The sequence below is a fragment of the Rhipicephalus microplus genome, chromosome 7 (genome assembly GCF_043290135.1).
Source record: "Rhipicephalus microplus isolate Deutch F79 chromosome 7, USDA_Rmic, whole genome shotgun sequence".
Lineage (NCBI taxonomy): Eukaryota > Metazoa > Arthropoda > Arachnida > Ixodida > Ixodidae > Rhipicephalus > Rhipicephalus microplus.
The window spans coordinates 22,502,634-22,574,722 of NC_134706.1; the positions used below are offsets into that span (position 1 = coordinate 22,502,634).

Below are 72,089 nucleotides of genomic sequence, written 5' to 3' on the forward strand. Positions count from 1 at the left end.
CTTTCATACGGCGTTCCTCTTCACTTCAAACTGCGGCCAAGAATTGCGGTCATCATGACCGCTTTCACGTGGGGGGAAAGTTAGTGTAGGCATTTATTAAGCACATCTACTATCTCTACACATGTTCATCATCATGAGTGGTCATCATCTTCATCTGCTGTGGGGACTTGGCTTGCCTTCACCGTTACAACACAATCTATATATATATATATAAATATATATATATATATATATATATATATATATATATATATATATATATATATATATATATATATAGATATGGTATGAGACACGTCCGGTACGGCAGCAACAAGGTTATCTTTTTAATCCAGACGCACGAGCCAGAGAGCCAGCCCGCGTGACATACGATGATGATCACTACAATGGCTTGGTCATACAGATGAAGATGAAGTACATAGTCAGCGCTCACACTATTCCCCCCCCCTTCGCGAAAGAGGGCAGCAAGTTAGAAAGGGTTGGGACGCCGAATATATCGTTTCAGTCGAGAGACGTGGGCAATCTCAGTGTGGCGGCGACGGTGATCCGGAGCCGCGTTGACAGGAGCAGTGCGATAGTTGACTTCAGATGTTCGTTCCAGGACGGTGTATGCACCGAGATATTGGTGAAGCAATGTTTCGCAGAGCCCAGGTACACGAACAGGTGTCCACAAAAGGACTTCGACGCCTGGGCGGAACACAACTCGACGCTTCGCATCAATGTCGATTTTTCTCTTGTCCTGAATGGTAGCAGTGTTGGCACGGGCGATTTCACGGTAGCGGGCGATGTGAGCGGCGAACTCTTCCGGGAGAGATGATGATGGATTGGAAGGTGTGGACAAAAAGGTGGTGTCCAGAACAAAAGTTGGTACACAGCCATACACGAGAAAAAAAGGGCTGAAATTCGTCGTACGCTGTATGGCAGTGTTATATGCGAACGTGACGAAAGGAATTATTGTGTCCCAGTTTTTTTGATCTGGTTGCACGTACATAGAGATCATGTCGGACAAAGTTCGGTGAAAACGCTCAGTCAGACCATTAGTTTCTGGGTGGTACGCTGATGTGGTCTTGTGGATGGTGTTAGAGGCCTGAAAGACTTCAGCAAGGATATGTGATAAAAATGTCTTGCCGCGGTCACTAAGGAGCACACGTGGTGCGCCATGTCGTAAAATAATGGCGCGAGGGAAAAAATGGGCTAATTCAGAGGCAGCACCAGATGAAAGAGCTGCTTTCTCCGCGTAGCGAGTAAGGTGGTCTACGGCAGTAACAATCCAACGGTGACCGCTGGCGTAAGCGGAAGAGGTCCGTATAAGTCTATGCCCACAAATTCAAAGGGAGTGGACGGGCACGGCAGTGGTTGCAATGGCCCCGCGGGAAGAAACGTGGTATGTTTTCGGTGCTGGCATGACGCGCAGGAAGCGACGTACCTGGCGACAGAAGTGGAGAGGCTAGGCCAAAAGCAGCGAGTCTTGAGGCGGTCGTAGGTCTTGTGGAACCCTAAGGGGCCAGCTGTCACATCGTCATGAAACGCTTGTAGAACTTCCAGACGAAGTGAGCGAGGAATGACGGGAACCCATTGGTTACCGAAAGGATGGTAAATTTGCCGACATAATATCCCCTCTTAAAGCTTGAAACGGGCAAGTTGTCGTCTTAGGCGGCTGTTTGGAGCACGCGATAAGCCAGGGAGCCGATCGATGATTGTGAGGCAGTAGGTATCGGCATGTTGGAGCGAGGCGAGATCTGTGGACGAAAGAAGGTCCGCCGAGGACACTAACTGTTTCGAAGCAGCAGCCGTCTGTTTGGTCACTTTGGCGGGCGGTGACGAACAATGGAAGGTGACACTTCGGCGCTTTGTGAGAGCGGGCATTGGGACAAAGCGTCGGCATCTTGGTGCTCTCGGCCCGAGCTATATGTGACGCTGTAGTCATACTCTTGCAATCGTAGTACCCAACGGCCAAGGCGTCCCGACAAATTTTTGAGAGACGATAACCAACACAGAACATGATGGTCAGTCACTATTGTGAAATGCCGGCCGTATAAGTAAGGACGAAACTTTTGTATGGACCACACGATGGCGAGACATTCTTGCTCAGTGATGCTGTAGTTTCGCTCAGCAGGTGACACAGTACGGCTCACGTTGGCCACGACTTGTTCTTCGGAAGCGTGGTTCTGCTGAGGAATGACAGCACCGATGCCAAGTCCACTTGCGTCCGTGTGTAGCACAGTAGGTGCTGCAGGGTCGAAATGGCGAAGCACTGGCCGTGATGTGAGGCATCGCTTGAGGGTGTGAAAAGCGGCTTTGCAGTCATCCGACCAGACAAAGGGTGCGCTCGTGGTCAGAAGTTTGTGCAGAGGAGCCGCAATAGTAGCGAAATCACGTACAAAGCGGCGGAAATACGACGCTAAGCCAAGGAAGCTGCGGAGGTCTTTCTGTGTGGTTGGTGTAGGAAAGTGCAGTACCACGGCAACCTTGTCGGGATCGGGCTCAACGCCATGTTTACTGACGACATTAATACCTTGAAGCTGTGACTGGCAAACCGACACTTCTTAGTGTTGAGCTGGAGACCGGTCTTAGCTAAACACGTGAGGACTTTGTCTAGCCGTTCCAGGTGCTATGAACAGCTGGACGAAAATATGACAATGTCGTCCAGGTAGCAAGGGCAGGTTTTCTATTTTAATCCCCGCAGTACCGTGTCTATCATCCGTTTGATTGTGGCTGGGGCATTGCACAGGCCGAAAGGCATCACATTGAATTCAAAGAGCCCATCTGGCGTAGCAAACGCAGTCTTCTCTTTATCAGACTCGTGCATTGGAATCTGCCAATAACCGGAGTGCAAGTCGAGACTTGAAAAGTACTCGGCATCTTGTAAAGTATCAAGAGTGTCGTCAATGCGAGGCATTGGGTAGACGTCTTTACGAATGATTTTGTTGAGTGATCTGTAATCAATGCAAAACCGTATCAAGCCATCCTTTTTTTTTCACTAGTACGACAGGAGAAGACCATGCGCTTGTCGAAGGCCTGATGACGTTGCGCGCGAGCAATGTCGCGCGAGCAATGTCGTGGACTTGTTCTTCTATAAGCTTGCGTTCAGAAGCCGACACACGGTAAGGGCGGCGGCAAATGACACAGGATATGTCCGTGTCGATACGATGAGCGGCCAGTGTTGTTTGACCCAGACCTTGGGAACAAACGTCAAAGCAAGTTTTGTGCTTCATTATTAACGCTAGCAAGACATCAGTTTGCATTGGGTTGAGATGTTTACACAAAGTGGCCTTAAGAGCAGGATATGAATCTTCTGCTGGCATACACTTTGAGAATAATGAAGCAGATGAACCAGTGACGACACAAACAGGCGCTTTTTCTGTGATGCTGGCCACAGTGGTCCCCTCTGGAAGAAGGAGTGGTTTCTGGCGTCGTGCTGCAGGCGGTGATGCTCGCATAACCACGTGGGAACCGCACTAAACAAGGTGCGATGGTGATCCCTCGAAAAATGCAGCGCTGGCAAAGAACAACCACAGCGTCACCATCTTGAATGTCTCGTGGCTTGATCGTAAGGACATGTTCTTGTCCGGGAGGCAGGAGGAAATCCGCAGCTGTGACAAGGTTGGGCGACGAAAGCTCGGCAGCAGACGAAAGCTCAGTGTCAGTAATACGGATGAGGGGCCATCCACACGAAATGCAGCAGATGCAGCTGACAAGAAGTCCCAGCCTAAGGTTATCTGATGAGCGCACGAAGACAGCACAGCCAATTGATGATGGATTCCATCAATGACAACACGAGCAGTACACATTCCGGTCGGGCAAAGTGGACTGTCACTAGCACCGCATAACATGGGACCGGAACAAGGAGTTTGCACTTTACGCAGGCGAAAACACAATTCGCGATCAATTACCGAAATTGCGGCTCCAGTGTCTATAAGAGTGTCAACAAAAACACCTTCCACACAAACAGGCAGTAAATTAGCTGGACGAGACGGAGGAGTTGTAAGGTTCTGACAACAAGCAGTTTTCTCCCAAAAAACTGCACCTTCTAGTTCTCCGAGTCCAGAGAGATCGGAGCGGGACGCAGGGGTGATGACGTACGCCGAAACGGTGACGGAGAACGGCGGCGAGATGAAGGAGAAGGATGAGGCCCAGCATGAGACCCTGGAGGGGAGGGCGACTGACGGGAGGTGGATGGATACGGTGCGGGATCGTATTCATCGGGTCTCGGGGCAAAGTCTCTCCCGTAAGCTGAGTAACCACGTCGTTCATCCTGCTGACGGCGGCGGCAGAAACGGGATATATGATCCCTTATGCCACAGTAGAAGCAGATGGGGCGCGGCAGACGCCATGTAGAAAGAATAGTGGCGTGGCCTTGGCGCTTGCGTTGTCATCGCAGCCACATGGTCGCATCTGACGTCCGCTGGCGCGGTTGGAACTGGTGCAGGGGCCCGCGATGCAACTTCTGCGTACGAAGGCACTGGGAAGCACACAGGAGACGAGGCATGTGCAGTACTTGTCATTGATGCCAGTTCGTCCTTGATTATCTCTCGCAGGTTGGGAGGAGGTGTGTGGACAGACGCAACGGTAGGGTTGCCTGGAATAAGGCCGTGAAGTCCTTCTCTGACAATTGTGCGGATAAGGGCCCGGAATTCATGCTCTTTGGTAAAGTGAGCGTCGCAGGAGGCGTGTAGAAGGCGCATGGAATGTAGCGCGTCCAGGCGTTGGCATGTAGTGGTGACGTCCCGGACAATAGTCGGATTCTGGATCACGAGAGCATTGAAGGCCACAGAGTTGATACCTTTCAGTAGATGTCGAATGCGAGCGGCCTCCGTCATGTCATTTTGTGTTCGGCGACAGAGAGCCAGAATATCTTCAATGTAGGACGTATACGATTCGTCGTCCCCCTGGATGCGGGTTGCGAGCTTCTGTTTCTCTAATACAGAACATCCTGCAGACGTGCCAAATACCTGACGGAGATGCCCCGTGAAAGCCGACCAATTGGAGAAGTCACTCTCGTGGTTGTAATACCGCGTTTTAGCGACGCCATCGAGGTAAAAAGGAACGTTGCGCAGTTTGTGCGCCTCGTCCCAATAATTACAAACGCTGGTTCGATCATAACTGTCCAGCCATTCATCGACGTTTTCGTTGCGAAGGCCGGAAAATACCGGAGGGTCTCGATGAGATGTACTCACGGTGTAGTGAAGCATAATTGGCTAAGAAGGTGCGGTTGCAGTAGCGGACGCGTTGGGTTCTGCCATCGCTGTTGCTTGAGGGCACAACCGTCGACCAGACTGGAGCTCCAGGGGTGACGGGTAGAGCAGGAGGATGTGGGAACCAAAGCACGTTCCACCACTTATGAGACCACGTCCGGTATGGCAGCAACCAGGTTATCTTTTTAATCCAGACGCACGAGATAGAGAGCCAGCCCGCGTGACATACGATGATGATCACTACAATGGTTTGGTCATACAGATGAAGATGAAGTACATAGTCAGCGCTCACAATATATATATATATATATATATATATATATATATATATATATATATATATATATATATATATATATATATATATATATATGGCGCGTGGCATCGATGCCAACGCCGAAGGCAAAATTCAGCTGAGAGTGTCCCTATAATTGCTATCGCAATAAAAATAAATTCGGCGTATGCATACAAGCGCTTGTTTGCCCTAAGAAAGAGTATTTTTCCTTTTGTTCTTCGAGCGCTTTGATGGTGATGTTAAATGTAGAGCACTTCAAATATAAACACGTATAGAAAATTAAGAAGAGGAAGTCATCGAGTAATTGAAAGAGAGAGAAACAAAATATAGAGGAAATATAAATAAAGAGAATCAAAGAGACAGAAAAGGCAATATAACTACTCAATACGAAAAGAAAGAGAGGGAGGAAGAACAAGAACGGTAAACATACAAAGACAGCTGCCCAGTTTCCTAATCCTCTCAGGCTGAGTACCACTGGTGCAAAGCTGGTATAAATTAACTATTACGTTATTTTCCTAAGTATGGCGTACCTGCACTTCTTCTTGCGTTCTATTGAATGCAGGTACGTTTGTTGCGCTTTTTCTATAGTCATCGTGAACTGAGAGGTGCACTTGAATCCTAAAAAGCAGCCCGTCGGAATTTATTCAATTCGGAAGTGGTGTGTTGAGCGTGAAAGCTATAGTCACATGAAGGCTTGATGATCTGTCAGCAGTGTTATGATTCATTTTTGTTCTTTCTTTCAGCTACAGCTAGTGGAACTACTACGAAAACTCCTGCAACCCTCAAAACACTTGGAACAAGCAGCTGTGGAATCTCTTTTAAAGAGAGGACAACAATCATTGCGTTACTACGTTATAAGCGGAATAAATCTTACCATGCCAAATCCGCTTTCTTACCATATAGTTCATATATAAAAGAACGAACATCTGAAAGGATCACTCATGAATAGCGCAGAGTACGTTGCGAAGACGCTGAAAAAATAATGGTTCTTGCATAGTCAACGAATGGCGGGGGTGTATTTTCAGCCGTACAAAAAAAATTGCTATTTTTTTGTTGCGACGAGAACCGTTCAAAACTTTGCACTTATACATTTTTTAGCACTATGACTATTTCACAAAAGCAAGGATGAAAACCTGAAGGTTAAGTCACACGTTGGGACTTTTTTTTAGCTGTAGTGTGACATTTGGGAAAAATAGTTCAGTACGTTGTTTTAAACCTATTCTAATATAGGTGCCCTCAGTTGGGCTTAAGGGATGTAAAGGCACTATATGGATTAACTTTCCCTGACAACAACGCTGGATGGAATGAAAAGATTTGATAAACATTAATGACTCCGTGTGTAAGCGTATGAACTGTGTGAAAATACACACTCTGCCAGAACATGGTTAATGGCTGTCGTGAAAGTCCACTGACCAAAACGGAGTGAGTTCAAAGCAGCGTAAGCTTGCACATGTCTCATTCCTGAGTGATGCAGCGATTACGGCCAGGCAGCGCTGCAAGCGAGCGCCAAACAAAAAGAAAAAAAGTGCCCCTTATTCTTGCTTGGCTAGAAGCTCCTCAATGGACGGAATACTGATAAATTTGGAGGTCTCCTAAGGTGCTTCTTTCAAAGTTGGACGTGAGAGCGATATCCTGTCTATACTGCGCACTTCATATACTATAGCACATACTTTTTGTTGCGTGATGTTACTCGAGAAGTGTAAATTGTAGATTACTACAATGTAAGCGATCGTGCATCTTCTCGCAGTTCTCTACAAAAGGATGGTTCATTTCATGAACTTCGACGCCGTCCGGGTCATCGACACGAAACGTCGCCGCACAAAAAGGCAGTTCTTAAAGTCCTGGCTTATCTAAACAACACAAGGGAACATTTAAGACCTTGCGGAGTGCATTGTCTGTGGAGGCAATCGAGAAAACACCGAGCAACAAGAACTGCGGGAAGAAGGACGATGGAGAGGGGGACACCACAAACTTGGCTTGACTTGACACCACTAAGAAAAGTCACAAGGTTCGGAGTGAGCCGGACAGCTACCCTTGAAGGAGGAACCGAATCGGTCCGAAAACGCCGGGAAATTTCTAAGGGCGAAGGTCCTTCAGGAGTGGCCCGATCGTCCTCTGTCGTAACCACCTGTCTCGGGTATGTGCCACAGGAGAGTTTAGTTCCTGGAATGTCGGGTAGGTGATGGTACAAGTATATAATCAATATGTGATGAAAAGATGTTTCTTGGAATGTCCACTAGATGTCCGTACTTGTATATATTCAATATATGATGAAAAAAGCTCCTTTAGACGTCGCCCGATTGTCCTCTGTAGTAACCACCTCTCTCGGGTATGCGCCACAGGAGAGTTAAGTTCTTGGAATGTCTGCTAGGGAGCGGTACCTGTACATAATATATAATGAAAAGATGCAAGATGTTGGTACTTGGAGTGTTCAGTAGACGGACGGACATACAGACAGACAGACGGACAGACGCACCGACAGACCGATCAACCCATGATTGGACGGATGGGCGAATGCATGAACGGCAGACGGACGCTTCGCCCCCCTCATCATCCTTCAGTTCGTGGATATGCCGTGATTTTTTTAGACTTTAGTTTTAACATTAGTAACTATTGACTAAAAGGGGCTGGAGAGTTTGTTTTAATCGCATAATAGAGTAATATGCTCTAAACCACAAGCAATTATGCGTGCAAAATGTGGTGAACTTGCTAATGGCATGAACGTTGATGACGCGTAAAGTGCATACTTTAAAAACCTTTTTAAAAGCAGATAAAATCATTACACATGCTGGCTGTCTTAGGCACGAAGTTTACTAGGAATTTCAACAGAGTACCTTCGCCAAGTTGAAATGCTGTTCGCCGTACGGACAAGGGGCAACCAAGGTGTGAACTAAGGGCTGCGTACTTGAATGCGTCTGTACGTAGTGCTTGTTCATAAATCACCGAAATTATTGTCAATATGGGATCGTAGAAAACTAACACATCGAGCACGGCAGAAGCACTATTTTCACGAGAGCACTCTTCTTTTGCGTATCAAGGTGAATCATTCAGTGCCAATAAATACGCCACTTCTACTGAGGGCATTTAGTTTCATCTTAGTGAATGATATAGGCTTCCCAATTTACGCAATCAGCACCAATTCACTTAGCTTCACCGATAGGTTTTTTTAACATTCCAATTTCTTGTTAACGTAAAACTTCATTAAAATCACGCAATTATAATGCAATTGATCGACTGCATTGTCAAACATGTTGTCCGCGGAGCCAAAGTGTTTTTTTCCTCCATTACTTTTGCACAAGTTCACGTAGAATGACATCATGTGATAAAACCATCACATATGTCGTTATAACAACGTCGTGGATTGCCACGATTGGCGATGCCTCTGTGACGTTTTTGTGACATGGCATAAAGGAACGTCACATCATAAGGTCTATACAAGGCAGTGTTGCTTGGCAGTAGGGGCCTAATGCGAGAGGCATCTAGAAACAAGGGGGGGAGCAGAAGGTTCAACTTATCGGCTAGTTGGTTTAACATATCCTCAGGTAGCAGTGCAAAAGAAGAGGACAACAGAGGCGCACACATAACAGACGAAGTCCTGAAATGTTTCTTGAGAGATAAAAACTATCGCTTGTGAAAAGAACGGAATTAGATTGTACTAAGAAAAAGATCGCTTCTTCTCCAGGCATCTTAGCTAAATGCGTAAGGAACCTCATATGAGTTTCATAGTTCATCTTGCGCCAAAATCGCGACCACACAAACGATGAAAACGCAAAGACAATATGGACGCTCCATGTGATTTTTTTTCGTTTTTGTGGTCGTAATTTTGGTGTGAAATAGAACATCAAATTTATATAAGCACCAACTAGCTCAACCGCAAATACTACAGAACCTCGTAAAGTTTGCATTTCATGTGATATAAGGGAGACGAACACCAGCTGCGGCTGCTGCATGCACAACAACCACCAATTGTATAGATTGAAGGGACGCCACGACAGCTAGCCATTGTAAAATGAAAATGCAAGGACTTGACAGTACAAAGCGCACTTGTGTGCTCTTTTGTTCTTTTTCTTTAACGCTCTATTAGCTACTTCTTTGCGAGCAGCATGCGCGAGATAAGTACTTACACCAATTTTTTTCGCGCATCAGAAAACCGCCAAGTGAGATTTCAGTGAGAGAGAGAGAGATAAAGATGCAAGGAAAGGCAGGGAGGTTAACCAGACGCACATCCGGTTTGCTACCCTGCACTGGGGAAGGAATAAAGGGGAGAAAAGAGGTTGCAGAGAGATGAGAAGGTACACACAATCACGAGCACACTCGGGGAACACACACAGTCTACAGGTGGTCGCTTAGGTTTGTTGACTTTAGGTAAAGTAGCAGTGCTTTAGTTGCTTTCTGCGCAACTGAGACAGATGTCCAAGGTCCTAGTATCTTCTGCACACAAAATGGTCCGGGGTCAAGTTGATTCAAAACCATCCGGAGCTGGCATCGCTGTGTGTTGTAGCAAGCGCAGCTGCACAAGACGTGTTCGATGGTCTCTTCAGCTCCGCAGTATTCGCATGTTGGAGTGTCTGCCATACCAATGCGAAAGGAGTACACCTTTGTAAATGCAACACCCAACCAAAGGCGGCATAACAGTGTCGCATCGAAGCGGGAAAGTTGTGATGGTAGCTTCAGCTTGAGCGAAGGATCCAGTTCATAAAATGGACACCTTTGGAAGCTGGTAGACGACCATAACGTGCGTGTGAGATCTCGAGCCAGCAGGTAAAGTTGTCTTGCTGCATCATTCCTTGATAGAGGAATCGGGACTTCACGGGTTCCTTCATGGGCTGAGCGGGCTGCATAATCGGCTGATTGATTTCCGGTAATACCGATATGTCCAGGCAGCCTTTGATATATAATATCATGCCCTCGTGCTAGAGCTTCATGATGGCAATGTCGTATTTCTTGTACCAATTGGTCATGACTCCTCCTACGCATGGCAGACTGCAAACTCTGAAGCGCTGTCTTCGAATCACAAAATATAACCCATTTTCCTGGACGTTCTCGAACGAGATATATAAAGCAGCCCTTATAGCAGCAAGCTCTGATGCTGTAGATGTAGTCATATGCGACAACTTAAACTTGACTGTCATTGCTGCAGCCGGAATTACAGCGGCACCTGATGAGCTGCTGGACAAGACGGACCCATCAGTGCATATATGCGTTCGGTCTAAGTACAACTCATGTAATAATCGCAGTATTGCTTGCTTCAATGCTACTCTGGAGTGATTGCTTTTCTTTTTGATTCCCGGAATTTCTAGACGTACTTGTGGCTGGTCGAAGCACCACAAAGGACATGCCATTCTCGCAGCTGGCGTATATCCTGATGGAATGCTGTTTAGGTGCTTGGCTATGACGTCTGAAAACGTAGCACGTGGTCTTCCGGAGGGTAGAAGAACCATGTGGTGGTCAGGGACACGGCTAGCATGTCGAAAGTGCGCTCTGAGGCAATCCACAACTCTATATGTCCTGACCGGATGCTCTTTGGCAAGCATGATTGTGGCATAAGTAGAAGCGCATCGGGGCAGTCCGAGGCAGATACGCAGTGCCTGACCCTGCAAACTCTCCAATGAATGAATATTGGATTTGCAAGTGTTAGTCAGTACCGGCAAGCTGTAGCGCAATAGACCCAGAATTACGGCCCTGTACAGCTGTAGCATGGAGGCCACAGAAGTTCCCCATGCTTTCCCGCACATGAATTTCATTATATGCACAATAGATAGCAGTCTCTTCTTCAAGTACGCACAATGCGGGCTCCACGAAAGACTTCTGTCGACTTCTTTCTGCCCAGGAAACGATGCGTCCGTGCATATTTGACGCTCTGCCCATTGATGTAAACAGGGTATGGCGTCATTGGTTTGCGTGTAAACGCCATCAACGTGCCCTTCACAGTTGATATAGTTAGACCTTGTTTCTGAAGGTAGGCTGTTGTGAGGGTTGCTGCCCGCACCTGAGGGCGAGTAATTGCAGCACTCCAGAGGCAAATATCATCGGCGTATATGGATAGGCACACCGACTTTGGCAGAACCTTCACCAGACCAATTAGGGCAACATTGAACAATGTGGGGCCTAAAACACCTCCCTGAGGTACTCCACAGTAGGTGTAATGTTCAGCAGTTGTACCCTCATATGTTGGCACAAAGAAACCCCTACCAGCGATATAATCTTTTATTCATTGAAACATTCGTCCACCAATGCCCATTGCTGCGAGAGAAGTGAGGATGGCATCGTGAGCTACATTATCATATGCACCCTTCACGCCAAGAAAGAGTGCCACTGATATGCGCTTGCGACTTTTTTCTTGTTGAACAAATGTCGATAAGTCAAGGACACAGTCGATGGAAGAGCGGCCCCGACGAATGACTGCCATGCAAGAAGGGTATTTGGTGTATCGTGCCAAGTACCACTCGAGACGAAATAGAACCATTCTTTCCATCACTTTTCCGAGGCAGCTTGCGAGGGCAATAGGGCAATACGCTGTCAAGTCCAATGGTGATTTTCCCGATTTCAAAAGTGGTATTAATCGACTTATTTTCCATTCTCGGGGAACACTGCCGCTGAGCCAGGAGTTGCTGAAGCATATTAAAAGTTCTTTTCTGGCTTTTTGTCCAAGGTGTCCCAACGCACTATAAGTAATACCACCAGTAGCTGGCGATGACATGCGCTTAGAAGCGACTAACGCACCTTCCAGTTCTTCCATGGTGAATGGAATGTCCATTTCTGGTAATCGCGTCTCAGGAATGATCACGGCGTCGATGTTCTCGTTCATAATATTCCCGGCAACTCTCGTGCAAAATTCTTCAGCCACCTCGAGTTCTGTTTTTCCATGATGGAGTGCCAAAGCTTTAAAAGGGTGCCGTTGTTGTGGAGAGGAGCGAAGACCACGAACTGTTCTCCAGATAGATGGCAGCGGTTTATGAGGGTCTAGAGATTCGCAAAATGCTTTCCAGCGTTCGCTCTCCAGCTTGTAAATGCGTCGTTGAATCTTTTTCTGGAGCCGCCTTGCTTCCCTCAGATCGTAAATTGGTCTTGTGCGTCTGTATCGTCGTTCAGCACGCCTTCGTATAGCTCGTAATCTTTCAAGTTCGATTTAAAACTGTGTTATTTTAGACGAAAATGGTAATTTACATTTGGACGCTTGCATAGCTTCCGCTATGGTATTTTCCAGGCTGCAGGCGAGGCCTTCTTGGCAAGCGTCCTCAATACGCGATGTAAACATCGACCAGTCAGTGCCAATTACAACACCGGAAGATAAATTTTTTATGACACCATCGATCGTCACGTAGGTGGGTATGTGATCACTCCCATGAGTCTCAATATCGCAAAACCATTTAACTTTGTGAGAGAAGCACCGTGACACCAATGTCAGGTCAAGGCAACTGCCATACGTGAGACCCCGCAGATATGTGGGGGTACCATCGTTCATGATGGAAAGGTCGTAATCAGAAGCGATTTTAACAATGTTCCGGCCCCTGGCATTCATCCTAGTGCTCCCCCAAAGCATGTGATGGGCATTGAAGTCACCGGTGACGACCCAAGGCCCATCGGTCCTCATTAAGATGTCTTTTATTCTGTCGCAGTTAAATTGTGATGACGGAGATATATACCCACCAATAAGCGTGAACAAAACCGCATTCTTCTTTACACGAAGACAGACGTACTGATTGTCGTCATTTGAACTTATTGAGTGCGAAAGATAAGTCAAGTCTGTGCGAATGTAAACAATTACTTTGCTTCGTTCTTCGCAAGTGGCTGAACGAAAAGCTTCATAACCGGACAATTTATAAGGCGTTGATACGTTTGGTTCACATATGACAAGTATAGGGAATTGATTGGCCCGAACAAATTAGCGAAAGTCCGAGATACGGGACTTCATGCCTCTGGCATTCCACTGAAAAATCGACGCACTTTTAAGTTCAGTGCGGAAGATGAGATTTTCTTGAGCCATTGCGCTTATACGACGTTAGCAAGAACTGGATTCAGTGCATCCAGTATTTGCAGTGCACTCTTAGCAGACGGAGATTGTATGCTGCTCAGTAGCGTGCGAATCGTGGCAATTAATGATTGCACGATTGCAGTCACTTGCCTGTCTTGGTTGGAAAGATCTCGAACCGGGATCGCGGACTGGCCGTCATGAAACTCCTTCGGTTCACTTGATGCTGCTTTCCTTTGAAGTGCAGGCTACTCTGTCGCAGTTAAGGTATGCTCACTGGCTTTTTGTCCTTTACTGCCTTTCCCACGGCATGTGGTCTGGGCGGCAAAGGAGGTGGTACTGATGAGGGATCTGGCAAACGTGTCGAGGAGGTAGCGGGCGTCCTTGAAGACCAACGTTGACGTGAACGACGCCTTCTGACTTTAGCTGCGGCTTCTTGATGAGATGAGTGATTGCGCACCATTTCCTTCAAGATGGCGATTTCCTTCTGAATCCGCAGGCAGTCCTTCGATGTGGCTTCATGGGATCCATTGCAATTAGAGCATTTTTTGACAGCTGCGACGCACTTATCCGCTTCATGGGGCTCGGCACAGCGGTAGCATACCACCGACTTCTCGCAGACGCTGCTCACATGTCCAAGTTTCATGCATTTACGGCACTGGAGAGGCTTTAGAATGAAAGGCTGCACAGCATGTCTGAAGTACCCCACCTTCACAAGAGAGGGGAGTGATGTGCTCTTAAACGCAATCTTCACACAGCGAGACTTGCCTAGCCGGGTGACATCAACAATTGGAGTATCAGTGTTTGGCTTGACAAGAAATTGTAAGTCATTATTGGAAATAGCCACGTCTATGTCGTAGATCACGCCGGTTACTACATCACATCCCAAGGGAACATGAGAGCGCACCTGGTTGCCGTCCAAGTCAGTTACACTGCGCAGAACGCCCGACGCAATTGCGTGCAAAACGTCCACAGCCAGTATATTCTTTCTGGCGTTCACTCTTATATCCGTGATTTCATTTGGCACGAGCGTTTCCAGAGATCTCGAACCAGACTGCCTGTTAAGGCGTTTCATGCTGACGGTAGGAAGTGCAGGCGGGAACAGGATGGTACAAGTGTTCGATTTTGGCGCTTCACTTACAGTTTAAATAGTTGAGGATGAGGATGTCCTCATGTTCCTCCTCTTCGCTTTGCGGCTCAGCACAGGTTGAAAACCGTCATCTGAAAAGTCCTCACTGCTGAGATAGTAAGGATGAGTATCTTCACTGTCGCTGTCACTCGCTTGTCCCATCCGCTTCCTGGAGGCGGCCGCCGCTGACGCCGCTGGTGCCGGCAGGCGCCCGGGGTGGTCTACATCCATCCCCTCCAAGGGAGCAGCGAAAACTGATCAACAGACTTAAATTACAACTGAAATACGCCGGAGTTAGCAGAAGTAGCTCCTATTCAAAACACACTTCTTCGTCTTTTCATGCAACCTGCAACCTGGAGGAGATTTCAGAAAGGTGTACGCAGTGTTCTATGATGTGAAGTCCTGTGTGGTGGTTTGCGAATCTTTGCTTTTGTAGTGAACATTCAAGGAACATCAATGATATCTGATAACATCTCTGTAGACTACAGTGTGCCCATAGATTCGCGTGGCGTTATTTTATAAATATTCTGTCACAAATTTACCCTTTACCTGTGTAGTGAGCGTAGGCTTAACATCACGGCGTTACATTAACTTGTAATTGTCTTTGTGAAGTTCCACCTAAATTAACACATAGTTCAACGTCCCCATGAATGAAAATAGGTTTAATATTTCTGCTACACGACCACTATAAAAGTTTTTTTTATCTGTAGTCATAAGTTAACCTTAAAATTTCCAGCCACCATCGCTTCCGACGTGGCAGCAGCCCGCTCGTTGCTAGTTGTTTTTTTATACCGTACCATGCTTGCGGTAAAATATGGGAGTACAGTAGAACGTAATAAAGTCATGCAGATTCTGTAAAAAGTTCCCATTTCAAAGCAGAAACGGGAACGAACTCATCGAGTTAAAAAAAAGTAATCACAAAGTTATAAAATGAGCACTATATACTTCTTTTCTACTGTACACATTGTGTATTTTACTATACTGTATAATGACGTCACGCATCATGAGCCGACCAAGGCTAACTTGAAGAGAATGAGCCATAAAAGCTTGCTTGAAAACAGCTATACGAAATTAAAATAAATTCGGAAGGTATGATAAAGTTTGTCATTGTAATGCAGTATAGATAACGTTATAAAAGCATATCATGCAATCACCTGCTGGTCGTAATAAGTCTGGACATTACACAAAATGGTAGCCATTGTACAAGTGAAACACAGATATAAACCGAACATCCATTGTATATAATTGCAGACTTTGCAAACGCACTGGTCGGTGGTCGAAAAAAACACTTTCATATTAAGTATTGTCTGATAATTTCATAAGTGTATAGTGCGAGGAAACAGGTGGCAACAAATGTTTTGAGAAGACATCACATGATACAAGACAAAACAACGCTGAAATGGCTGCTTCTCTTTTTCGCCTTTGGTTTCCTGCAGGGCATAAAATCAGTGGAAGATACAAGTCCAGCTGTAGGTGTGGCTGCACACTGTTGCTGAAGGGGCTACACCTATACAATATCAAGAGAAGAGCGCGCACACACACACACACACACACACACACACACACACACACACACACACACACACACACACACACATATATATATATATATATATATATATATATATATATATATATATATATAATTGAAAAATAAATTTGATAAACAATTATCAAATGTTCGTAAGTGTGCTCCTTTATTTTTAATTATATTTGCACCGGACCCACAGAATTTCTTTTTTTAATCATATATAAATATATATATATATATATATATATATATATATATATATATATATATATATATATATATATGTAAGGGAATGAAAGGTATATCAAAGGGCTAGTTTTTCCGTGTTTTGACACAATATTAATGAAATCTAACAGACAATGTTGCGAAGGAAAGTATAGGGGAGGTTATTAGACCAAATCGTCAGGTAAATTCAAAGAAAGAAAAGTGGGTGAAAAGATAACTTGCCTGGGCAGGAACCGTACTTGAGACCTTTGAATAACGCGTTCGATGCTCTACCAATGAACTACCATGATGGCTATCCTCCCAGTCACTTTATTGGGCATATATGTGAATTTAAACGTGAGAGTGTAAGTCAGCGAGAATCTGTAGCCATGAAGAAGTCAACTTTGAAAGTGCTCGCATGTGATCTGGTATGTATGCTTTATAAAGAGTAAAAATAGAACGATTTTCGGAAAATTCTAAATTTGCTAACTTTTTAAACCCCGCGTGCTATCTAACCCCCTCTCAATGACACCGTCATTCTTCTATGTTTATCACAGCTTACCTGGGACACCATTTTATGAAGAGAGCTATTCGTCCAAAATACTTCAAAAACAGGCCCAAGTTTAAAATGAGGGAGGCACATAGTTTGACACTGCTTTATCTTGCTGTTTTTTTTGCTTCTCAGACCGTAGGTGAAACGAGAAAGTTGGATCGTGTCTAAATTGCTGCGAAGAGTGGAAATTCAGGTGTCTTATCACTGGCTGGCCAAAACAATGCCATTTCGCTTGCCACAGTGGATGTTTCTGCTGATGGGGAGTCTTTCACAATAACAAAAAAATTTGCGTTGGAGCTCTAAAAAGCTACCGGTGCCGGAAACTCTACACAGCTGCTCGCTCAGAGTGACACTGCGATAAGATGCCACCCTAAATGTAACGCAGGGTCTGGGGCAAATAACATTTCTCCAGTATGAACAAAACGATGTACACTCAAACATTAACATTTTATTGTTATCAGTTTAGTCACCAAATATTTACTGCCGCTCTCCGACTGACCACACGTAACGCATTAACGTATTCTAGAATTATCTGTAACCCCACAGCGCTTCCGTGCTCAGTTTTTACAGGGCTCAGCCTCATGACCACGTCCCAAGTAGACCGAAACAGCTTACGCATCAAGGTCTTCTGCGCGGAGGTGTTGTAATCGTGCATGACACTCTCTCGTTGCGCGTTAGATGGAGGCAACACTAATGGGAATTTCAAGCCCAGTGAATTCCCTGTCAGAATGTTTCTTTAGAGGGTCATAACGGCGTACGCGAAGCTGATCTCGTCTGATTTTTGTTCTTAGCGTCTCGCCGGACCTCATCCAGGAGCATGAACTGCAATATCGAGTCCCAGCTGACGAATTGTGCCCTTCATTGCGTCACAATGAGTGTTAAAGATTCTACACATATGTTTAATGTGAAACACGAATATGAACTGTGGTGCCAGTTTCTAATCCCTCTAAGTGTTGCAAATATTTCAGAGCTCAAAGAAATTGAAAAAGCAAAAACAGGTACTTTTTTTTTTATCAGTACATCTTTTCTTACTCACTCGATCACATTAATATAAAACAGATGAAAAATTTTATGCCCATTTCAAGCCTCTACTGGAAATGTTGGCTATAATGATGGTCACTTGCCAAACGACACACAAATATTTAGCCAATTTGAGAATACTAGATGCTTTTCTTAGAATGGTTCTACAGCTTATCCAAAGAAATAGTTGATTATGTTGAGTGAACATGTATTTATGAATCAGACCTTTGTTAAACACTTCGCCAAACTACACCATGAATCATTATTAGCGGGAGGAATGCACATAATTTCCGTGTATTCTTCTTCCTCACATTCCACTCTGTGTCAAGAAAATAGAAAGGAAAACAAGATGAAATGACTCAATACATTTTCCTCATGTTATTTTTGTGAATAAATTCTCAAAAGATTCTCTAAAGACCGAATTGTTCATGAAAACTCTCACTGAGACAAACGAAAAAAGTGCCGTTTAAGAGAATCCGAACAGATGGCAGAAGATTTGCTGATTCCAAGTAAAAGCTTGAACGCAAGAGGTCACGCAAAGATTTTTCAAACAATCAACAAAAAGAGCAGTTAATGTATGCTTCACACCTAGGCATTGTCCTTAGAGGCTGCGCCAGCATCGGCTGTGTAAAAAAACTCATGAGAAGTCTGTGATTTTTCCCTATATTATCTTGTCGCAAGATGTGTAATACAGCATATGCTGTCGTCTTAATGTTCTTTTCAGTGTGTGCACTTCAGTTATATGTTGAAGGATACGAAAATCTTCGGGAAACAACTGCATCACGTGGAGGTTCTCAAAACTTTTCCGGTAAGAATGACATTTCATGGCAAAATGAGCAGTCAACATTTTCTTGAACTTATGTTTTCATGTATCTAGAGGTTGAGTGAGCCCAGAATGAACTACAAACATTTTATATACCTTATAAAAGCATTATATTTCTATATAAGCAAGAGCATGATAGCAATTTGGGTTTTTATTGATGTCAAAAAGTATTCGACGTTTTAGTCACGGTATAAAACTCAACAAATCAAATTGTTGTGGCTGCCAAAGAGACGGCTACAATTTTTCGAAAGCTGCGTTAAAAAAGGACGACCTATTGCTAATTTATGCTACATTATTTCAGAATTTTTAACGGTTACATCGAGAGTACCCAGCAATCGATACTGGAACCTATTATATGCTCTCTTTATATGAACGACTTTCCGTTATGATCAAAATGTTCCATGCCTTCACTCTTGTCATATACGCTGACGATACTGCCCTCGTTTGCCCACACTTGTCCATCGATGATGTGTTAAATGTGGCTAATAAAAAAACAAATATAGGTTTAGTTTGAAGCCAATAGATTGGCCTTATATGTTAAGAAGACAATAGACTTGGTGATTTATTTACGATACAATGTTGTTGATTGCGATTCGTGCATGCTTCAGACAGAGGGCGAAACCATAGAATAGTTAGTCAGCTTGCATATTTTGGCACTGTAGTAGACCGTGATTTCAAATGAAAATTGCATATTTAGTTTTTCAGAAAAAATTTCGCGACACGCTACTTCACGCATTTTTAAATGTCGCCAGTACTTAGAGGTAGTCATTGTGAGGGCAAGTTGGTTCCAATATTTAGCAGCTAGCTGACATACTGTAATGTACCCTAGGACCACACATAACATTTCTACATAAATCTACTAGCAGCTACTAATGAAAAGCTAGTAACATTAAAAAAATGTTATCCGTTTTGTATCAAATAGAAACAACATGACTCAACAAAACCACGCTTTGGTCAGTTGCAAACAACGCAACCAGAAATGCTCATAAGATATAGAACAATGATGGAGAACTATTCACTAGCAGTAAGCAATGCCTTTTTCATTTCTCCTTCTGTATGCCTTCACAATTCAAAACAAGTTGCCATCAATTCGGTAGCTTCCTAAAGCTACTCGACAAAATGCATGTGGCAAACGGCGACTTCATATTGTGTTTTAAAAAAGTGGTTAACAATTTAGGCTACTTAATATTCTGTTATTGGAGAGATTAAAGCTGTTCCATGGACCTCATGCTTGATGAGACCCTCTTGACGAAAATTTTCTAGGCATAAATTCATGGGTTCTACCATGCTATCCATGCATACTTGTCCATTGTAAAGTGGCACGTCATTGTGGAATAACTTAGTGGTTCAAGTATAACAACAGAATGTTTGCTTTAATTGCTTTGATACAACAAGCTCTATCAGGCTACTTGTATGTTAAGTATTACAAACTCAAATGATATTAATATAATGATTTTATGCTGATAAGAAATGCCACGAAACCGATGCATGAAAGTATTGAATTTGTTATTCATGGAAAGCACACAATGCAAATCCTGTTAAACTGTTGTGCATAAGTAAAGTATTTTTCATATGTTCTGTGCTCGAGTTTACATGTAATTTAAGGATTGTATAAGTCAGCTTTGATTGATATGCGGAGTTTAACGTCTCCAAACCACCATATCGTTATGAGAAACGCCTTAGTGGAGGGCTCAAGAAATTTCGACCATCTGGGGTTTTTCAGTGTGCACCCAAATCTGAGCACACGAGCCTACAGCATTTTCGCCTGCATAAAAAATGCAGCCGCCACAACCGGGATTTCATCCTGCAGCTCAGCAGCCGAGTACCTATAGCCACTACACCACCTTGGTGGGGCAAATATATCCCCTTTACTCACGAATTATGTCACGCTGTCATAAACACGTCTAATGCGCGTGACATCATCACAAGGCACTCAGTAATACATTCCAAATAAGAAATTAGAGGAAAACATTCTTTTGTATTAGTTTCGCCCCGCCGCGGTGGTCTAGTGGCTAAGGTACACGGCTGCTGATTCGAAGGTCGTGGGATCGAATCCCTGCTGCGGTGGCTGCATTTCCGAGGGAGGCGGAAATGCTGTAGGCCCGTGTGCTCAGATTTGGGTGCACGTTAAAGAACCCCAGGTGGTCGAAATTCCCGGAGCCCTCCACTACGGCGTCTCTCATAATCATATGGTGGTTTTGGGAGGTTAAACTGCACAAATCAATCATTTTGTATGAGTTTCACTAATTCAAGTTTAGGACTGTGTAACTAATCATCTAATTATTCTTCCATCAAGTACTCTCAGTACTTGCATGCAAAAAAATGCACTATTAGGCCCAAATTGCATGCCCAGTGTGTTTTTGGTTCGATTTGTTCTGAGCGGAGACAAAAAAGAACTTCTCACATTGGTAATGAAACACGGCGTTCCGTGCAATCGTAGAACATAGTAGTGTATTCAGCAAAGTGATCTTCTGCAGCCATACACAGCCTAACGTATGTAAACTATCTCCAGTTGTCGACTTGGGAGGGCTGCTTGAATGTGCACACTAACGTTTAAGCCCTTTGACGAAACGAGTGGTGGGTGACCTGCGATTGAAGTGGACGTAAACATTTGTATACACCATGACTGAAATGGCTATCAACACTCGCAACAAGTTTTTGGCATCGGTGTCAGCATCATTGTTGCCATCACCGTTAAAATTTACAACATGTCGTTACGCAACGTATGTCGAACCTGCGGGTGAACGAGCGTGAGCGGGCGGCGATGAACGCGGCTGCAACAGAGACCAAACAAGCCGGCTCATTTTCGTCGATCGAAGGGCTAATTCCATAATATGCCCCCATGTGTTAAGGTTGTTCTCGATGCTTGAGCAAAAGAAAAGCCCCACCAATTTTTAGTGAACATAACGGTACGCGGGAAGTGGGACGCTTCTACAAGCCACAGAAATAGGGCTGTTTTTCAAAACGAGAGGAAGGAAGGCCGATTTTTCGCGAGTGTTCAATTCTCTGTACCGCAAGAAGTAGGTTGACCCACGAAATGATCAAGCAGGACATGATTGATAAGCTGTCAGGTAATTGTACACCTAAACCTTTGATTACACATTCTTGTAAAGAGTTAGCCTTTCCACGTAAAGATAGGAGCATTCGCAAAGTGCGTGTAATCATTCTAGTTATAAAGTGATGTTTCCTAAATACCTGAATTCTTGTTAGTGGGATGAACATTGTTGCAAAGTAGTGCCTGTTTGAGTCACGTCTTTATGGGTCCATGTTTTTTTTTTTCGCGCGCTCTAAAACTATGGTACTGAAAGAACTGATTCTGTGAGGCATTTGTAACCGAATAAAACGATATTTGGGGTTTTATTCAGTCTTTTGTACATTTTATTGCTAATTCGTAGGCACTGGTCCAAGCCGCCTGCGGGCGCGAAAAATATTGCACTGCATATTTGGCGGAACCATCCGCGGTGCCTGTGGAAGCAAAGGTGTTTATCAATATGAGCACTGTCGCGAAACAAGATGTCGTATTCACTTGTATTTGTTACAATCTAGTGACTCCGGGGAAAGTTTAAAATTTGGAGCGTGCACTGACGCGAATATAAAAGTTACATACTTGAAATGAAAAAGAAACAGATGATTTCTGATCTTGTTGGCATTAGAGAACCCGTGTATAGGTTGCTTGTGCCCAGTGCAGTAAACATGCTTTGTTTTCTAATTAATGTGGAGTACGCGAATGGACAATTCAGAGCAAACTTGAATGGGACCAACGCAGTCCTAATAGAAATTGATGTAAGCTGTGCAATGAAAATCAATCGCGTATGTGCTTCAACGTTAACGTGTTTATTTTTTTCACATACAGCTTGCAAAAAACATGAGGAATACAAGGAATGCGTGAGTGGCAGTTGCTCCGAGTGGAAATGCCGTTACTTGTGGAAGGGATGGCCTACACGGTGCACACGTGACTGCCGGGAAGGATGCTTCTGTAAACATGGGTATTTCCGCACTCGTAAAAATCGCTGTGAATTAGGCTATCACTGTTTCTACGAGTACAAAGCTTCCTCAAACAATCGCCCTGAATAAAGTTTGCGAGACAAAGCATATAAATAACCTGCTGCTATTCATTCACATAACAAGAAAAGTAATGGCTATACGAAACAAAGAGCATTCCAATAAAATTTAACGTCATATCGACGTTGAGTCTCAAATACCTCGAATGCGAATATTCCAGTCAGTCTTGTGTTTGCATGCATATACGTCGGCATGAACCTTTATTTGTTTCAGTATGTGTTATTTATGTGCATGTATGCACTTGGATCAATCAGCAATATTACCAGCGTTTCAGGGTTCAAATGATAGAAATTCTCGCTGCAAACGCCAACGCAGCAGTTGCACCTTTACAGCACACGCTCAGGCTTTCCCCATATCACTGACGCAGAAAAAGAAAAAAAAATGATGAGATCATCAAATGACATTTCTGAAATACGTGGTGGCGACTGTGAAGATGAAGACACTAGAAAAGAGCCCAGCACCGTGGTATGAAACAAATTACAATATGAATAAAATTCACAAAAAAAGAACCTAGCAGAATTAACAGAGTGACGGACGTTATAGTAGCTGACAATAAACGGCGAAAATAGGCCTGGGATTGTTACGCGATCTGAACGTCAGATCACCGGTGGTTGGTTAAAAAAGAAAGAAAGCACGAGGCGAGAGGTGTGGCTGATTACGAGAAGAGACTGCACGAAGTTATCGAATTGAGAACTTCCCAGGCATAAAATGCACTCGGCGTACAGAAAATGGTTGAAATTAGAGATAGGTAAGACAGTTTTCCTTCCTAAAGCAGGTGTTCAATTAGCTAAAAATGGCTGTGATAACAATAATGATCACGAGGAGCTATCAAGAGAGATAGATAGATAACAGACAGACAGACAGACAGACAGACAGACAGACAGACAGACAGACAGACAGACAGACAGACAGACGGACAGACAGACAGACAGACAGACAGACAGACAGACGCTCGAAGTGCCTACAGTATACGAAGAAACGCTCACATTAAAAAACAGAAACTAGCTGCCATCACTTGGCAGGCTGCGATATGTGATTGTTTTTGTTTTTCTGGCCGCAACACATGGCAAATTGAAATTATGGGCTTGTTGACAGAGGACGCTGTACCTTCAAATCTCTTAGAGTTACCCTATATGCAACCTTTAGGTAGCAGAATTGCGCTACTGTTTTCCGGATGCCGCTCACTGGGCCTTTGACAATTTCAGCAACGCTATTGGTCGAGTGTCATCACGTGGTCGAGGTGGTTCATTTGCACTACGGAGAAGCCAACACTACGTAGAGAACGCTGATACTACGCATACCCGGGCAGCTCAATTGAAGTTGACATCGGCTGTTGTTGTTTTTCTCGCCGTGCTTCAATGGAATGGGCTTCTTTGGTACTGAAGCCATATTTTCTGGTGGTCCCGAGAAATTGGGTGGAAAGTGCATTCTGTGTTGAATTGTACTACGTACAGCCCATGTGGTTAGACGCCGCGGCAAGCGGGTGTTGCTATAGAGTGTTTAGCGTTTAGTGATGAAGGAATAAACGCTTGGCTCTTTTCTTATCTATCAACGGCACTGAAAAGCTCTTTCTATTTGTATTACCCAGAGATGCAGTGGGTACATTGATCATGCAGAGTTGGTCAGCATGGGCTGGCTGCATATGTCCAAATTGTTCTGACGGGTGAAACACAACATAAAATGAAGGGATAAGTTAAAGTAGAAACACTCGAATCGGCAAGATGTGGCTGCTAGCGTGTGAATTTAGTGCAGCTTTTAAACTTTCAGTGAAATGAATGTTCAACGTGACAGGGCTGTTGAACAATGATTCACATCAGCTGCCGTGAGCCGCGATTGTAATACTAGTTTAATACAAGAGCAGCACCTAACACGGGTGCTGCACGTCTGCTCTCGATCGCTATCCAGCTTGATTGAGTTTACAACTATAAAAGTGCCACTGAAAAACCCAAACGCGAAAAAAAATTCCATCTATAAGTGGCCCCATCACGATGAAATGTGCAAAAAGAATTTCACATCTGCAAATGGAGAAAACAGTAGAAACTATGACGAATAAACTTGAAATAAACCTCAAAAAAAGTAATTAGTGTCCAACCATTAGTATACATCTGACTCTTTCAACGAAATAACGCACTTTGTTTGATTATTACATACCGAGAGTTTAAGCTCGAAATCAAGGCTTGTATAGACGTGATTGGTGCATCCGAGTTTTGCTCTTACTTAATAATAATAATAATAATAATAATAATAATAATAATAATAATAATAATAATAATAATAATAATAATAATAATAATAATAATAATAATAATAATAATAATAATAATAATAATAACAAAGCAACGCTAGTAATCTGCAGTGTGAGCGCTGATCCTAAGCGGTTGGTGAGTGGCTCTCCCTCTTGTTACTTGAACTCAAGAGGTCGTACATTAGCGCAAATATGCTACCTAGAGGAAGTTTATACAGTAAATATACAATATTCCCTGTTACCTTAAGAAGTTTAGCATGTCGCATACATAGGTACAGAAGCAATTGAAAAAAAAAAGGCAGATCCCATGTACAGTGGGAATCGAGCACGAATGAGAAAGGTTCATATCTCATTTTAAAATCAAGACGTTACGAGGTGGAAGTGAATGATGCCGTACACGACTTGCGCATCTTGATTATCAAGTTTGGATGTGTCGCCTATCTTCATCATCTATTCACGTCTCGTGATACCAAATTTAGTATATGGGGAGCTAGCGAGACGGCTGCCACCACACTTTGACCGTGGTATGTTGTCATGTTCTTACATGACACCCGTGTTAGGATTATCATGTTTGGACCAGTCAAATATTTCGCCATCCATTGACGTCACGTAACAAGAAATTTAGTATATGTGGAGCTAGCAAAACGGCCGCGAGCGCATCATGAAAGACCCAATATACACCAATGAAGCGACGACGCACACGCACGCTTAACAAAGCGACACTACATTAGCAACCAACGTCTGTCGGCGCAGCCCGACGGCATCTGGCGCAAAATGCGACATGCTGCATTTCGCGCCGAAGCGTGACCCAGATAACACTGCATCTCCCTGTTTTCGTGACGGAGAGACGCCGGACGCGCACAAGCGCGCATGCGTCACAGCAACGCAGCGTGGCGCGCGCCTGTGAGTATATGGCAGGACCGGCACATGGCATGGCAACGCCGGCGTGACGCGACGAAATGAACGCCGGTGAGCACGCGCACCATTGGATTGGATTGGATAAACTTTTATTTGGTCCTCCAAAACACAGATCACTGTGTTGCGGGCAGCTCCCACGTGGGGACTGAGATGCCAAGCTCCTGTCACGTTGAAATATATCGGAGCCTTGACTGTGGCATGTAGTCATGTTCTCAGATGGCATGAATCTCATGATTATCATGTTTGCACGTGCCACTTACCTTCGTCATCCAGTGACTTCACAAAATATCAAATTTGGCATATGGGAAGCTAGCGAAACGACCGCAAACACATCATGAGTGTGGCATGTAGTTATGTTGTTACATGACACGCATCTCATTATTATCATGTTAGCACTAGTCACATACCTTCGTCATCCATGGACGTTCCGTAATACCGAATTTGGTATATGTGACGCTAGCAAAACGGCCGCGAGCGCATCATGAGCGTGGCAGGTAGTCTTGTTGTTCCATGACAAGCATGTCATGATTTTTATGTTAGGGTCTTTTGCTTGTGTTCTCCATGTAATCATGTCATACTATACCAGTTTTGCAGCATGACATGTGAACGAAACCACCGCAAGAGCTGCAGGACCATGAAATGTAAATCATGACAATCATGACATACATGTTAAGATTTTCATGTGATACTCCGCTAGTCAAATATGTTCTTCGTACAGTCATGTCATGCCATACCAAGTTCGGTATTGATACCATTTTCGAAACGGCCGGGAGAGCTAAAAGTCATAGGCGGCCTAATAGATAGATAGATAGATAGATAGATAGACACACAGACAGACAGAAAGACAGATAGATAGATAGATAGATAGATAGATAGATAGATAGATAGATAGATAGATAGATATGCTCAAAGTCATCGAAGTTCGCTAAGAAATGCTTCGCATTTTTACTGTGTTTCTTTTCTTTGAGAACTATAAACTTTCCTGTTGCGAAACGTAGTGTGAAGTAGCAGTCAAGGAAAAGACTGCACAAAGTGCGGAACAGGTATTTGCGTGCTCTTCAGGAATGGTGGCGTGCACGAGCGAGCACGCGCTGTCGTTCCAAACACACAGCCTGCTCAGTGTTCATAACTCGAAAGCTCGAAAAATACTGCAAGTGATATTGCGATGTGCCCGCTTCACCGTAACTTTTACTTTTCTAACTTGGCTAAGTAAGCACTACGCGTTGTAAGCATGTTCACGTCGAAGCTTTTGAGCGTGCATGAGTGTGTTCTTTACGCTATCTGTGTTGATCGAGCAGAGAGAATGGAAGACAGTGTTGCGTCGTGAAAAAATTTGTTTCCCGCCCGTGCAATCGCCGAGAAACAAGATGGGTGTGAGTGATACCATCACCGAAAGCAGCACTGTAATAGATATGACCACTTTCAACAGTCACCGGTGGCCGGCCAGTTTTCAGCAGGAGCAGCTGCTTGAAAGCTGACGCGCCGTTGGAAACTGTACGTAAAAGCAATTACCCTCTTCCTCAATTGTATTGCATGCGTGGTCGTTATTTCAGCTGCCTTATACGATCGCGCTGAAGGTCGCGTACTGGAACACCGTCACCGTCGGCGTCTATGAAGGGAGCAGTGTTATGCGCTTTGCGATGACAGCAATTTATAAGCATAAAATTACCAGTGCAGTGCTTCACCTGGGCAGCAGACACGTTCGTGCATATTGCGCTGTTCACTCTAAAAGAAGAGCGAGTAAAAAGGGTGTCTTTTTGTCCCACTGCAATAATCGTCATCTATATGGCGTTTCATCCTTGCGCTATCGCCCCGCGCCTGGTTTATTCTAGTCACGATCGACATGCCCATTATCAGGGTTACATTGCATTCTCGATAGGAAGGTGGCCAGCGCCGAGTTTTCAAGAAAGGAAGCGCACGCAAGCCTGGTGACGATTATTGTTGTGGGACAAAAAGGCACCCTTTTTACTCGATATTTTTTTAGTGTTGACTGTCAAAAAACAGCGTTCTTGCTCAAGTTTAGATTGCGTTTCGTCCACTTGGACTTATGAACCTCAAACGCCCACTCATGACTAGTTGTGGCCAAATTTCTGCTACCCGTCAATGCCTTCGTGTCTTTTAAAGAAGTAACGCGAACAACTTCAAAAACTTTTGTGTCTCTAAAAGAATGAAAACAATGATGCTTAGTTGCCAACACAGCATGCATTAAAATTTAGTATTTGTTTTTGTGCCTTTGCCTTATTTTTTTTCGGTCACACTGTTCCTGCTCGGACGTTGTTTTTTTTTTTTGCGGACAATCTGAACGCTTCAGCAAAGCTTCTTGTTCTTTTCCTTTAAAGAAATTAACACTTTATTGATTTACTCTAAAAAACGTAACAATTATTGAAGGGTGCTCGTGCGAAAGCCTATATGTTGGATGCGCTTGCGAAACCGAAACCGAAATTGCACGAAAACGGACTACTCGGCGTAGTAACAGATGTGCAGAAGCTCCACCTACGTAGCTTTGACTGTGCTGCCACAGAAAGTTGTTCGCCGAGTGTAGTTATTCTCGTGTACTCTCAGACCATTCATGATTTCAGAAATCCGCCTGGCTTCTGTGCCGTCAGTTTTCGTTCTTCTCGCACGGTTTCCAGTACTCGTGTATAATTATTATTGTTTAGTTAAAGTGTGCAAAAAGAAATCAGCCTAACCCTTGCATCATCAATGACACTGATGATTTGTCGTTTGGGGATGGTGAACAGTCGTTCCTAGTGGTCATGCTTTCTTCCTTTGCCGCGCATCAATTTGCAGCGTTTCCGACTTCATTTCAAAGCGCTACGCTTCAAACTTGAGTGCTGTTGATTTTCCATGGCCTGTCATTAAAGTGTTTTATTGTGGTGACTTTTTGCAAGTACGTTTCTTCTACAGGTTTTCCCGCTCAATTTAATCCAAGCGCCAGACAAATTAATCTAGGCGCCAGTCAATTTAATCCAGCCGCCACTGAAATTAATCCAGGTGCCATTCATTTTAATCCAAGTGCCACTGAAATTAATCCAACCGCCAGCCGATTTAATCCGGACGCCAGTGAATTTAATCCTGATGACATTGTGACTTCAAAACGACCCAGAATTTTCGGGAATGCGTGGAGTGAATAGCTTTGGAGTGAATTTAACAGGGAAAAGCCATGAATGAGTCACTAGTGACACAATGCGACTCGCGCGACTTTATCACGCCTATCACCCACGTAAGCACTATTCACACCTTCGACATGCATATCAAAGGCAACGCCGTCCACACAGTAATAACTTGATAATTATTAACCAGGCCAATGATCTCATCACGAGTGACTCGGGTGACGTCCTCACGCATATCACCCACGCACGCGCTGTCTTAACCTTCCGTCATGCATATCAAATGAAACGTCTTTGAAAGGGCGGGATCTTGATACCTAAAACTCGGCCAAGTCACCTGATAACCAGTTCCTCAGGGGACGTCATCACAAATATCACCCGCGCACGTTATTTACTCGCCTGCCGACATGCATGCCAAACGAAACGTCTTTAAGAGAGCGATAACGTGGTACCTATGACTCGGCCAACTGACTTGATCACTTGTGATTTAGGTGACGTCATCACGCCTATCACCCACGCACGCAATGTCTAACCTGCCATCATGTATACCAAACGAAACGTCTTCGAGAGGCTAATAAATTGAACGCTGTCAATCGGCAGAGTGACGTGATCACTAGTGACTCGTGTGACGTCATCGCGTTTGACACCCACGCACGCAGCGTCTAACCTGGGTTCATACATATCAAATGAAACGTGTTTGAGAGAGTAATAACTTGAACGCTGTCACAAGGCCCAGTGACGTCATCACTAGTGACTGGCGTGACGTAATCTCGCCTAAGACTCACGCAAGCACTCTATAATGTGCCTTCATGCATATCAAACAAAACGTCTTTGAAAGGGTAATAACTTGAAAGCTGGCACTAGGCCGCGTGACGTCATCACTAGTGACTCACGTGACGTCATTACGCCTATCACACGCACACGCAGTGTCCAAACCTGTCTTCATGCATATCAAACGAAATGTCTTTGAGAGAGTAATAACTTGAACGCTGTCACAAGGCCCAGTGACGTCATCACTAGTGACTGGCGTGACGTCATCATGCCTGACACCCACGCACGCAGTGTCCAAACCTGTCTTCATGCATATCAAACGAAATGTCTTTGAGAGAGTAATACCTTGAACGCTGTCACAAGGCCCAGTGACGTCATCACTAGTGACTGGCGTGACGTCATCATGCCTGACACCCACGCACGCGGTGTCCAAACCTGTCTTCATGCATATCAAACGAAATGTCTTTGAGAGAGTAATACCTTGAACGCTGTCACAGCCCAGTGACGTCATCACTAGTGACTGGCGTGACGTCATCATGCCTGACACACACGCACGCAGTGTCCAAACCTGTCTTCATGCATATCAAACGAAATGTCTTTGAGAGAGTAATAACTTGAACGCTGTCACAAGGCCCAGTGACGTCATCACTAGTGACTGGCGTGACGTCATCACGCCTGACACCCACGCACGCGGTGTCCTAACCTGTCTTCATGCATATCGAACGAAATGTCTTTGAGAGAGTAATAACTTGAACGCTCTTACAAGGTCCAGTGACGTCATCACTAGTGACTGGCGTGACGTCATCACGCCTGACACCCACGCACGCAGTGTCCAAACCTGTCTACATGCATATTGCCACGATCCATTTCCCAAGCTTTTGTTATCGTCCCAAAACACCACGCGATTCTCAGCGCAAACCGCGCCTGCAGTTTTCGAGAGGGTTCCGGACTGTAGTAGATCATTTCGATAAGATCACGCCCACAGTGCGAATGGTACAGATTGTTCTGGAACGTACGCCGCCGCCAGCGGTAGCGCTAGAACATTCGACGGCGGGAGTATAAATGCCGACGCGCTTCGCCACTTGTCAGTTGTTGATCGAAGGCTGACGCTCCGTTCGCCGCTATCAGTCCGAGACTGCTATCTGCGCGAGACTGCTGCTGTAATTGGACTTTCCGTTTACCGGGCACAGGTTCGCCCAAATAAACAGTTAAATCCCAACACGAAGTCTCCTGTCTTCAGCCACGTCACGACCCCGTCACAATATCAAGCGAAATGTATTTGAGAGAGTAATAACTTGAATGCTCTCACTAGGCCTAGCAACGTGAATACTAGTGACTCATGTGACGTCATCACGCCTATCACACACGCACGCGCTGTCCTAACCTGTTTTCATGCATATCGAACGAAACGTCTGTGAGAGAGCAATAATGTTATACTTATGACTCGGCCAACCGACTTGATCACTATTGACTCACGTGACGTCATCACGACTAACAGTCATGCAAGCACTCTCTAACGTGCTTTCATGAATATCAAACGAAACGTCATTGAGAGAACATTAACTTGAAGGCCATTGCAGGCAGCGTCTGCTAGTAAAAAACTAACTTCTCGCGCTGCACAGCCGTTCACCAGCTAACCGGTATACGTAGGCACCAGATCGCGCGTTTCGAATTCAGTAAAAGGCGTCTTTACATGGCTTTTGTTTGACTTGACGCTTTTTTTGACTCGTGTAGATGCGATGGAAGCAACAGTACCTTCAAGCAGCAGTATGGTACAACCCAACAACAGTGTCACATCGCTCGTTGAGGGCAGCGCTTCTCCTTCATTCAATAAACAGAAATAATGAAGTCGAAATGACAATTAAGCATTTTACAAACCATACTAAATTACGCAACATTCAACCGATACCCTCACCTCCCTGCGACACGTTTACTCCAGCTCGTCGTGTGGGTAGATGTACGCGTCTTTTTTGTTGCTTCTCGTGTTTCGTAGAATGCCTTGAAAATGCGGGCAGCCAGGCCGCAATACTGTGAACGGACAGGCGTTCTACACTAAACAGGCACGCTTATTCCAAGCACACTAACCTATAAGAAACGGCGTGGCGTAGAATGTAAAAAGGAGGGCACGAGTCAGGCACAACATTGAATGGCGCATCAGCAAATGGCCAGTTGCAAATAGCAATAGTATGAATCTCAAGTATGGGGACTGCCCTCTATTACAACGGATTTGTTTCACGGGATAACCAGATGAAATAATTGTTGAGCCGAAGGAGTGGTAGACAAATCTTTTTGTAGCAAGCTTTGGAGCAGGCAGACCGTGCGTCTTATGCTTGATTAAGGATATACAGTGTTATGACTATAGCCGAATTATATGCAAGCGCCTGTTTCGTTTCTTGTGCTCATATCGTGTCATTTTGACACGTGAGCACAAATTAGAGGGCGAGGAGACCTTTCATAATGCTTTTATAGTGCCTATATATACCTATTTCGGGCGTTGTAGCCTCAATTCGTATAGGTGCCTGTAAATGTCTGTTTTCAAAATCGATGCCTATATAAACGCTATTTAACCTGAAATTTTGCTTTCAAGTACCACTGAGCCCGGTATTCATGTTACCGGGCAAAATATAGGTTTCGGGACACTTTTTGGTGCAAACTACTTTTTATTTCACGAGTTACGTTTAGAACTGTCAAACTCAGAAAGCATTTTAGCCAAGAGGGAGGTACACTAGCCTCTACACATGTATACCATCCATGTCGCGTCGTCTGCTCAGCCTCTTTCCAGTGTGCGCTCAGATGCGTAGGGAGCATGAGGTGCCTCTGTGCAGTGGCAGGAAGATGAAGAATGAATGCGAAACTGTGGAGAGTCATCAGGGGAAGTAAGGAAGTAGAGTGCAGATAAAAAAAGCAATATCTATGTAGTTTTTGTTTTTTGTTTGTCATTTACATGTGCTGCCTCACTGGGTCACCTGAAAATATTGATTTAGGCAGTGGAAAATGTTGCCTGCCCAATGAAAAGGTTTCTGTCACTAGAAATAATAATTTGATCATTAGAAGCGGCTAAAGCATAATCTCAGGAGGTGAGCTTGAAACCTTTGCCACTAACTCTAAAAAGACTTCGTAAATCTAATTCCTTCCCCGCTATTGGTATGGAATTCACTCGGAGCTGGAGCATCACACGACGTGCATGAGCACGTCATGCGCGCGTAACCTACACTCGCATGAGATGCCCATGTCAGCCCGTGCGTGCAAGCGGTGGTCTGCCGTTTCGATGTTCTTTTGTATTGTACTGCGAGTTTTTGTGGGATGGATCCCTATCTGCGCGCACGTTTGGAGAGGCTGGCTTGGATAACGTATCCTTACCCCGATACACAGCGTCACACCACTGCATCTTCTGCTAGGGACGATACACCAAAACCACGCCCAGCGTTGTGAATGCTGGCCCCGACACAATGCGCAAACTGCGAGAACACCAACGCAAACAAAATGGAGGCACCTTAGTCTCGCGTCTCTCTCGATACGAAATTAAATAAATAAGGCGAATAGATTTCGCCTGTGTGTTCTAACATTTTTGTAAACTTTCATGCTTCTATTTAGGCAACAGTTTGTACAAATTACACACGTTGTCTCACATAGTTCTCGCAGTGTCATGTACTACTTTGACATAGGCAGGACCATTCTATCACCTTCACCATGTTGGGGCGCACGCCCATGAGATGAAGGTGAAGCCGTGTTCAGTTTGGCCTATCACTTCTTTATGCCACGCGTAGTACTGGACATCTTGGTAAATGAGATCTTGAGCGCTCAGTGCATTCATTCCTTTACGCTTCTCAAAACTCTTAAGTTTGTGTAACGACCCTTAAAGTGTTCACAGACAGAAGAAAAATTGAGCCTGTGTGGTTAGGCCAAGTTAATACGCGCAAAAAAAAAAATCCTTTTAGGCGCCTGGCACTCTGACTATTTGCGCATGTATAGCCCTTCTTAGCTATGGCACACAGAAAGAGACCCAGAAGCATATTTCTACAATGGTGCACACTTAACTGACCATGCTGAACTAGAAATAGAGAGACCGTATTCTGCGAACCCCGCGGAAAAACGCATGTTTATGCTAAATTATTACCCGCTTGTACAATTTAAACTAGAACATTTTTTCTTGCTTTCATGTCGTAGAGACAGATACCACACCTGTTTATTGGAAAATTTGAGTTTTGTCAAAGTTTATTCTGCCTATATTCACAATTTCGGAAGCCTGAAAGAGTGTTTTGGCCACCTATTATTGGTGCCTAAATCCCGGTTTTTCAGTGCCTATAGAGCTGGCCTCTATAGTTACGACCTACCTGGCATGTTTTCGCAACGCCGAAGCAAAGATGATGCCCGTTTAAAACATCTACCGTACCTCAAGAAAAAAAATGTTGTTCTGATAACGTCGAGCTCGTCAAATTGGTTATGAAATGGGTGATGAAAGAGAACTGGGGCAAGTCCGGGAGAAACAAAATTTATTATTATACAGGCAAAGCAATTTTCATAAACACGCACCCATAGATGTGCTGCTGAGCAGTGTTCTACATATCAAGGCAGTCAAGGGCAGCTTGTACAAAAATGTAATTGTGCCTATCATAAGCGGCACAGTCCACACGCTGGATGTGCTGCATAGAGCGCCCCGCGGCCTCAACCAGCAGAGCACGGCGATGTTCTTTCTTGGAGATCCCTTCTGGTGTCGTGAGGAGATCATCCCTCCGCTCGCTTAGGAATCCCTTTACACCTGCCTTGAACTTTGAGAAGAGCTCCTTAATCGGATTGAAGAAAGGGCTGTATGGCGGTAGCCACTTGACTGTGTGGTCGCTTCCCGCGAGGACAGCCTGTTCGGCGCTGCGGTGCGCAGGTGCGTTGTCAAACAGGAACACTGCCGGTATTCCTGGTTCCTGCTGTGAAATTTTACTCGACACTTCTGCAAGAAAGTCGTTGAAGACAGCCCAGTGGACCTTGTCGGCAATTGTCCAGTGGAGAAGGCCATTTGCTGACATGCAGGCTATAACATTTACATTCGCCCCCTTCGCACTAGTTGACAAACGGCATGCTGGAGCAGCTCGTTTCGCCCTACCGAAACTGCTGGGCTGTCTTTTCAGCCCTTTCTTCAATACGATTAAGGAGCTCTTCTCAAAGTTCAAGGCAGGTGTAAAGGGATTCCTAAGCGAGCGGAGGGATGATCTCCTCACGACACCGGAAGGGATCTCCAAGAAAGAACATCGCCGTGCTCTGCTGGTTGAGGCCGCGGGGCGCTCTATGCAGCACATCCAGCGTGTGGACTGTGCCGCTTATGATAGGCACAATTACATTTTTGTACAAGCTGCCCTCGACTGCCTTGATATGTAGAACACTGCTCAGCAGCACATCTATGGGTGCGTGTTTATGAAAATTGCTTTGCCTGTATAATAATAAATTTTGTTTCTCCCGGACTTGCCCCAGTTCTCTTTCATCACCCTTTTCATAACCAATTTGACGAGCTCGACGTTATCAGAACAACATTTTTTTCTTGAGGTTCGGTAGATGTTTTAAACGGGCATCATCTTTGCTTCGGCGTTGCGAAAACATGCCAGGTAGGTCGTAACTATAGAGGCCAGCTCTATAGGCACTGAAAAACCGGGATTTAGGCACCAATAATAGGTGGCCAAAACACTCTTTCAGGCTTCCGAAATTGTGAATATAGGCAGAATAAACTTTGACAAAACTCAAATTTTCCAATAAACAGGTGTGGTATCTGTCTCTACGACATGAAAGCAAGCAAAAATGTTCTAGTTTAAATTGTACAAGCGGGTAATAATTTAGCATAAACATGCGTTTTTCCGCGGGGTTCGCAGAATACGGTCTCTCTATTTCTAGTTCAGCATGGTCAGTTAAGTGTGCACCATTGTAGAAATATGCTTCTGGGTCTCTTTCTGTGTGCCATAGCTAAGAAGGGCTATACATGCGCAAATAGTCAGAGTGCCAGGCGCCAGAAGGATTTTTTTTGCGGCGTATTAACTTGGCCTAACCACACAGGCTCAATTTTTCTTCTGTCTGTGAACACTTTAAGGGTCGTTACACAAACTTAAGAGTTTTGAGAAGCGTAAAGGAATGAATGCACTGAGCGCTCAAGATCTCATTTACCAAGATTTCCAGTACTACGCGTGGCATAAAGAAGTGATAGGCCAAACTGAACACGGCTTCACCTTCATCTCATGGGCGTGCGCCCCAACATGGTGAAGGTGATAGAATGGTCCTGCCTATGTCAAAGTAGTACGTGACACTGCGAGAACTATTTGAGACAACGTGTGTAATTTGTACAAACTGTTGCCTAAATAGAAGCATGAAAGTTTACAAAAATGTTAGAACACACAGGCGAAATCTATTCGCCTTATTTATTTAATTTCGTATCGAGAGAGACGCGAGACTAAGGTGCCTCCATTTTGTTTGCGTTGGTGTTCTCGCAGTTTGCGCATTGTGTCAGGGCCAGCATTCACAACGCTGGGCGTGGTTTTGGTGTATCGTCCCTAGCAGAAGATGCAGTGGTGTGACGCTGTGTATCGGGGTAAGGATACGTTATCCAAGCCAGCCTCTCCAAACGTGCGCGCAGATAGGGATCCATCCCACAAAAACTCGCAGTACAATACAAAAGAACATCGAAACGGCAGAACACCGCTTGCACGCACGGGCTGACATGGGCATCTCATGCGAGTGTAGGTTACGCGTGCATGACGTGCTCATGCACGTCGTGTGATGCTCCAGCTCCGAGTGAATTCCATACCAATAGCGGGGAAGGAATTAGACTTACGAAGTCTTCTTAGAGTTAGTGGCGAAGGTTTCAAGCTCACCTCCTGAGATTATGCTTTGGCCGCTTCTAATGATCAAATTATTATTTCTAGTGACACAAACCTTTTCATTCGGCAGGCAACATTTTCCACTGCCTAAATCAATATTTTCAGGTGACCCAGTGAGGCAGCACATGTAAATGACAAACAAAAAACAAAAACTACATAGATATTGCTTTTTTTATCTGCACTCTACTTCCTTACTTCCCCTGATGACTCTCCACAGTTTCGCATTCATTCTTCATCTTCCTGCCACTGCACAGAGGCACCTCATGCTCCCTACGCATCTGAGCGCACACTGAAAAGAGGCTGAGCAGACGACGCGACATGGATGGTATACATGTGTAGAGGCTAGTCTACCTCCCTCTTGGCTAAAATGCTTTCTGAATTTGACAGTTCTAAAAGTAACTCGTGAAATAAAAAGTAGTTTGCACCACACAGTGTCCCGAAACCTATATTTTGCCCGGTAACATGATTACCGGGCTCAGTGGTACTTGAAAGCAAAATTTCAGGTTAAATAACGTTTATATAGGCATCGATTTTGAAAACAGACATTTACAGGCACCTATACGAATTGAGGCTACAACGCCCGAAATAGGTATATATAGGCACTATGAAAGCACTATGAAAGCTCTCCTCGCCCTCTAATTTGTGCTCACGTGTCAAAATGGCACGATATGAGCACAAGAAACAAAACAGGCGTTTGCATATAATTCGGCTATAGTCATAACACTGTATATCCTTAATCAAGCATAAGACGCACGGTCTGCCTGCTCCAAAGCTTGCTACAATAAGATTTGTCTACCACTCCTTCGGCTCAACAATTATTTCATCTGGTTATCCTGTGAAACAAATCCGTTGTAATAGAGGGCAGTCCCCATACTTAAGATACATACTATTGCTATTTGCAACTGGCCATTTGCTGATACGCCACTCAAGGTTGTGCCTGACTCGTGCCCTCCTTTCTACATTCTACGCCACGCCGTTTCTTATAGGTTAGTGTGCATGGAATAAGCGTGCCTGTTTAGTGTAGAACGCCTGTCCGTTCACAGTATTGCGGCCTGGCTGCCCGCATTTTCAAGGCATTCTACGAAACACGAGAAGCAACAAAAAAGACGCGTACATCTACCCACACGACGAGCTGGAGTAAACGTGTCGCAGGGAGGTGAGGGTATCGGTTGAAGGTTGCGTAATTGAGTATGGTTTTTAAAATGCTTAATTGTCATTTCGACTTCATTATTTCTATTTATTGAATGAAGGAGAAGCGCTGCCCTCAACGAGCGATGTGACACTGTTGTTGGGTTGTACCACACTGCTGCTTGAAGGTACTGTTGCTTCCATCGCATCTACACGAGTCAAGAAAAGCGTCAAGTCAAACAAAAGCCATGTAAAGACGCCTTTTACTGAATTCGAAACGCGCGATCTGGTGCCTACGTATACCGGTTAGCTGGTGAACGGCTGTGCAGTGCGAGAAGTTAGTTTTTTACTAGCAGACGCTGCCTCCAACGGCCTTCAAGTTAATGTTCTCTCAATGACGTTTCGTTTGATATTCATGAAAGCACGTTAGAGAGTGCTTGCATGACTGTTAGTCGTGATGACGTCACGTGAGTCAATAGTGATCAAGTTGGTTGGCCGAGTCATAAGTATAACATTATTGCTCTCTCACAGACGTTTCGTTCGATATGCATGAAAACAGGTTAGGACAGCGCGTGCGTGTGTGATAGACGTGATGACGTCACATGAGTCACTAGTATTCACGTCGCTAGGCCTTGTGACAGCGTTCAAGTTGTTACTCTCTCAAAGACATTTCGTTTGATGTGCATGAAGACAGGTTTGGACACTGCGTGCGTGGGTGCCAGGCATGATGACGTCACGCCAGTCACTAGTGATGACGTCACTGGGCCTTGTGACAGCGTTCAAGTTATTACTCTCTCAAAGACATTTCGTTTGATATGCATGAAGACAGGTTTGGACACCGTGTGCGTGGGTGTCAGGCATGATGACGTCACGCCAGTCACTAGTGATGACGTCACTGGGCCTTGTGACAGCGTTCAAGTTATTACTCTCTCAAAGACATTTCGTTTGATATGCATGAAGACAGCTTAGGACACCGCGTGCGTGGGTGTCAGGCGTGACGACGTCACGCCAGTCACTAGTGATGACGTCACTGGGCCTTGTGACAGTGTTCAAGTTATTACTCTCTCAAAGACATTTCGTTTGATATGCATGAAGACAGGTTTGGACACTGCGTGCGTGGGTGTCAGGCATGATGACGTCACGCCAGTCACTAGTGATGACGTCACTGGGCCTTGTGACAGCGTTCAAGTTATTACTCTCTCAAAGACATTTCGTTTGATATGCATGAAGACAGGTTTGGACACCGCGTGCGTGGGTGTCAGGCATGATGACGTCACGCCAGTCACTAGTGATGACGTCACTGGGACTTGTGACAGCATTCAAGTTATCACTCTCTCAAAGACATTTCGTTTGATATGCATGAAGACAGGTTTGGACACTGCGTGCGTGGGTGTCAGGCATGATGACGTCAAGCCAGTCACTAGTGATGACGTTACTGGGCCTTGTGACAGCGTTCAAGTTATTACTCTCTCAAAGACATTTCGTTTGATATGCATGAAGACAGGTTTGGACACTGCGTGCGTGTGGGATAGGCGTGATGACGTCACGCCAGTCACTAGTGATGACGTCACTGGGCCTTGTGACAGCGTTCAAGTTATTACTCTCTCAAAGACATTTCGTTTGATATGCATGAAGACAGGTTTGGACACCACGTGCGTGGGTGTCAGGCATGATGACGTCACGCCAGTCACTAGTGATGACGTCACTTGGGCTTGTGACAGCGTTCAAGTTATTACTCTCTCAAAGACATTTCGTTTGATATGCATGAAGACAGGTTTGGACACTGCGTGCGTGGGTGTCAGGCATGATGACGTCATGGCAGTCACTAGTGATGACGTCACTGGGCCTTGTGACAGCGTTCAAGTTATTACTCTCTCAAAGACATTTCGTTTGATATGCATGAAGACAGGTTTGGACACCACGTGCGTGGGTGTCAGGCATGATGACGTCACGCCAGTCACTAGTGATGACGTCACTGGGGCTTGTGACAGCGTTCAAGTTATTACTCTCTCAAAGACATTTCGTTTGATATGCATGAAGACAGGTTTGGACACTGCGTGCGTGGGTGTCAGGCATGATGACGTCATGCCAGTCACTAGTGATGACGTCACTGGGCCTTGTGACAGCGTTCAAGTTATTACTCTCTCAAAGACATTTCGTTTGATATGCATGAAGACAGGTTTGGACACTGCGTGTGCGTGTGATAGGCGTAATGACGTCACGTGAGTCACTAGTGATGACGTCACGCGGCCTAGTGCCAGCATTCAAGTTATTACCCTTTCGAAGACGTTTTGTTTGATATGCATGAAGGCACATTGTAGAGTGCTTGCGTGAGTCTTAGGCGAGATGACGTCACGCCAGTCACTAGTGATGACGTCACTGGGCCTTGTGACAGCGTTCAAGTTATTACTCTCTCAAACACGTTTCATTTGATATGTATGAACCCAGGTTTGACGCTGCGTGCGTGGGTGTCAAACGCGATGACGTCACACGAGTCACTAGTGATCACGTCACTCTGCCGATTGACAGCGTTCAATTTATTAGCCTCTCGAAGACGTTTCGTTTGGTATACATGATGGCAGGTTAGACATTGCGTGCGTGGGTGATAGGCGTGACGACGTCACCTAAATCACAAGTGATCAAGTCAGTTGGCCGAGTCGTAGGTACCACGTTATCGCTCTCTCAAAGACGTTTCGTTTGGCATGCATGTCGGCAGGCGAGTAAATAACGTGCGCGGGTGATATTTGTGATGACGTCCCCTGAGGAACTGGTTATCAGGTGACTTGGCCGAGTTTTAGGTATCAAGATCCCGCCCTTTCAAAGACGTTTCATTTGATATGCATGACGGAAGGTTAAGACAGCGCGTGCGTGGGTGATATGCGTGAGGACGTCACCCGAGTCACTCGTGATGAGATCATTGGCCTGGTTAATAATTATCAAGTTATTACTGTGTGGACGGCGTTGTCTTTGATATGCTTGTCGAAGGTGTGAATAGTGCTTACGCGGGTGATAGGCGTGATAAAGTCGTGCGAGTCGCATTGTGTCACTAGTGACTCATTCATGGCTTTTCCCTGTTAAATTCACTCTAAAGCTATTCACTCCACGCATTCCCAAAAATTCTGGGTCGTTTTGAAGTCACAATGTCATCAGGATTAAATTCACTGGCGTCCGGATTAAATCGGCTGGCGGTTGGATTAATTTCAGTGGCACTTGGATTAAAATGAATGGCACCTGGATTAATTTCAGTGGCGGCTGGATTAAATTGACTGGCGCCTAGATTAATTTGGCTGGCGCTTGGATTAAATTGAGCGGGAAAACCTGTAGTCTCTTTTCCTGAATGCTAGGTCATCAACAAGAAGTGTCAGCTTATTTTGAATAAATCAAAGAATAAAAACTCTAGCGTTTTCTTGAAATTTATTTGCTATAGCTCTGTGGAAAAAACATAATAACTCTGCAGTGCTTGCATGAGAATTGTCGATTCGTTCATCTAACCGACGTGTGACACAATCAGCAAACAATAAATAAACGAAAGAGAAAACACTTTTTTAAACATATTGATACATCTTATTGAAATGTCGTCCAGACAAAGTAAGAAAATTCGCAAAACACTCAGTAGGTGCCACGTGAAATCTCCGGATAGCCGGAGAGAAAAACCCGCGAAAAAATCTCCAGAGGTGCCACGTCACCACTCCGGCCAGTCGGAGTGACAAGCCGGTAAAATATACTCCGGCGAAGCCACGCAATTACTCCGGCTGGCCGGAGTGACATATCAATGAAAAGTGCTTCGGATGTGCCCCGCAATTGCTTCGGCCAGCCGCAGTAAACACTTTGCTGCTGAGGTACAGAGCAAAAATTACTCCAAATACGGGGATCACCAGAGGACAAGCGTTTTAGTCTGACCTCGGTGTAATAATTTTTTACAGCGTACGTAACTGTCACTTCGCTGTGTTGGCGCCATTTTCAGCACAGACAGCACGATGCAACTCAACTTGAGCGAGACGGTAGATCTCTATGAGTACAATCGCTTATGCTCCATGGCGACAATGCACCGGCTCTGCGTGATGCGTGGAAATGTTTTCCCGTAACTTCAATGTCCCAGTATGCCCAGTATCGTTGCTATCATACGTATTATGCAATTTCACATTTTTCATTTCTTTTGTTTGCTTCGAAATCGCTGGAGATACATCGTGTTTCACATAGAATAATATGTTTCCCAGCATTATGACGCTATGCAATTCTTTTACACACTTGGCATATTGACTTGTCAGATTTTCTTTTCCCGACAACCATTCTTTAGGCAGGTGTTTTCGGTAAGAGAGAAAAAAAAAAGTCCTATTACTCAAAGCAGGAAGTATTATAATGAATTGCGATGCACAGCATGTAAGTCCATCGGTACAGTAAGCACAGAAGTACACCAGTGAGACATATTTGTAAGGTAGCAGGAGGAGGAGGAGGAATAAGTGAGGAAGGACAGGGAGGTTAGCCAGTTGTCAGACCAGCTGGCTACCCGGTACTGGGGAAGGGGGTAAGGGGGATAAATTCTCTGCGAGCGTCCCCGCTTCAGCGTGCCAAGAAAAGAACTGTCGAAAGCTTTAGATAGAATAGACAATCGCCAATTGTCGGAAGAAAGGGTATTAGGACACTGGCCGAGACCGTCCTCTGCACGCAAGGCATTGAGAGCGTTGTTGCGCTTTCTGCGGGCAAGTGGTCTTAGAGACAGACTTTAAACAGCGTCGTGGATCGTCTGATGACCTTCTCTCTCCCCCCCTTTTTTTACAACGTAAGGTAGCATTGTATAATATGGTAATGATGCCAACATAGCGGATAACTGCAACTAGTATACATGGTAGCCATGTCAAAACGCTTTATCCGGGAACTCATAATTGTTGCAATTGTAGTTTTATTTTTGTTGTTCACTAAGTATCAGCTAGCTTTGGCAGGAGTGGGGCATTCCAAAGGCCTTCGGAAACTTGGTGAAGCTTTTTCTGATCTATACCGGCAACAAAAGTCATGCATTCATTCGCATCATCGGTGCCATCACAAGCGCGTTCGTGTTCGCCAAGGTCATCAAAGGTTTCCCCAACGACAGCGAGGATTACCAGCACCGCAAGAGCATGGTGCGTAAATGTGCGCTTTCTTTCTTCTGACTAAACAGGTTTGAATAATTATACTCTCAAGTTCAATTACAAGACTTCCTTCAGGTTAACAGAATCATAAGACTTGATCAGCGGTTTGAGATGTCAAAAGAAAGTTTGATTTTAATATAAAGATAGATACACATTTATTAGCAGGCTCGGAAATGACGTCGTGTGACTTGGAGGCAATTAGTAATAAAGAAAACACTCACAGCATATTCATTAAGTGAATGATGACGAGTGGATGAAGGTCCTGGGATACTTAAATGCCGTACATTTCCCACTCGATCATGCAAAGAGGTGACAACATGAAAGTAAAGTATACACAAGGTCCATTCATCCCAATGCGCATATGGTGTTAAGATGTTCATATGAATATTAATATAAATATTAACATGGCTAACCAGATGGAAATGGATATCCATAGCGTGACGCGCTGACGGAAAGGAAACAGGGCTGGACCCTAATCAGCTTTGCCTCTAAGAACACCAGAAACTATAGTATTAATCAGTAAGTGCAGAATCGTAGTGCCTACTTTTCTCTGCGTTAGTCTCTGGCGCAGATTTCTTAATAATAGCACTGTAACAACTCGGCCAACCTTTCCTGCTTTTTATTCCTTTACGTAGCATGCGTTCGTAGTGAATGTTGTTCCGGCTGCATAACGAGATGAGACGATTTTAGGTTTTTGGTCAGAGTGTTTTACATTAATTACGTCCTTATTGATATATACATAAAAAAATATTTTGAAGTGAGAGCAGGAGTGGTCAGTATCTCTAAGGAACGTCGGTTAAGAAGTGTGAAAACAAATCGATGAGACACTCATCTTGGTATAGCTATTTCATTGGTTCATACTATGCATGCCCAAAAATATATTCGTGGCTGATCAGGCACTGAACTTGGTATAGTTTTATTATTGGTTCGCAATATGCCCAAAAAGATACTCGTGAATGATTAACCCACACATTTTGCAGCGCCCCTCAAAAGACCTCGTCTTAATGGCATTTCTCAAGACCCTCGAGTACGGCATGACGAAAACGCCCGGCCATAAGGAGGGTTAGCTTTATGCTACTGCACATTTATCAAACTGTGAAATACGGAATAAAATTTTGTAATCTCTATTTTAATGTACCAGTGAATATGGCTATGAACAAACATTCAGACGCTGTGTGTGCTGTGGGAATCGAGAGCGCCCTCCTACTTGGCGCCTCGTTCCCCAGCTGCCGCGCGCGCGCACCGACAGCGTAGCCCGGGTGCGCATAAGCACCGGCATCCGCCAAGATGGCTGCCAGGGCACCTCTTGGTCTGGGCCAGTCAACCGTCGGCTCCTTCCCGCGCTGGCATGTCCGGCATGCTACGCTGGCGCGCTGCGCGGGCCTACGTCACAACGCAGCGCCATTTCCCTTTAGGCGAATGTGACATCCTCCTCTCCTATGAGCTCTGTTGTGCCCGGCGACGATTCGCTCGTCGTGGCAGATGCTCTCAGGCCTCTACGAAAGGTTGATGCGCTGCTCAGCAGGCGGCTTCTCGTTCGTGCGTACGACTTCGGCCTTTATGCGGGAGTCGTCGCGCCCTAGGCAAGCGTACTTGCTCGGTCTTGCCGAGTTCCCTATACGGCCTGCAAGCCCGTGAGCGTCGCACTGCGCTGCATCTTGGGTTAATAAACCCGTTGTTGTTGTTGTCCTACCTCGTGCGTGGTTTCTGCGCCGTGCCGGAGGAATCGACGAACCCGGCCGCAGCGTCTCCGCACGCAGCGGCAGTGGAGGACGTCGCGTCCCTACACGGTTGCGCTTAGTAGATAAGCCTTGTGCAAACCTATCTTCACAGTGCTAAGACCACATTTGAATCCCCCCTCCATTTTCGAATCGAAAGACCTACGTGTCTAATTCAGCGCGGAAATTTACCACCGTCCCGCATAGACATCTCAAGTCACTGGCATGAACGAAACTTGTCCAAAATGTCATTGTCATGAGCAGGCGACCTCACTAAATACCACTACCATATAATGTCAGTCTAATATAGTGTCACATGATGCGCCGTCATATGGTGGTGCCATTACATGGCGTCATTACTTGGTCAAACACTCTCCGATTCCGGAGGAATTGGTGAAGAGGAATAAAAGAGTTGCAATGCTTCAGATCCTGGCAGGGTTGCAGAACATTGTTAGTTGCAGGATGCTTTGGTAGCGTGGCGTGGAAGGCACAATACACCATCCTAGAATAAAGAACATGGCTTTTGCCTTCGACTGGACTGCGGCAGATGCATGAGGTATTCTGTAGATTGCCCCGCCGTGGCGGTCTAGTGGCTAAGGTACTCGGCTGCTGACCCGCAAATCGCGGATTGAAATCCCGGCTGTAGCGGCTGCATTTCCGATGGAGGCAGAAATGGTGTAGGCCCGTTTGCTCAGATTTGGGTGCACGCTAAGAAACCCCAGGTGGTCGGAATTTTCGGAGCCCATCCACTACGGCGTCCCTGATAATCATATGGAAGTTTTGAAACGTTAAACCCCAAATATCAATCAATCAATCGATCAATCAATCAATTCTGTGAGATTTGGGAGTCTATACCACAGAAAGGCTGATTGCATCGATACTGTCCCTCCAACAAAACCTTTCGGTTTGTTGTGTGCTGTTTGTAGCGGCACTTAAGCAAATGAGCAATTTCTATTTTCAAAACACTACCTAAATTAATCTAAGATTGCTTCCTCCCACTCTGTACCAAAAATTAACCACGTGCCCTTACCGACCACACCACCACAGGGCCACTCCATCGCACTTGGAGACCAGTCTGAATACACTTATTACGTACAACGACATCACAAAACACCTTTGCCTTCAACGGCGATCTTTTTTGACTCCACATCTCAAACTTAAGAGACCGCAGGCGCTAACCCTACGCCTATTACAAACACACACGTACTCTACCCCATCAAGATATTTCAATGCGCACCCCACTGACACCTGCCCCTCGAGCGGACACATGGCGACGCTCGTACAGACGCTCTGGGAGTGTAGGAACACTCATCCCGACTCCCCTTAAATGATAGGTATATGTTCCTTTGAAAAAAGCAAGGGATACAACCAACCCCAATACGTAGCCTGCATAGAATACGAGAAGGCGTTTGACTCGGTCGAAGCATCAGCAGCAATGCAGGCCCCACGGAATCAAGGCACCTAATAGTGTGAGAGTGAGAATTTATTAGAAGGCAGAGAGGTCGGGCTGAGCTAGTTCGCTTTAGCCTGCTAGTCTGCACAGAGAATGAGGGAAGAGAGAATGACAGATGGCAGAAGGTTGATGATATGGAGAGGAAGAGGTCGTGCGTATCTACACTAGCCACTTAGCATAGCACCCTAAAGCTTAGTATCTAGTCCGGTGCTTTCGATGAAGTCTAAAACAGCACTGAAAGCAGTTTTTAATACTGTGTGGTCAATCATTGCTGACAAATTATAGCTTCACTAAGTGGCTTTCGTCCGATGCTTGCCAATGTTGAAGTTAACAATTTTTAGGGTACCGAAGAACCCGACATGAACATACTGGAAGAAATCTACAGTGGATTCACAGCCACCATAGTTCTCCAAAAGAAAGTGACACCCCATAAAGAAGGGTGTAAGGCAGGGAGACACGATCTCTCCAGTGCTATTCACCGCGTGTTTACAGGAGGTCAGGAGGTTTTCAAAACTCTAGATTGAAAAAAGCTAGGGATAGGAGTTAAAGCAGAGTATCTAAGTAACTTGTGATTCGCTGATGTCATTGTCTTGATTTAATAGGTCTGAAAAATAAATACGCACAAAACTTAAGTATTCTGCAACATTCTCAGCAGACAACAGCATTTTGCGATGCGTGGAGTGACGCTGGAAGTTGTAAAGAATTATGTCTACTTAAGACAGGTAGTAACCGCGAAGGCGAACTATGAGAGTGAAATATCTAGAAGAATAAAAATGGGGCGGATCACGTTCGGCAAGCATTCTGAAATCATGCACGTCAATCCACCACTAACCCTTAAGAGGAAGGTACATGACAGCTGCATCTTGCGGATACTTGCCTAGGGAGCAAAAGTCTGGAGGCTTACTGAAAGGGTTCAGCTTAAATAGAAGACGATGCAGTGAGTGATGGAAAGGAAAATTATAGGTGTAACCTTTAGAGACAAGAAGAGAGAAGAGTAAGTGATAGAACAAACCGTGGTTGAGGATATCATAGTTGAAGTGAAGAAAAAATTGACATAGTCCGGGCAGGTAGCACGTAAGCAGGATATGCGCTGGTCATTAAGGGTAACTGACTGGATTCCCAGAGAAGGCAAACGCAACAAGAGGAGACAGAAAGCTAGGTGGGATGATGAGAATAAGAAATTTGCGGGTATAAAGAGCAGCAGCAAGCACAGTACCAAGGTGACCGGCGTAAAATGGGCGAGGTGTTTGTCCTGCAGTGGACGTAGTCAGATTGATGATGATGATGATGATGATGATGATGGTGATGATGATGATGATAACATCTCTCTGTAGAACTTTTCCGCAATGTCGACTACCCTTTTCATAATGATTATAATGATGCCTTTCTTGTTCTTAAACGCATACATCCAATTTTTGCCTATGCACAAGTCTGCCTTCGAAGCTTTTTGGTCCTCAGATTCAGGCGAAAGTTGCAGAACTCCAGGTGGTCGTAATTTCTGGAGCCTTCCGCTACTGTGTCTTTCATATAATTATGGTAGTTTTGGAACGTTAAACCCCACATATCAATCAATCAAACTTTTAGGCTTTTGCCGCTTTTTAAACCTGTTCAATTCGTTTTATGTTTTATTGCCTGATGTCGGCTACCTTACGCCTATTGATTAACTTTGAAAGCTCCACTAGCTCTATTCTATCGATTGCATTTGAGGCTGTGATGGTTTGTCGTCTCTTAATAATATTTTGTTATCTCCCGAGATAGTTTGCCAGCTTTTTCTCTAGTGACTGTACCTCCCACTTCAATAGCACACTCTTCAATGATACTAGTAAGATTATCGTTATTTGTGTCATTGTTAACGTCGGTTATCTTGTTCAGTGCCTCGAAGAGATTCTGAAGCGAAACTCAGAATTTCTGTATTTTCCCTCTCACCGTCAGCTTCCTAATTGGCTTTTTCCATATTTGCTTTGGTCTGTTTTTTTGGAATTTAGACGAATACGAGCTCTTACCATAGTATCGTCACTACATTTTCATTGTCTTTGTATGTCCATGCTTCTAGAGTGATTGTATGTCTCGGTAATAACACAAGCCTAAGAAGTGTCTCTTTACCACAGGAAGCGTCCACGATATGCGCTAGGTTGGAGCTTCACAACAGGAGCCGTTATTGTAAAGCAATAAAGACCACACACATTGAAGAAATGTTCTATGCCGCTGCGTCGATATCTCAAAAAAATGTTGAAATAAAACTTTGCCGGAAGATCTACGTTAGATTGTTATGAATGTATTTAAAAATTTCATAACAAGGCATTGTTTATTTGGCGGAAGTAGATGGTGATGGGCACTGATTGTACGTAAATTCTTTGTTGACCACATTATGTTGTGGATGTTTCCACATTCTGAATGGGGAGTTTGCACAATATATACGGTCAAATAAGGCGGCAAAATATTGAACAGAGTTTACACTTTATATAAAGAGTTACAAAAACTGGGAAGGTCCCTTACGCATTTATCTAAGACAACTCGAAGCCTCGACCCATCTTAGTTTTGTTCTCAATCGATGTAAGTATTGCTGCCCCTCTCCCCTTCGAAAGCGATTTACATCGCGTATTTTTGCACTGCTTTCCCATTCGGGGGTATTGTATGCTTCCTGCCCTTAATTTGATTTTGCACAGTGCCTGTCTCCAACCCACGCTTCACTAAGCCACTATGTGATGTATTAACATCACGTGGCATCACGTTATGCGACACAACGATGATCGATGATGTCATATGGTACTTCATCGCGTGAAAATGTTTGCAACGCTCACCTTGACACCGATGGTGACGGTTGCTTTTTGCGTTTGCTGAAACGAGTAAAGGCTTCGGCTTATATATATATATATATATATATATATATATATATATATATATATATATATATATATATATATATATATATATATATATATATATATATATATATATATATATATATATATATATATATATATATATATATATATATATATATATATATATATGACGCATTCACAAGGTGATTCTAGGAGAAGCCAACGAAGAGGAAGTGCGCGTGCATTAGAATAAACGCATGGCAACTGGACGACGACGTGTCTCCATTTTGTAGCGTCACACAAGTCGACAGGATCGACCTCATGAACGTGCCATGGCTAAGCCAAAGCCTCCGCTCAACATACAGAAGTTCAAGGGAACACCAGAAGACGTCCCCATCAACAAGTGGCTTCTTCTTTTCGACATGAAGGCGGCCGAGGCATCATGGACTCACCGCGATCGGGTCACTCACTTCAACCAATATATTGAAGGGGAAGCGTTCAAGTGGTACCTGACAGAGATTTTCGGCAACGGCGAGACAACTTGGCGCGATATCAAGCGTGACATGCAAGTCCGCTTTGCTTCGACTGACGGAGATGCCTTCCGTCTCTTCATTCACTACCGACTGAAAGGAGGGCAGACCATCGAGGACTACTACGACGAGGAAAAGCGACTGCGTTCCTTGGCTGACCTGAAAGAGTGCCACATCATTTCTGGGCTGACTGATGGTGATCCTCCTGATGTGGAACTGGCGCTCACCGGACTCTCTTTCAACTCGTCATTAGAGTGGCTCACCGCTGCCCAACGCGTCGAGACATCTTTAAAACGGGTGAGAGGAGTTTCCTTTACTCGTAACGCTAGTATCACATCAAGAGCTCCACGTCTCTTCAGCAGATCGCAGCAACCGACAATAACTCTTCAACCGCGTGCCCCGCAAAACGAATGTAGATACTGCTCAGCTGCTGGTTTCCCACGACAGTTTCACTGGCACAACGAATGTCCGCGCCGCGGCAATGTGTCCACTATTGATACTCAACGGGGAAACGAGGAGGGCGACCCAGAGTTTCATTAATACACTTCAGTGCTCTCATCAACGGAAAGCCAGTAAATGCAATTCTCGATACAGGAGCAACAATTACTTGTATCAGCGAGGATGTGTACAAACAGCTAAAGCTTCAGTTGATGAGAGACTCCAGCATCATGGTCCAGCAAGTTGCATCAAGCATTTGAACTTTGGGTTGCGTAAACGTTCAGTTACAAATTGGGAACGTAATCAAGAAAGTTTATGCACATGTGCTGCGAGGCATGAGAACGCAATTAATTCTTGGCCTAGACAGCGCTTCATACTTCAATCCTTCTGTAAATCTGGAAAGCAAGTCAGTGAAACAAGCACGTGAGAATATGAACCTTCCGCATCACAATGAAAAGAAAACCATTCAAGCCCCGCTGATGCAAACCCTGACTTCACAAAACTTATCAGAGCATGAGTCTGTGGCACTCAACTCTCTTTTAAGCAAGTATGACGAGATATTTTCAAAATCGCAGACAGATATTTGGTGCGTCACTACTGAGAAACATAGGATCGCACTTACCAATGCTGTCCCTATTCGTCGAGCACCATACCGATGTTCACAGGCAGACAAAGGAAAGATCAACAAACAGGTTAACGCTCTTCTCAAGCAAGGTGTTGTGAGGCCTTCATTATCGCCCTACGCCACGCCTGTCATTTTAGCAGAAAAGAAAGGTGAAGGACGCACTCGTCTATGTATTGACTACCGGAAACTCAATGCCATAACGGTACCCGACTTTCAACCAATTCCACGTATAGATGATATTCTTGACCTCTTAGGAAAGGCGGAGTTTTTCACTATTTTGGACGTAACGTCGGGATACTGGTATGTGAAAATGCATCCTGACGATGTTCAGAAAACTGCATTTGTCACGCCTGATGGTCATTTTGAGTGGTTGGTAATGCCGTTTGGGTTGAAGAACGCTCCAGCTACATTTGAAAGAGCCATGAAATCAATAATAGCGAAACATCAGCTCACCAATGTTAATAATTACTTTGACGATGTGGTCGTATACTCAAAGACATTAATTCATCATATACGACACCTTGAGGCGCTATTGAAAGCCCTCAAAACCGAGAACGCAAAACCTAAACAAAAAAAGTGCCAATTTGCACGCTGCAGCATTGAATACCTGGGCCACAAAATTTCACAAGGAACAGTGACACCTAAGCAAAGTAATGTGGCTGCCATACTCAAATTTCCTACACCAAAACGAGAAAAAGATCTCCAGCGTTTTTTGGGCACTGTAAACACCTACCGTCAGTATATTTCTCACTTCAGCGATATCGCTCTTGCACTCACAAAACTACTCCACAAAGGCAGCAAGTGGGTGTGGACAGAAGCATGCGAGCAAGCCTTTCGTGAACTGAAGGAGCGGATAACTGAAGAACCGGTGCTTCGCATATACGACCCTTCGAGACCATGTACTGTGTACTGTGACGCATCGGGCGAAGGCATCGGTGCAGTGCTGAAACAACCTGATGACAAAGGCAAAGAACATCCTGTTGCTTACTATTCCCGCAAACTACTTAAGCACGAGATGAACTATGCTATTACAGAAAGAGAATGTCTTGCCATTGTAGATGCCATTGATAAATGGCATTGCTACCTTCATGGAAAGTCATTCACTGTTGTAACAGATCACTCTGCACTCCAGTGGCTGAAGAATGTTAAAAACCCTCAAGGTCGTCTCTTTCGGTGGTCTTTGAAACTGTCAATGTATGATGTGAACATCAAACATCAAAAGGGCGCAAGTAATGTCGAAGCAGATGCGCTCTCCAGAGCCCCAATACTTAATCTTCTATCACACGACGACCTTCAGCGATGCAACAATGAGCGTCCAAAAGGAACGCACTCATTGGAAAATAACATCATCATTGTTAAAAGAAAAGGACTACGGAAAATATACGTGCCCCATGAACTACGCCCAACCATTCTGAAGAATGCACATCAACATTTTGGGCATGTCGGAGTGAAGAAGACGTTATCACTCCTGTCTCCGCAATATTATTGGACGCATGTGGTAACCGATGTTTCCACTTACATTCGGCATTGTGATACATGCCAGAGATGCAAGAAGACGAAAACAAAAAAGTTTGGGATGCTTGAATCACTGCCTCCAGCTGAAGAGCCCTTCGACCTTTTTGCAATAGACACCATAGGAGGATTTTCTGGATATGGCTCGTCAAAAAGGTTTATACACTTGGTTATTGATCATGCGACTCGCTACGTATGGGCATTCGCTCATGAAAGTGAGAACAGCGACGCCTACATTTCATGTTTAAAAACAATTTTTTTCTTCTGGAAAACCACGGAAGCTCCTTTCAGACCGTGGAACAGGATTTACCGCAGGAAAATTCAAGCAGTTTTAAAACATAATCGTATACCCCAACTATTCACCTCATCTCATCATCCACAATGCAACGGCATGAACGAGCGGACAAACCAGACTATCGTAACGAGACTTAAATGTAAGATCAATGACGAACCACAGAAGTCTTGGACTAAGCTGCTTCCGGAGGTAATTGACGAATACAACAGAACACCCCACGAAGTGACCGGCTACGCACCTTCCTTCCTGATGTATGGAATTCCATCTTATCCTACTGTACTGGAACAACGAGAAGAAACCGTCGAAGAAGCATGAAAAAATTGCCCGCAGCTTCCCTCGGGGGAACACTGAGGAGGATGCGGAGCATATAATTGGTTAACGGGGTGTTAAAGTGCGACTTACTTGGGTCGATGGCTAAATTGGTTAACGTGGTTGTGTATTGGGGTGTTAAATTGCGACTTACTTGGGTCGATGGCTAAATTGGTTAACGTGGTTGTAGGAGGGGGTGTTAAATGAGTGAACACGTACACACGTATGCGAAAGGACGGCGCTGGTCGAAGGGACGTCGATCATTGTGTTTGTGGATTCGTTGGAATTCATTTCACCGTGACCTTGGACGTCGACGCGCCGTACAAACCAACCGATGAGCGGCAACTGAGCGAGCAAGCGCCGACCTTGAGTATATATACAGCGCGACGGCGCATGCACTGTCAGCTGTTGAATGTTCTCGAAGGAGAAGCGCGCGCGCGGCACAGATGGCGACGGCGCGACGGCGCATGTGCGCGCGTCAGCTGTCGAATGTTCGAGAAGCGGTGCGGACGGCGCGGACGGCGCACTACAAGGCGCGAGTATAAGATGCTTCCGCATCTAAAACTGCAGTTACCAATTCTATCGCCTACCTTAATAAGAACAAAGTCATGTATAATAGAAAATTTCTTCCGATTGAGTTCCAAGTCGGTGACTTTGTCCTTTACGAGACAACATGGCATCCCAACAACGGCAAACTGAGTTCTGTCATAGAAGAACCCTACAAGATTCTACGCAAGGTCTCAACAGTGAACTATATGAGATCGACCGCTCCATGCTACCCTTACGTAGAAACTCTGACATTGTGCGTGTTAGCAAACTGCGGCGTTATTTTGAACCTTCTGAACTGAGACGTTCTCGAGGGGAGGGGGAAGTGTGACGCATTCACAAGGTGATTCTAGGAGAAGCCGACGAAGAGGAAGTGCGCGTGCATTAGAATAAATGCATGGTAACTGGACCACGACGTGTCTCCATTTTGTAGCGTCATATATATATATATATATATATATATATATATATATATATATATATATATATATATATATATATATATATATATATATATATATATATATATATATATATATATATATATATATTTATATTTATATATATATTGTAACGAACAAATACAACGCCGGAAGCTTAAACAACTATATATTTATGGTGAACTTGTGCCCGCCGTATAAATAGACAAAATTGTCCTGAGCTCGCTACAGAAAACCTCGTCAACCTTTTCTTTTTCGTCTCGCCACGTGCTGCTCCTTCGAAAAAGCGCCAGCCTTCTTTTTTCCAGTGCGTGCTGCGGCGACACGTGCAGCCAGCGTTACATGGCGCGTTTATAGCTTGGCGCGTTGGGCATGTCAGTTGGTGTGGCAGAATTCATATGAGCAGGAAGTGGCGCAAGACTTCAGTAGGTGCCTAACAAGATGTGGCATTAGTTCCCCTTCAGAAACGCATCCTCCTGATGTGTACGCTGACGTCGAACAGTTTTGTACAGGAGTATTGATGTGATGCTTGAGCACTTTTACCAGTTGTCTTGTTTAGTGCCATTCGTAGTACGGTTTCATTCGTACTACATGTACGTCTTCTGGGTGATTCCTGCGTCGGGTTGAGCACACTTGCCCTTCATGAATTACTTCATAGTTTAGCGTGCCTAACCAGTGAAATACTTTGTAAGGGCCGAAATAGCGCCGCATCAGTTTTTCCGATAGGCCAGGTGCGCGTACAGGCGTCCACACCCACACTGTCTCCGGGGTTGTACTGTACGTCTCTCCGCTTGAGATTATAGCGACGTGTGTCGGAGCTTTGTTGTAAAATGATACGATGTCTTGCTGAGTGCCGTGCCTCTTCTGCCCTTTCTATATAGTCGCTGATGTGCGGGTCACTCTTATTCGAATTGTTGACAGGTAACATCGTGTCTAAGGTCGTTGTGACCACCCGACCATGAACAAGTTGAAATGGCGTGAAGTGTGTCATTTCTTGTACTGTGGTATTGTAGGCAAATGTGGCATATGGCAAAATACTGTCCCATGTCTGGTGCTCAACGTCCACATACATCGAGATCATGACGGTGAGAGTTCTGTTGAGTCTTTCGGTTAATCTGTTTGTTTGCGGATGGTATGCTGTAGTCCTTCTATGGTTGGTGTGGGTTAGCTTCATAACAGACTGCATCAAACGGGCAGTAAATGATGTTACTTTGTCTGTAATGACAACCTGCGGTGCTCCATGTTGTAGTACAATCTGAGTGACGAAAAACTGGGCTACTTCATTTGCCGTTCCTTTTGCGAGAGGTGTTGTCTCAGCATGTCGAGTCATGTATTCTGTTGCTACAACAATCCAGCGCTTTCTCGATGAAGAGAGAGGAAATGGACCAAGAAAATCCAGTCCCACTTGCTGAAATGACCCTTTTGGTGGCTCTATCGGTGGCAACAGACCCGCTGGTTTCCATGGTGGTATTTTGCGTCTTTGGCAATCCCGGCATGACTTGACATAATGGTGCACCGAATCCCTTAATTTCGGCCAATAATACTTCCGGCGAATTCTCGCCAAAGTGCGACCACTACCCATATGGCCAGCCGATGGGTCGTCATGACACGCTTCTAAGATTTCTGCTCGCAGTGATGATGGTGCAAGAAGCAGAAACGTCTCACTGCTGTTTCCGAAGTTGCGCTTGTATAGGACGCCGTTCCGGAGGACATAGGATTCAATCCACGGACGAAAACTCGTAGTACCTTAATTTGGTGACCCACCAAGTATTGGATAAGCGGGCGTAGTTCCGGGTCCATTCGCTGAAGAGGAGCCATCTCCGACACATTAGGAACTCCAAGAAATGGGATGTTTTGTTCTTGGTCAGATGATGGAGACTAAACAGGTGCGCGAGACAGGCAATCCGCGTCATTGAGCTTGAGACCAGACTTGTAGGCCACAGTTATGTCATGTTCCTGCAGACGCAGGCTCCATCTAGCAAGTCTTCCGGAAGGGTCCTTGATATTTGCCAGCCAACACAATGAATGATGATCACTGATTGCTCGAAACGGTCTCCCGTAGAGGTACGGGCGAAACTTGTCGATGGCCCATATAACTGCGAGACACTCTTTCTCTCTCGCTGAGTAATTTGAATCAGCATTAGATAAAGTGCGGCTCGCGTAGGAGATGACCTTTTCTTCTCCATTCTGCCACTGAACGAGGATGGCACTCAGACCAATGTTACTTGCGTCGGTATGTAGTCCGCATTGACCTCTTCATCAAAATGGGCAAGTATTGGAGGAGACTGCAAACGGCGTCGCAAGTCTGAGAAAGCTGTTTTTTGCTCTTCCCGCCAAGAGAATGATACAGTTTCTTTCGTTAGCCGTGTCAAAAGCTCCGCGACCTTAGCCAAGTTTTCAACAAAGCGTCGGTAGTGGGCACATAGTCTCGAGAATCGTCTGACAGCCTTTTTGTCTTGCGGTTTCAGAAAATTTTCAACTGCTGCAATCTTTCCCGGGTCCCGGCGGATGCCTTCCGCACTAACTATGTGCCCGAGGAACCGAAGCTGACGAAATCCAAAGTGACACTTTTCCGGTTTGATGGTCAGTGCTGCCACGCGAATAGGATCTAGTACAGTTCTCAGTCGGTGGATGCGGTGCTCGAAAGTAGAAGAAAAACCACTACATCGTCAAGGTAGACGAGACACGATTGCCACTTGAGTCCGGAGAGCACAGTGTCCATCATCCTCTGGAAGGTAGCGGAAGCAGAGCACAAACCAAAAGGGAGCACTTTGAACTCGTATAGTCCGTCTGGGGTCACAAACGCCGTCTTCTCGCGATCTCTTTCATCAACCTCGATCTGCCAATATCCACTTTTTAAGTCCAATGATGAAAAGAAGTGAGTACTGCGTAACTTATCCAAGGCATCGTCGATCCGCGGAATCGGGTAAACATCACGCTTTGTGACTTGGTTCAGCTTTCTGTAGTCATCGCAAATTCGCAGCGTTGTCCTTCTTTTTGACTAGCACTACCGGTGATGCCCACGGACTGCTGTATGGCTGGATTACGTCATCGGCGAGCATTACCTGCACTCGGTTCTTGATGGCTTCCCTTTCTTCTGGCGCTACTCGGTATGGGCGGCATATATATATATATATATATATATATATATATATATATATATATATATATATATATATATATGTATATATATGTATATATATATGTATATATATGTATATATATATATATATATATATATATATATATATATAAATATATATATATATACATATTGTGTGAATTTGTTACCTACACCGTCCTTATCCCTGCATGATCACAATCACCATCATCCGCTTGTTTCTTTGTCCTCATTGGTACTCTGGGTCATCATCTTCGTCATCGACTGTGTATTGACTCTGCCCGTTCATTTTGCGAGGTCTTTCCTCAATTAAACGCTGTCACAACCAAGGCTACCAAGGCTTCATACGTGGTGGAGGTGGATTGTCGGTCCTCTTACCTCCCGCAGCCCGATCTGACCGGAGTCGCAAAGACATGGTATTTTAACCACGTCATTGACCTACCCGACTGGGCTACCTTCCAGCAGCAGCTGCGACACGTTTTTGGGACCCCGGACATTCGATCCGCCGTCGCAAAGAGGACACTTGATACTCGCCGGCAACATCCCGGTTAATCGAACACTTCATACATCGAGGATGTCCTCGCACTGTGCCGGCGTGTCAATCAATCCATGCCGGAATCAGACAAAGTGCGCCACATATTGAAAGGCATTGAGCCTGTTGCCTTTATTGCACTTGCTGTGCAAAACCCAGCTACCATCGATGATTTCGTGACGACATGCCAGCGCCTTGATACGCTAGACTCTGCTCGCCTCCAACCGGACATTGAGGACCACCACTCTACGTCTCATGGCCACCTACGTGACCTCATCCGGGACATTATACGTGAAGAATTGCGGTCTATGGGCTTCACACCTCCTACACCGCGTCCTACACAGTCTTCGGGAGTGCCCTTGCGTGACATCGTCACGGAGGAACTTACATCGCTGACCGGCGTTGCGCCAGTACAGCCACCTGCTTCACGCCCTATACCCACGTACCCTGAAGTTGCTGCCGTGCCTCCCAGCGACGCCCACGCGACATTGATGCGCCCATACTACGCATCAGTTGCTGCCGCTCCCCCGGTAAACTACCATTCCGTGCTCCCTAACCCTCCGGCCCACCTGACCGCACTATCTTCAGGTGCCCCGAATGCCTTCTATTCCCCACAGTGGCACTCGTCTCGCCCTGTATGCTACTACTGTGGCTATCGCGGCCACATATCTCGTTTCTGCCGAAAGCGCCAGCAAGATGAGCGTCGGAACGACGTGCGCGAACGGGATTCGTACACTGGGGCGTCTTATCAAGGTCGGCGTAATTCGTCGCCCCCGCACCAGTCTCCATCTCCTCCGGCATCGACTGCACCACGAAACAGCCGAAACATGAGACGCCGCTCGCCTTCGCCCTTCCGCCGTTCCACTTCTCCACTTCGGTCCGCCTCTTTGTCATCTGATATTCATTCGGGAAACTATGTCAAACAGTTTGTGGAGGAAAAACTGCATTCGGAATTCCTCCATCAGGCCCGTGTAACACGCTTTCTGTGGAAGTGGAAGGAGTGCGAGTCGATGCTTTGGTGGACACAGATGTGACATTGTCTGTGATGCGTGGTTATTTGTGTGAACATTTGAGGAAAGTAATGACGCCTTACGATGGCCCCACGTTAGTTGCTGCCCAGGGGAACGTCATTCGCCCTTCTGCGTTTTGTACTGTGCGTGTTTTCATCGACGGCATCCGCCATCATGTCCAGTTTGCTGTCCTGTCCCGCTGCTCTCACCGACTACATTTAGGGTGGGATTTTCTATCATCTGCTTCCGCGGCGATTTGTTGTGGACAACGTGTCGTTCACCTCGCTGACACCGACTACATACTTGACGACGACAACCACAAGCCACTTCGTCTGGTCGCTGCAAAAGACATCGAACTGCCTCCACTACAAGAGCAAAGTTTCAGCATTACGTCCAATGACATCTATCACGGTGATGTATCGGTCTCACCGTCAACACTTTGCGTTCGTAAAGGTATAGTTTTTCCGTCCGGTGTCGTTCGTTTTTGCAATGGCTCTGCACTTGTCACCACTGTCAAATCTAGACCGGAAAAGATCTTACTGCCACAAGGCAATACTGTGGCCCGTGTTGCCAACTTCCAGCCTGCATTTGTCACGCCACTTCAGGCCATCGCCACCAAAGAACCTTCCCTCGGTTAGCATGTTTCTTCCTCCGCCTTTACCACCGCTATCAGCAGCGAAATCACATATTCACAGAGGCAGCAGCTGCTCGCATTGTTACAGAAATATGCAAATTCTTTCGATTTTTGCTCGTCCAAGCTGGGCCGCACTAATACTACAGCACATCGAATTCAAACTGTTGGGACATCTATTGTACACCGCCAACCCTACCGCGTGTCTCTAGCTGAAAGAAAAATTATAGAAGAAAACGTTGTGGACATGCTTAAACGGGAAATCATCCGTCCCTCATCTAGCCCTTGGTCGTCTCCTATTGTTTTGATCCGCAAAAAGGATGGCTCTGTGCGTTTTTGCGTGGACTACCGGGCGCTCAATAAGATCACACGCAAGGACGTGTACACTATGCCACGCATTTACGACGCCCTTGATTCCCTACAAGGCGCGGAATTTTTTTTCAAGCATCGACTTGCGTTCTGGATACTGGCAGATCCTCATGCATGAAGACGATAAGGAGAAAACGGCGTTTGCAACCCCCGACGGGCTATATGAATTCAACGTAATACCTTTCGGGCTCTGCAATGCACCAGCGACTTTTGAGCGCATGATAGATACCGTGCTGCGCGGCCTGAAATGGAAAAGTTGCCTTTGCTACCTGGACGACATTATTATCTTTTCGTCAACGTTTCCTGAGCACCTAGAACGACTGGATCAAGTTCTGACATGTCTTGCCGGCGCCGGGCTTTAAATAAACACTAAGAAATGCTCTTTCGCTAGCAAATCTCTTAAGGTCTTAGGACATGTCGTTAGCAAAGATGGCATCCGGCCCAACCCTGACAAGATTTCTGCAGCCCTTCACTTTCCGCATCCCGAAAAACCGAAGGAGCTTCGCAGTTTCCTTGGCCTCGCCTCCTATTTTCGCCGGTTTATCCAGAACTTCGCTTCTATTGCTGCTCCATTACACCAACTACTCGCTTCGAACGTCCGCTTTCCGTGGTCTTAAAAATGTGAAATGGCATTCGAGCTGTTGAAGTGGGCACTCAAGTCTGAAGCTCTGCTCTGCCACTTTGACGATGCCGCACCGACTATTCTTCATACCGACGCTTGCGGCTTCGGTATAGGAGCCGTTTTTCTACAACGCGACAAGTATTCTCTAGAGAAAGTTGTTGCATATGCCAGTCGCGTACTCACCCCTGCTGAAAAGGACTACACTATAACTGAGCAAGAGTGTTTGGCTGTAGTTTGGTCGGTCCAGAAGTTCCGTCCCTACCTCCACGGCCGTCACTTCACAATCGTTACGGATCACCATGCCTTATGCTGGCTTTCTACACTGAAGAACTTGTCCGGACGCTTGGGCCGGTGAATACTACGCTTGCAGGAGTACGACTTTGACATAACTAACAAGTCAGGCAGAAAACATCAAGACGCCGATGCGTAATCTCGTTGCCCGCTTCGAACTACCCATATGAGCGTTGGTGAGAACTCAACCGCCACATCTACCAAAGTTCATACGCTCGCATCAATAACGCAACCCTTTTCGGACGACCAGCCATCATTTATCTCCCGCCAGCGGTCCGATTCATACTGCAGACGCATGATGGACCACCTTTCGGGAGTTTCTCATCCACCAAACACGCGACTCTGTCGTCAACTCCTGCACTTTAAGCTGGACAATGGGGTTCTCTACCGCGACGTCTACCACCCTGACGGTCAGCGAGGGGTTCCTGTACTGCCACGCTCTCTTCAACTTCAGGTGCTCGAAGCCTTCCACGACGACTTGACTGCTGGTCATCTTGGTTTAAAAAAAACTCTTGACCGCATTCGATGTCGTTATTACTGGCCTGGCTTTTCTTCTAGTGTAGCTCGGTACGTCGGTTCCTGGTATCCATGCTAGCGTCGAAAACTCCCCACGTCTGCACCTGCTGGACATCTACAGCCACTTCCGTGCCCTTCAATGCCTTTCGAGGTTGTAGGTGTTGACCTTTACGGGCCTCTTCCCGTCACATCTTGTGTCAAACAATGGATAGTGACCGCCGTTGACCACCTGACACGCTACGCTGAGACTTCCTCTGTTATTACAGGCTCAGCTGTGGAAGTTGCAGACTTTATTCTCTACGCCATAATCCTGCGTCATGGGGCTCCTCGTGTACTGATTAGTGATCGCGGCAAAGTGTTCTTGTCACAAATGGTAAATGAAGTACTGCGCGCTTCTGGAACTACTCACAAGACAGCTTCAAGCCACCACCCTCAGACAAATGGTCTCACAGAAAGATATCACTGAACCCTTGCAGACATGATAGCCGTTTACGTTCAACCCGACCACAAAAACTGGGATACTCTTTTACCATTCCTGATATTCGCTTACAACACCGCCGTTCAGCGAAAAACTTGCTACTAACCGTTTTACCTCGTGTACGGATGCACCCCGACTACCTTTCTCGACGTCTCCTTCTTTAGCAGCCAAGGGAATTCACGTCAGTCTTCTAGCAAAGAATACATTTCCCGCCTGGCCCAGTCTTGCCATCAGGCTCGCATCAATACTGAAGCGAGACAGCATGAGCGGAAGATCATTTATGATGTATCCCACCGCGTTGTGTCTTTCCAACCTGGTGACGAGGTGCTGCTTTTCACACCTATTCGGACTCCTGGTCTCTGTGACTAATTCCAACCACGCTTCATCGGGCCATACATTGTTTTAGAACAGACTTCGCCGGTTAATTATCGTGTGACACCACTCGTCGCCCCAACAGACCGCCGCTACCGCAGCCCACAGATTGTCCACGTTTGTCGCATGAAACATTTCACGTGACGTTCCCCGTCACTTTGACTTACGGCGGCCAGGGTGTCCGCTTCCAAGTGGGGGGAATCAGTGTGGGCATTTGTTACTTACATCGTCCTCATCCCTGCATGATCACAATCACCATGATCCGCTTGTCTCTTTGTTCTCATTACCACTCTGGGTCATCATCATCGTCATCGTCTGTGTACTAACTCTGCCCGTTCGTTTTGCGAGGTCTTTCCTCAGTTAAACGCTGTCGCAACCAAGACTAGGAAGACTTCATAATATATATATATATATATATATATATATATATATATATATATATATATATATATATATATATATATATATATATATATATATATATATATATATAAAGGAAAGAAGTGTATACCTAAGGGCTCGTTTTTCCGTGTTTTGACACAATATTGAGATCTAACAGACAGTAATGCCAAGAAATGTACAGGGGAAGTTATTAGAACCAATGGAATGTAAATAAGAAAGAAAAGTGAGTGAAAAAATAACCAGCCGTGAGCAGGAATCAAACCTACGACCTTCGAATAACGCGTTCGATGCTCTAACCACTGAGCTATCACAGCGGCCTTCCCTCCAGTCACTTTTTTGAGGGGTTTAATCCCCCGAAAAGTGAATGGAGGGAAGGCCGTTCAATAAGTGATTTTAGAAGTAGAAGTGTCAGTCAGCGCCATCTATAAGACAAACGACGATTGGCTTATAGCAAAGCTATTGATTATATATATATATATATATATATATATATATATATATATATATATATATATATATATATATATATATATATATATATATATATATATATATATATATATATATATATATATTCTATCGAAGCATAGTGGCGCCAGCTCTGTGCCAGCGTGAAAGAAGACGTTGACGTCCGTGTCTGGCTCGTGCTTGCCGGGTTCCTGCCTGTACCAGCTTGTTGCGGCTAATGTTTCTCGAATAATAACCTGTGTTTTTACGCAACCTTGCTCGTTGCATTTGCTAGAAACATGCTGGGTAACGTCCTGGAGCTCCGCAGCCGTAAGCTAGCATCTCAGTCCGCGATGACCGAGCGCGTCGATCCCCCACAAGGCTCTTCCACGCTGCCACCTGTCGTGTGTTCTGGTGTACTTCATTTGCGTGACCCACCAGTATACAACTGCACTGAAAATCAAAATGTCGAGGACTGGCTGGCAGAGTACGAGAATGCCAGCACGATTAACAAGTGGGATGACCCTGCGAAGCTGACACACGTCATCATCTACTTGACGAATTTGGCCAACCTATGGTTCACGAACCACCAAGCCGACATCCCCACCTGGTCGGTTTTCAAAGAAGCCGTCACCTCGTTTTTCGATCGTCCAGCTATTCGTAAGCTTCGTGCTGAACTGGGCCGGCGGGGACATATTTCAGCGAAAAGGTGAGAGCTTCACGAGATACATAGAGGGTGTGATCAGCCTCCGTAGGCGAGTTGATGCGAGGATGACGGAGGCTGACAGAATAAAGAATATTTTGAAAGGCATTGATGATGACCCTTTTCATATGCTTCTGGCCAAAGACCCACAGACCGTCACGGCCGTGATTCTGTTATGTCAAAGTTTCGATGAGCTGCGCAAACAACGAATTTCTGCTCGTCGTGCTAATACGCAAACCGCTCATATTTCGGCTTTGGAGTGCAAAAGCAGTGACCCCGACTACAGCGTGTTAATGCCTGAAATTCAACAGTATATCCGGGGGGAAGTTGCTCGACAGCTCTCTCTTGTCGCCACCATCAACGAGACCCCCACAACACTGGACCACTCACTTCGCCGTGCTATTCAGACGCATGTTGCCGAGGCTCTCCTTTCGCCCGCGTCCCTAATATCAGTGGCTGCACCGCTGACTTATGCAGAAGCCGTCCGCCGACCTCCTGCCCAACCGCCGCTCCCTTAATACAGTCCAGCCACCAACTACTATAAGTCACCAGTTTCGGTTTATCCGGTAAATCGGCCCTTTCGACCACCTCGAGCACCTGTAAACTTTTGGCGTACTCCGGATAACCGGCCCGTCTGCTACAGCTGTGGTATTTCAGAACATGTCGCGCGCTACTGTCATCGCCGTGGCTACTATTTTAATGGTGTTCAGCCTTCCGGCAACATACCTCGGCAATCAGAATCGCATGTGACACCTGATTCACATGACCCCCGCTCACGTCGACCAGACTTCAGCCGACGTCGATCTCCTTCACCCCGCCTTCGGTCTCCTTCCCCCATGCTTCGCCGTTCCAACCACGCCCAGGAGGAAAACTAACAGTCACAGTTCCTGAGGCAAAAGCTGCGCCACCAACGAAATTTCCAAGGCCTCATCTTTCACCCCCTAACGAGATTGCCGTGCTTGTAGACAGTTTCGCCACAACTGCTCTTGTCGATACAGGTGCCGCTATTTGTATAATCAGTGAAGTGTTATATCGCAAACTGAACAAAGTGACGACTCCACTGGTTGAAATTTCTTTACGCACAGCGAGTTCGCAACACGTCCAACCTTCTGCCACATGCACTGCTCGTGTTGTGATTCAAGGAGTGCTTTACATCGTAGAATTTGTCGTCCTTACGCATGCGTCTCATAAAATCATCCTAGGATGGAACTTTCTTTCCGCTAATCATGTGGTGGTCGACTGCGCTCGTGCTCAACTCGTTTTGTTTCCATTCAGCACGACATTCATAGATGTCCCTCGCTCACCCAAAAAGGTGATCGTCACCGCTGACGTCGTCATTTTTGCTTTATCGGTCGCCACGGTATCTCTTTTGCGTAACTCCGTTTCTGATTCAACTGCCGTCTTTATGCCGTCACAAGAATGCACTCGTCGCCGTAACCTTGTCATTCCATTGGCCGTCATATCAGTTGCCGATGGCTCCAGTGCCGCGTACGTGTGGAATCCGTTCCCTTGTCCCGCTACCTTATTGCATGGCGAATGTATCGGGAGTCTTGACACTTATGATAACATATTTCCTTTCGATGCCCGTTCTGATACGACACCGTTGTCCGTGGATGCTGTCACAGCTGCCACCGCGCCCTCACTACCTGACGAAGACGTTCTGTTGTGCAGTGTAGACACCGGCCTTACGCAAGACCAACGCAATCAGCTCATTCAACTACTTGACCGTTTCCGCACCTCCTCCGACCACGGACAACCTCCCTTGGGACGCGCGTCAGTTGTCGCTCACCATATAGACACCGGTCATCATACTCCACTTCGTCAGCGCCCCTACCGCGTCTCGCAGGCTGAGCGTGACGTCATCACTCAACACGTCGACGAGATGCTGCAACGTGGTGTTATTCAGCACTCACACAGTCCTTGGGCTTCGCCAGTGGTTCTCGTGCGAAGAAAGGATGAATCCATCAGGTTTTGCGTGGATTATCGTCGACTAAACAACATCACACGCAAGGATGTTTATCCCCTGCCACGCATTGATGACGCCTTGGATTGCCTTCAAGGTGCGGAGTTTTTCTCTTCAGTGGATCTGCGCTCTCAATACTGGCAAGTGCCAATGGCTGAACCAGACTGTCCAAAAAGCGGCGTTTGTTAACCCTGACGGCTGATATGAATTTAATGTAATGCCCTTTGATCTTTGCAATGCGCCTGCGACTTTTGAAAGAATGATGGACAGTGTCCTCAGGGGACTTAAATGCCACATCTGTCTTTGCTATTTAGACGACATAGTTGTATTCTCGGCGAACTTCGAAACTCATCTTTCCCGTCTGGAACAAGTTCTCCAGTGCCTTATGGCAGCCGGGTTGCAACTAAACTTCAATAAATGTCGTTTTGGCGCCCGCAAACTCACAATTCTCGGCCACGTCCTTTTAAAAGAAGGAACATCGCCAGACCCTACCAAACTGCGTGCCGTTGCCGAGTACGCCAAGCCTACTACCCTAAAGAAGCGTCGTAGTTTCGTAGGCCTGTGTTCCTATTTTCGGCGTTTCATTCGCAATTTTGCCTCTATAATTGCCCCTCTGACTCAGCTTCTCTCCCGTAGCGCGGACCTCTCTGGCTGGAAATCCCACTGCGATGACGCATTCACGGCGCTGCGCCGGCTACTCACGTCTCTGCCAGTTCTCCGCCACTTCGATCCCAATGCACCCACTGAAATTCACACAGATGCAAGCGGTGTCGTCCTCGGTGCCATTGTCGCTCAACGTTAGGATGGCTGCGACGAGTGCGTTGTCGCCTATGCCAGTCGTACCCTAACGAAGGCAGAGTCCAACTATTCCGTCACGGAAAAGGAGTGCTTGGCTATCATTTGAGCTATAGGAAAATTTCGCACTTACCTTTACAGACGCCAGTTTGATGTTGTCACAGATCACCATGCCTTATGATGGTTAGCGTCCATGAAAGATCCTACTGGCCGCCTCGCTCGTTGGGCTTTACGCCTTCAGAAATACGATATCCGTGTTGTTTATCGCTGAGGACGCAGACATTCAGACGCCGATGCAGTAGCCCGTTCTCCACTGCCTCCTGACCTTGCCTGCTTATCAACTGCCATTTGCGATTCGTCATCATTGAGCATCACTGACATGCCATCCGAACAGTGCAAGGATCTTTGGATCAATTCTTTGCTCAATGTCCTCTCTCACAGTTCGACAGAAACGACTTCACGCTCCCTCTCTCATCAAGCAAGACACTTTGCTGTCCGTGAAGGCTTGTTGTATCGCCGCAATTACGTGACGGACGGCCGTAGGTGGCTCCTTGTCATTCCTCGTCATTTGCGTTCGGACATCTGCGCTGCCTTTTACGATGACCCCCAGTGTGGCCACGCTGGAGTATTTAAGACTTACTCTCGCCTTTGTCTAAGATACTACTGGCGTGGAATATATCAGCACGTTTGCCAGTACGTTCGGTCATGCACCACGTGTCAACGACGGAGGACGCCTTCTCAAGCACTGCTGGCCCTTTGAAACCCTTAACCTGCCCAGCGAGACCATTCGACCGCGTCGGAAATTATATTTATGGTCCTCTACCCAACTCTCTTCGAGGCAACCGGTGGATTATCGTCGCAGTCGATCATTTGACACGCTACGCTGAAACATCTGCGCTGCCTGCTACCACTGCAAAAGACGTTGCGTCCTTTCTTCTTCACCATCTCATTTTGCGACATGGTGAACCTCGTGAATTACTGAGGGACCGTGGCCGCGTGTTTCTCTCGAACGCCGTCTACGAGGTGCTCAAGGCATGTCGCACTGTCCATCGGAAATTCTCAGCATACCATCCTCAAACCAATGGCATGACGGAACGCTTTAACCGTACCCTTGGAGATATGCTTCCCATGTACGCCTCTGACGAACACACTAATTGGGAACGAGTGCTCCCTTTTGTCACGTACGCGTACAACTCTGCGCGTTAAACAACAACTGGCTTTTATCCTTTCTTCCTCCTGTACGGACGTGAGCCATCATGCTCCATGGACACCATTCTCTCTTACAGGCCTGATGTTTCCGAAGCGACGCCTGTTTCTGAAGCAGCTGCTTATGCCGAAGAGTGTCGTCAACTCGCTCACTCACTCACCCCACAACACCAATGGCGCCAGAAAACTGACCACGATTCCTGTGCGTCTACTGTACACTATAACCTAGGAATGCTGGTTTGGCTCTGGGTCTCGTCTGTCCCTCCCGGTCTTTCCCCGAAGCTTTCGTCGAAATACCATGGCCCCTACCGTGTGGTGCGGCAAACATCTCCTGTCAACTATGAAGTTGAGCCCATTGATCCACCTTCGGACCAACGCTGCCGTGGGCGTGAAACAGCACACGTATCACGCCTCAAACCGTGCTATGACCGCCTTGTCGTGTCCTTTCCCTAGGGCGCCAGGTTGGCTCCTTTCTGCGCGGGGAGTAATTGTACCGAAGCATAGTGGCGCGAGCTCCGTGCCAGCGTGAAAGAAGACGTTGACGTCTGTGTGTGGCTCGTGCTTGCCAATTTCCTGCCTGTACCAGCTTGTTGCGGCTAACGTTTCTCGAATAATAACTTGTGTTTTTACGCAACCTTGCTCGTGGCAAATAATAGTTCTGGTAGCGTGATAAATATTCTATCGCAGTGCATTGATGGTGCTCTATAGATTTTAATTACCCTGAAACTTACGTGACGCTATCCAAGATTTAAAGGCACCGGCTATGTAATCTGAGTACCAAAGAAAAATCAAGTGTACTATGTTTCTAGATTTGCCGAGAATGATGAGCATTGACTGTCATGCCGTTAAAATGCAGGGAAGAGCCGTTAAACACAGGAAAAAACTTGTACGTCATTTCATTCGAAAACAAAAAAAACAAAGAAAATATAATTGTGTAGTTTCTCATATTTTTATTTATGTCATTTCCTCCTGTTTGAAAATGTGTATTGAAAAATTCTTAATTAATGAACGCATATGGAAAGCAGCACTTAGCGGCCGACCTTGGTTGTATGGTATTTACATTGATCACCGGGAGCTACGCACCAAAAGGTACCGCTACGTACTGCGAGAAAACGCTTTTTTCCAAGACGTTACACAGTTATAGATTACCGTTAGCATCATGGGAGGTGTTACGGGGGTTAGGTGAATGGTGTTACCGTAAAGCAAACCTTCGTTGCAAGCACTGTCTTATATTTTGGCGGGATAGCGTTTACGTAGTTTACGTGCCACAGCAGGGATGGTGGCGCCTATTTTTAGTTCAAGAATAATCAAAGTAAAAAAAACGAGATTGTTTGCCTGTGTCACCGCTTGAAGCCTTGTTACAAGTTTATTTTAGTAATAATATAAGTGAGTAAATTTGAAGCGCGCTTCAAACGCGAAAACATTTATGCATGTTAAGAGAATCCTGTACACCACCCCTTGTACACAGAGTAGTGAGGCGTCCCTTTGTTCCACACCGCATTTATTCTGGCTACACCTCTGAACACCACCTGTACACCACCCCTAGTACACTACTCTGTGTACTAGGGGTGGTGTACAAAATTTCCTTAACATGCGCAAGGGTTTATATGGGAAAACAGGGCGTTGTCTTTGTGTACGGTTAAAAGAACACTCCGGAACCTTTAAAACCAGCACGCATGCGAATTAGCCTTCACACTGCCACGCGTGTGGATGAAAGTCCTTGTTAAATGAAATGACAGTGCCCTTCAAACATAGCGATCAGATCAAAAGAGAACTGTAGTGGAATCATTCTACATCAAAAAAGAAGGGGAGTCCTGTGTCAGTCACCCATCATTATATTTACATGAAAAAGAAGAATTATAATTCAGTAGGTTGTTTGTTTGAATAGAATATCCCACGCCTGCGCAGTTACCAGTAGCGCAAAATTGTTAATGACGTCGACACAATCCTTTATTGGCCCTCTGCGCATGTTCTGTGCGTTTTTATCTTAAATGTTCAGATAACTTGTATATTTCAATAAATTCTTCCCTTGAGAGTCAGCGCTTGTTTGTGTCTCTTTTCTTCGTCTCGTGAGTTTGTGTGCCTGTACTGCCCATTATGTATCACCAACTAGCCCAACTATCAGTCGTGCTTAAGCAGGAACAGGAAAAGAATGGCTTGTATGCAACGAAGATCCAAGGCTCTGGCCCAGGATATGGCCTGCGATACACTAAAAATAGTGTTCAGGAATATGAACGTATGACGAACAAACTTGACAGGTGTAACGCTGAAATGGTGACTTGCATGTCATGAATGGCCCGATCTGCATGAAACCATTATGGTGAACTCGATGCCATTTTGCTAGATGGACATACGTAAAAAACGGAGATTCTGTGTCGTGATTTTGACCAACTTGATAGACACCTCACGCATCACGTTTTTCTTCAAAAAGCTTGAAACTTTATGTGAACATTTGTGCAGACTCATTTAGTGGAAAACTAGCAATCGTTCAATTTTATTATGCTGCGTATCGCTGCAAATGATCACTTTGCTGGCTACAATACAACGTTCAACGATTGTTCGACAAGCCGCGTTCCAGAACCAAAGTAAAGACTTTTTTTCTTTGCTCTGAACAAACACAGCAACAAGAATCTGTCCATGCATTTCGGGCCTAATAGTTTATTTTTTGGATGCAAGTATAAAAACTTACTGATTACAGGATAATTAGGTATTTGTTTATATAATAATTATCTTCACTCATTGATTCTCACTCAAAACAAAGCAGCCTGCGTTTTTCGTTCTTGGAATGTAACAGTGAGTGCTACGGAATTATGTTACACAATTTTCATGCATCTCCAGACATGGTAGCATTCATGAATGAAAGGGACATTCACATGAGTGTCACGTGCACCCCGACATAGGTACACGCCACTTTTTGCCGGCTGCTTTGCATTACATCCATTTCCCAGGTGCGTGGTATCTTCACCCTATAAATTTATTTACCCATTTATATACTCAGTCCTTTCTTCTTTGCCCCGCCGTGGTGGTCTAGTGACTAAGGTACTCGGCTGCTGACCCGCTGGTCGCGGGTTCAAATCCCGGCTGCGGCGGCTGCATTTCCGATGGAGGCGGAAATGTTGTAGGCCCGTGTGCTCCGATTTGGAGCACACGGGCCTACACGTTAAAGCACACGGGCCTACACGTTTGGAGCACGTTAAAGAACCCCAGGTGGTCGAAATTTCCGGAGCCCACCACTAGGGCGTCTCTCATAATAATATTGTGATTTTCGGACGTTAAACCCCACAAATCAATCAGTCTTTCTTTCCTTCCTTCCTTCCTTCCTTCCTTCCTTCCTTCCTTCCTTCCTTCCTTCCTTCCTTCCTTCCTTCCTTCCTTCCTTCCTTCCTTCCTTCTTTCTTTCATTTATACTGCACCTCTATTGGGCTATCACAGGAATGGGTTTGTACTTGACACGCTTCAAGTTATTTTTAAATGAAGATTGAACACAACGTTCGAATTGTGAATGTTGCATGGTACTAAAAGCCACAGATAATACTAAACACCTGCCACAGCAGACAACAGTTTTGAAAATACAAAGAATGATGCAGCTATTTGTTCCCTAAGTAATGAGAAATATGACCAGTGATAGCCCAAGTTACGAGGTTGCCTATAGATTAATCACATATAGGAGCCTTTAGGCTTTGTCGAAGCACATAGAACAAGCCCGTGTAGCATCAGAGGAGTTTTAGCAGTTCTAGCAGACACCTCTACATGCGACTACTGCGGAGCTGAAGAGACCATTGAACACGTCCTGTGCAGCTGCGCTTGCTTCGATGCAGAGGGATGCCAGCTCCGGATGGTTTTGAATCAACTTGACTCCAGACCATTTTGTGTGCAGAAGATTCTAGGACCTTGGGCATCTTCCTCAGTTGCGCTGAAAGCGACTAAAGCACTCCTACTTTACTTAAAGTCAACAAACCTGAGCGACCGCCTTTAGACTGTGTGTGCTCCCTCTTCCACGAGTGTGCTCGTGATTGTGTGTACCTTCTTATCTCTCTGCAACCTCTTTTCTCCCCTTCATTCCTTCCCAGTGCAAGGTAGCGAAACGAATGTGCGTCTGGTTAACCTCCCTGCCTTTCCTTGCATCTTTATCTCTCTCTCTCTCTCTCTAGCTGGCGTAACTTTTGTGGCTTATCGAGTGCATAGTATAACGCGTGTGTCAAAGGAATCAGTAAAAAACTGCTAATCACCAGTGGTTATGAAGGATTGAAGAGGTTAACAGTTACTCCAACAAATGGGCACGTGTCAAAGAGATGAGTGTGCGCTTTTAGATAATTACTAGCATTTCGAATGGGCATGTGCCAAAGAAATTCGATACATCCCACTACTGACAACTTGGCCTTTGAAAATAAATAAGAATTACGGTTCACACAACATGGGGTGCGGGAAAGACAACGATGGCTGCGAAAAGACCCCGCAGCGATGGAGGGCCTTTGCCAACGGCGACCTGCTTGTTGATGCGAGGGGTGGAAACGTGAGTTTCTATCTCTATAGAATATGAACGTACGCGTCATTTCTGTTACAGCTTATGGTTTAACTGGAACCCCCTGCGCTGAGACGCGACGAAGAATTAACCCATCATTTCCTCGCTAAGGCCTAGCAGATACTTGGAAGCAACCTAGAAACAGCCATTGTCACCTAGCCAAGGCGTAGATGATACAGCCGAGAAGCAACCACATTGGTCTTCAGAGTCATCCAGTTTCACTGTGTCAAGACCATGCATATTTAGGCAAGCTTTGTTAATATTCTGTGATAATGGCATTTATTAGAAGTTCCCAACAAAGCTACTTGTTTTGTAGCTTTGTTGGGAACTCAGGCTTGGAGTAAGGCAATCAGGTTCGGAGTAAGACCACCCTGATGATCATCGAAGCGTCACTTCTTCTTCATGGCAATATTTTTACAGAGATGTGCAAAAAAAAACGTCCGTTAATTATTTCGACTTTTAACGTAAAAAAAAAACAACTT

General features: G+C 45.4%; 1 long non-coding RNA gene across 1 annotated transcript; it reads left to right on the plus strand.

Annotated features, from left to right (window-relative positions):
* The first annotated feature begins 18,485 nt into the window (after positions 1–18,485).
* On the plus strand, positions 18,486–22,823 carry LOC142766852 (uncharacterized). The gene is made up of 2 exons (XR_012884617.1): positions 18,486–18,707; positions 22,576–22,823. It is a non-coding gene; the product is annotated as an uncharacterized LOC142766852 (long non-coding RNA).
* Positions 22,824–72,089: the final 49,266 nt, after the last annotated feature.